We start from the raw sequence: 71,200 nt of genomic DNA, 5'->3' as shown, positions 1-71,200 counted from the left end.
GGACATCTTCACCTTTGATCCTCTTGTTGCTCAGTGGCCTTTCTGGGCAGCCATCCCTCACCTCCACCATGAACAGTGGTCCTGTGAAAACTGGACAGGACTTGGCAAACGGAAACCAAAGAATGGATCAGAAGGTGAAAATCACCCAGCTGTACACAAAAGACCCCTTTATATCTTGTTCTGAGGTGTCAAGGAGAGGTATTCTGATTTGAAGTTGGGCTCAATAGAGGTTTTCTTTATTGACTCATGGAGGATTGTTATGGAAGAGATGTAGTAAGCTCTATCCAGTAAGTTCTATCTATGTCGGCAAGAAAAGGCCTGGAAAAACTCTGTAGCCACTTTTGCTGCAGGAATTACAATATACGTGTGTACTGTTGAATTGTAGCTCTTGTAACTTGAAGGCTCTTGTCTTTGCCAGATGCCATCTTCCTTTTCCAGCATTTTTTCCACAGTTGTTTCTTGGACATCTGACCCACTGGGTCACAGAGGGGAAGGAATCCAGCGCATTGTGGTGTGATGACAAATTCTTGGAGCTGTCAGTCACAGGACACAGTAGGATGGCATTAACACTGCTGCTGATCTTGTCAGCAGTGCCAGCACATGGGGAAGAACTTTTGATGTGTTAGAAGGCTGCCTTCTGCCCCCGGATGTGCATGTGAAAAAGGCTGTTTTCTGTAAACATCGTGTGGATTTTAGCGTATTTAAAATTCCAATTTTTCCGTGTTTGAAAGCCGAGTGAAAATAATTTTCAAATTCTCAGTAACTCACTCTGGAGGTTGGACCAGATGACCCCACCAGCGATCTCTTCCAACATCAACCATTCTCTGTTCTGTGAATTAATTTCTAATCTGTTAGATGTTGACTGAGATGTCTGTCCCAGGGCAATTTTGCTGGCTAAAATTATTACATGAAAAATGGAAACTTCTTGTGTGAACTCCCAGTTTGACAGAAACTGGTGGATTTGATACAAATAAGTAGTTTCCCACCAAAAATTTTTTAACAGTTCTAAGAGGTTGTCAAATGTTTTCCCCATATTGGAAGACACATATGAAAAAACTGAAATGAAGGCTGAGAACTTAATTCAGTTAAATAACACATGCCAGGAATTTAGCCTTCTTTTCTGTTTTTAATTTATCCCCTAGGGGATGAAGGTTTTCTTGATTGTACACATTATGGGATATTATTCTTCATCTAGTGGTAGTAAATATTTCTCAGTTAGTGACAGTTTCATGTCTGGTTAGCTTTTTGCAGGGTACACAAATTAAACAGCAATGTTTTTGATCTTTGGTGTGATTAATGACATTTAGGATGAGGCTGCGCCATGAAAATTAACCCTCCTGAAGTATTTTTGAATGTTCATTTAATGTGTGCTTTATACACCAAGTTTCGCTGCCAGAAAACTCATCCGTTGGCATTCCCACTATAAACTCAGCAAAGGGGAGACACACGAGAGGCAGATTCATTTTTAACTTTGCACAAATATTTGCAAAATGAGGGTGTGGGGATTTTTTTTTTTTTTTAACATCTTTGCCCATCTCTTTAGCACTGGCACCCTCGATTTCACCAAGTCAGCCCACATTTCTTAGTCAGACAGCTGGGAAAAACATAGAAGTGAATGCAATCCACATATTGCTGGAAAAATCACATCGTTAAATGCCAAGAGGTTCTGACTGAAAGGATTGAGAAAGAGGCAAATGCCAGTAATTGGCCCCGACACAAACTTATTAATAGCAAAGCCTAAGTAGGGTGAAGTGTGGTCCTGTGGGTTCACCTCTCAGGATCAGGCCCTGGGTCTCCTGGGATTTAATTTCTCAGAGAACCACAGGGATGGCAGATGGGAAAGACTTGTTAGGTCATCCTGTCCACATGCCCCGGCAGGAGTAGGACGGGATTGTCTCTTTACTTCGTTCTCAAGTGCCTCATCCAGATTTAAACAACTCCAGCAAGAAGACTGTTATTGCAAGAAAATTCCACTGCCTACATGGACTTCTGCAAAACTGCTTTTTTTAAAGCTCTTGACGTCCGTGTGTTAATTTTGTCTGAATTGCATCACAAGAGAGAAAAATGAAAGTATCAAACATGACCTTGGGCATCTCGATCTATATGATGACTTAAAAATAGAATTAGAGCACATATCGGAGTGCAGTGGGGTTTTGCATGAGCTTGCTACAGTTAGTATTTTTTGCTATCTTAACTTTGCATTTCTTTACATTAAACTGGTTGGATTTCTTTAAATTTAAAGTGGTTTCCCAGCATTTCTAATGCTTTGTTTTGGCACCTGCATCCTCTAACTTGCTTACCTGGAAATTGCTGATAGGATTTCAACCTTGACTTCATCTGGGTTTAAGTTATTTTTTATCTGTGGTTTTATCTCCTGTTTCCAGGTTATCTGAAATAACCACTTTTACTGGCTATGTGGTTATGTTATGTATGCTTGGCCCTTCCTTGGGCAGGAGAGGTTGCACAGATGTCCGTGTAAAATCAAGGGCAGGCACATAAAAGACATACTGTAGCAACTGGAATTATTGATTTTATTTTTTTGTTGCCGAAGAGTCATGGGAAAATACCAGTTCAGCAAATACAAAATTCTTCGTTTGAAAAAAACCCCTGGGTTTAAAGTAATTTTACTGAGTCCAAGGTTAGGCTTCAGTGGAACCTGGCCAGGACTGCAGGCCAGGAACTCTTGAACCTGCCAGTTTTGGAGCCCTGGGTGAGTCCACAGAGTGGTGAACCCCGGGAGCAGGGGAATGTGGGTGCTGCCTACGGCACTTCAGTACAGTCGGTATCAATCTCTGCTTCTGCTGGCTGTGGAACTGATAAAATGCCAATTCTGGTGGGTGTGCACTATGCTTGGAAAGCTTCCAGTTTCTAGGAAACGAAAAATGAGGCATCTACTGATTTGAATCCAATTTGGACAGGAAATTTTTTTTTCCTGTCAGCTTGGGAACTGTGCTCTCCTGCCAATTGTAGTTACAATTGTGTCATTTTGTCTATGAAACTCTCAGTCTCATTAATGCAAATGAAAAACCTGTGCAACTTTAGTATCTTTATTTAGTTTGTAATATAAATGAAATTCATATCCCTGGAGACAAGCTGCTGCATTATCCAGGTGTTTATGAGCTGCTGCACCACATTGCCTTCTATGCTTGTGAAGAAACCCTGAGAAATTATTTTTTCAGCATCATTTTCAAAAGAAAATTATTAGACTCTAAATCAAGTTTTTCTTTCCCTGCAAGGAGCTGAATTCTACGCCAAATTCATCCCTCATTTACTGTAACCCTTGTTATATGGCAGATATGCAAACACTTAAAGGAGAATATTCCATCTTTATAGGAAGGTATTTTTATCAGAAATAATTAACATCTGAAAACACTCAGCTACAATACACATGGGACGGTCCATTCAGACACTAATAAGACAAAAAAATTAAATGATGAGCTCATATTTAATGTCTGACTGTTGGACACCTGCAGTAAAGTGAAATGAATTTTGCTTTCTCTCTCATTAGAGCAGCAGTACCTGCTTGTTTTTCAACACTGGCTTTCATTCTGCCAGACAATGGCAATCTACTGGAAGAGAAGGGTATGAAGCAACAGAACAAAGGGTAATCTGAAGGAGGGCAGGTTTAGATGAGATATTAGCAAGAAAATCTTTACTGTGAAGTTGGTGAGGCCCTGGCACAGGTTTCCCAGAGAAGTTGTGGATGCCCCATCCCTGGAAGTGTCCAAGGCCAGGTTGGATGGGGTTTTGAGCAACCTGGTCCAGTGGAAGGTGCCCCTGCCCATGGCGGGGGTTGGAACAAGATGATCTTTAAGTTCCTTTCCAACCCAAACCATCCTAGGATTCTATGGAACTTTGGGAAGCACTGCTCAAAGGAATCCCCACTAACCCTTGTGTGCTGCCATGTGAAACACAGTCAACCCTGCCTTGGAAAGGAAAGGGAAAGAGAAAAAGCTAAAACTGCAGCCCACAAGTTTCTGCTGTGGAGAAGAAAAATGCCTGATTGTGCCCTCTCTTTGCTATCTGAGAACCAGCCAAGGAAGGTCTGTTGTGCAAAGGTTAAATCTTTTGGAGAATAAAAAGAGCAAGAGAAACAGAAGTGGAGGCACAGAAAGGCTCAGGCTGGGAGGTGTTTTGGAGTTCCTAATACCAGGCCTGGGTGTTGGTGGGTGGGAAGCCAAGAGAACGACTTTGGAGGAGGGCAAATAGGGAGGTGGAGCTTTCCTGGAGACAGAGGCCAGCAGAGAGCAGGTCTGCTGGTCACAGCAGCTGGGAACTGCTGGGAAGGATGAGTTACAGTCGCTGTTTTTGTAAGCAAGCATGAACACAAGCAAAATCCCTGGCTGTCACACTGACTCCTGGTCCCGTAAGGAATAGTCCTACAAAGCTCTACAGCTTGAGTAATGCTCAGACCAGAAGGGCAGTAGATGTGATGCCAGCTCATCTTCATGGGCCACTGATGCCTGCAACAGTAAATTTGCCAGCATCAGGGAATTCTCTACTACCCTGAGCTCAGTGGGAATGACCTGGGTACATCTGCACTACTGAATGCTCTTTACATTCAAAGAGAGGTGGCTGTATGCAAGTTACCTAATGGGAAAACCTGGCACTAACTCCTGATTTTTGTGTTGGGGAATCATTTAGAACAGTCATAACTGTGCTTGTGGTTTACCAGTATAGAAAACGACATTCCAACATGATCCCAGGAGTGTTTCCCTGCAGAACTACAGTTGCTGACATAGAAATAATGATCGTTGGGCTTGGAACAAGAGCAGAAACAGGATCAGCTCTACTTGACTGAACTCTTGTTCAGTCAAGAAGATCCCTCTCTAGTTTTAGTTACTCTGAGGTGGCAGAAAACCAGCATTAGCTGGTCCAAGTGTGTAATTAGGGATTATTCTGATTTCTTAGCTGCAAAGCTGACAGGGTGCAGCAAGGATTGACTGAGACAAGGAGAACCAGCTGGCTTTCCTGGCCCTGGAGCTTTTCCCATTCCTAATGAAACACTGCTGGTATGGGGCTGTGAGGCAAGATGCTGGGTCTGTGAATGGGTGAGTTTTCCTCTGGAATTAACTTCATGACATCAGTCAGTATGGATTGCCTGGGAGAGGGGCTGGTGGGTCCCATAGTTGGGTGGGAGCAGGACAGAGCACAGCTCTGATGGGAACAGGGTCTCTATGGAAAATTACAGCAGCATCTGTGTGCTTCCAGCTCAGCCTGGAGTGGCTGTCTAATGAATACCTGGTCTCTCTTTGGTCAGAAAAAGAAGACCTCAGAGAAGGTCAGCATTTCAATTAAATAGTGAGTTATAATGCACCATGCGCTTCACTCAGCATATTATTATTAACAACTGCTTCTCCTGACAGGATATTCAGTGTAATTTTACTCTTGTTCTCTGCAGGTTTCCCCTGGAGCAGAGATCAGCACAAAAAACCTGGCTGTTCTTGTTATTTTTATCCAGGAGCAGCTGACAGTAAAAGTGACAAAAGAATTGATGGGGGAAGTGGTCCAGAGCGTGAAAAATCCGGTCATAAAAACCAGAGTGTTTGCAATAAAATATCTATATGTAAAGGGAGGGAAGGGAGGTGGAATTAGAAGCAGGGTTGGACAGAAAGCAGAGCAATGAGCTGTGAAAAGTGATGTCTGGACTAGAGGAACGAAGTGTAAATCCAGGTGTCAGTGCTGTAATATCCACTGGCACCTTGGTCTCCTTTTCCTTGGAGGAGCTCACATCCACATCAGTGTCTAACATGGGACAGTGGTTGGACCCAGTGAGAGGATAAGGTGCTATAGGATGAAAGGATGGACTTGGAGCCTCCCAGGGTCATGGGCAGAGCCAAAAACCTCTCTGCTGCTGCACATCTGCTACAAAGGCACTTTCCTCTTTGATGAAGAACAGGATTACTGCAGGGATCTGGGTTTGGGAAGATGGTTTGGGCTGCAAGGGCAGGGCAGCAAACTGCATCCCAGGGTCAGCAAAAGCAGTCCAGGAAGAAAAAGCTGAGTCAGTTAAATGGATAAAACAGCACACGATTAAACTACCCCAGGTTTTTGGGGTTACTCTGAGCCCTTTGCTGTGTGCAAGGTTCAGGAGAAACTACTTTTTCTTCTGGTTCTCTCTGGGGACAAGGAAGGGATCAAGAGCTGGGAGCAGGAGACAGAGGATGCATCACTCCAAAGGGAGGTGAAGTGCTTTTGTATATACATCAAAGAACAAACTGTATGGTAATAGAGAACAACCTCCTGGTGAGGTTTCTTTTAGTGCAAGGAAGGAAAGTGATGCTGAAAAGAAAACTGAGTGTCAGGACACTTGAGATTTCTCTCTAGTCTTGACTCAGTGCTCTCTTCTATTTTAGAGATGCGTGAGGTCTCCAAAGTATGCCTAGGAAAGGAGATGCTCTCAGAGGGTGCAGTGACATTGTCTGGATATCCATAATCACACAGCACTGGACATTAGAACTGGCACTGGGGAAAAAGGATAGTGATTCCTGGTATCAGGCATTGGGTTTTCAGGGTTCCAAAACCTTGTGTCCCTGGCCTGTGCTGGATCAGAGATGCATCCGTCCAGTGAGGACAGGGGAGAGAAGACTAATGAACACCAGCAAGACCTTGAGGTGTATCCAGCTGTAAAATGCTGGAAAAATGTAAAGCAAGGAAGGAAACTAATTTTTTTTTTCCTTTGGCAACCCCTTCTGAACTGCAGGATGTTTAACTCTGAAATATGTCTCTGTTGCACTCGATTTCACGGAACAGCCTTGTCTGGCTGCTGGGTGATGGGAGCATATGGGGGGCAGGAGTAGTCTGTGGCACTGCTGTCTGTATTTGGTGCAAGTAGTTGTGTGGGTCTCTCTAGTCTGGAGGCAGAAGGAAAGCTGAAATGCAGTACAGCATGGATCATGCCTCTGAGGCTGATGTTTGCTGCTTTTGCCTTGTGTGGCTGTGGTGCCTTAGGGCCTCTTCCTGTGGTGTGGATGGGCCATCTCTGGATTAGCCTCTCCCATGCACCAGAGGGATGCTCAGCTTCATCTCCAGGGAGACAAGACACACAGAAAACCTCCCTAATTGTCAGGCCCCTGATAGAAGTGAGTGTGACGAACGCTGGGCGTGCACCAGGCCTTGGTCTATATTTGAGCCTGGTCACCCCTGTGCAGCAGAGATACAGTCTGCCACCTACATCTGCTTTAGGGTGAGGTGTCCATGCCAGAACCCCACTGAACCCCACGCTGGCAGAGCCGCTGGTTCAGAGGTGGATGATGCCATTTTAGGACCCACATTTATTCAATCAAATAAATAAGTGGGAATGTAACATTTTAATTCTCTGTTTACTGTCTTCCAGTAAGCTATTCATCACAGGTCTCTTAATGGTCTCTCAGCCTTTAGCAGAAATACCATATTTTGGTCTCAGAGGACAATAAATCCCAAGCCTATCATCCCAAACAGCTTGGCAGATGATCTCAGTTCTGCAGGGGATCTGTGCTAATCAAACCATCAGGGAAAGGTCTGAAATCACCTGTTTTCCAGGCTGGGCTGCCACCATCCCAGGCTGAGTCTGTGTCAACCAGCAGGAACCCCAAAACTTGCCAGCCAAATTATCCTTGTTTGGAGACAACATTTCTCCCTAGTTGCCTGCAGAATCTGAGTCAGCTGGCATAAATCCTTCAGAGCAGGAGCAGATCCCCTCTCTACATATCGTTTCTAGTTGCTGAGCTGCTGTCTGGGAATTGCTCCTGTGAAATAGGGTATCACAAGGGATGGGAAGCAGGGAAGGCAAAGCTCTGGAGTGTTATGTCAGTATCTGATACTGATCTGTGATGGAGCCATCTGCCTGTGGAGCAGCTGGGATCAGTTCACATTATGGATATTATAAAAGTTTATTCAGGGAATTACAGGGAAAGAAACCTTAAAATATTATGGGATGGTGGCAAATGCTGTAGGAACAGATAAAGGTGTCTTGTACTTAGTATGCACAGTATCTTTCTGCTGGCAAGAGAGGGTTTCTGCCTTTATTTTTGAGGATTGGCTTATCATGGTTAGTTTACCAGGCTTGATTTATACCTTTCTTCAGCCACTCAAAGCCCAAGCGACTGGTGGAGCCCAAGAGGTGTGTGTTGCTGTTCTTGGGGCACTTCTCCTAAGAAATTCCCCACCTCCCTGCTGAACACAGTTCTGAAAGGAGAGAAAAAGGCTCAAGGTCAGGGGAGAAGAGAGGAGAATGCACAGCTTCTGACCTTTTTGACCTTCATTGACCCCGCAATTGGATGGTGGAGTGTGTGAACATCTGCCCCACAAAATCTGCATGGCCTGTGTGAGCACAGAGCTGCAGTCAGGGTCTCAGGAAGGTCCAGAGAATGAAGGGGTGTGTGGAAACCTCCAGCAAGTCTCAAGAGCTTTGCTGGGACCCTTTGCAATCCAAGGGGAGCTTCTGAGGGCATGCTGGAAATTGATGTCCTGGCAGTTTGGAAAAGACAAAGAGGGGCAGGTCTTGGGAGGGGAAAATCTCCAGAGTCTCCTGGAAAACTGGGAACACAAACTGATTTACAGCAGTTGAAAATCTGTTCTCCAAATCCTGTTAAATACAGAATTATGTCCTTAATCCCCAATCTTTCCTTGCCACCCTGGTCAGTAAGTAACTGCTAAACTCTGTCAGTGCATCTCAGTCTGCTGCCCCTTCAGTGGGTTTAAAGAAAGAAATACTGATGCTCAGAGCAAGACACTTGGCAGACTCTGCCTTTGCTTGTCAGTATTTTAGGGATTTCCTGATGCAGAAGTTGCCCCCAGATCACTGTGCTACGTTGTCCCAATGAAATCCTTCACAATTTTGAATAAATCTTTTGTGATCTCATGCATATTGTTGGCCTCCACGACATCCTGTGGCAAAGAGTCACACAAATTAATTACGTGTATTGTGTAGAAGGAAAGTCCTTTCCTTCTGTTGGTATCAAATCCTTTGCCTGACCATCTTTTTGCATATTTGTTGGGTTCTAGCAGGATCAGGAGCCAGAAAACATTTCTTTTTTGCCATGATTTGTCCTAACTGCTCCCTAATTTAAGGAACTCCAGCTCAGAAAACACAAAGGGCACAGTGCTTTATTTCCAAAAAATCTGCAGCCTTTATTAGTGATAAAGACTGCCTTTGTCTGCCATCTGAGTTCATTTAGTCTGAACTGGAGAAACTGAGAAATACTGTCCTAAGAATCAAGAAATTTATGTGGAGCGTTCACAGGAGAAATGATGTTTTAATCACTGAAGTTTTTAAGTCTTTACCAGTAATTTCTGTTTATTTTAGACTATCTTTATCCAACGAATAAATAACACTGGGAGGAAGGAAGTCTTTATTAAGGATTCAGCCTCCTTTCCCTGTTCAGTTGAAGAATGTAGAGATTGCAATAATTATGCCTTTGAATCCAGAAAAGGTTTTTCAGCAAAACTAAGAAGGGCCAACACTAACACTCCTATTCAAGTACAGACATATTAAAGTCATTGATCCAAAACCTTCCACGCCTTGTTTCTACATCAGAAAGAAGATTGCTGAGGCTAACCTGAAAGCCCAGAGCCTTTCCCAAACACCCTGATAGTGAAAAAAAAGTCTGCCATGAGAGTCTCTTTTGAGGTAGATATTAGTAAACTTATCTAAAATTGACTGGAATGCTTTCTGATGATTTTTGTTATTCCATTGAAAAATGCTGATTTAATTGAAACTGAAAGTTTCCATGGGAACATACCCATTTCAATGAAACCTCGGTTGAGAAAAGTTTCTCAGGTCCCAGATTGAATTTGGGGTCAAAACCAGAGAGGAAGGAAGCCTGTGTGCTGTTTTATCTGAGCCTGGAGGATGTGAAAATCCCACAGCACAGGGATCACAGTGGTTCAAATCCCTGCTCCTGTGAATACCAACTTTTAAAAAGCAGAGTAACGGAGATGTGACAGCAATATGTTTTTGCAGTGATGAAGGCTGACCATGTACTGGGCTCTATTACTTTGACTGTGAAGGCTCTGAGCTCAGCTTTGGGAAGGGCTGGTAGCCTTCTAGCCTGCAGGATTCTGGAATAAAAGGAGTAAATATGGATTCACTTGTGGCAGTGGTTGGAAGATGGGTAGTTGAGTTGGATGAGGATGGAACAGAGATGGGAACTATGGCAAGAGACCTGTCTGGGGACAGTCCAAGAAAAAGGAACTACATATGTCCCATTCTTTCTGATTTTCTGGGGAAAAAAATGATGATTTAATTTTTTTTTCTCCGTTAGAAGTTCTGAGAGAAAGGAAATCACTGTATTACCCACCCTGCTGAATAGAGGGGGAGAGACAACCCTGGGCAGGTACCCAATTCCAAGCTGCTGCATCCTGCTCTCCGCACCTTCCCTGAGCTCTTCCCGTGGTCAGATGGTGCTCATCCTGTTCATCCTGTCACACAGGGGGTCAACACCACCTGGAAACACATCTGCCTGACTGCCTGGAGTGATCAGCCTGGTCATTAGACACGCCATGGTTAAATTCCTTGAGGATTTCCAGAAGAGAAAGGTGGATGGATTCCCAGTGTATTCTGTAACCGATTTATGTAGCTTGGATCCATGACTGCTAAACAATGAATGATTAGGGTTTGTTTGACAGCCTGGTCTAAACCTTGGCACATGTTAATGTTAGGACATATTTTCATTCTGATGCAGAATTCCCCTGGGATCAGGCTGTGCTTGCAGGGGAGAAATGGAGAATGGAAATTTTTGCTGGCTGTGACCAGGACTTTCAAACCACCACACCACAGAGAAGGTGGTTATTACTGCAGCAGGTAATGGTAAATACCATGTCCCAGTAAGGCCAGACTGGTTTCCTCAACCCAGCCACCTTCTCCCTGCCTCCTTCCAGAGCCACCCTGCATGTCTGCATAGGAGGGAGGCCAGGCTCCTCTCTGAACTGGTAAATCACATTCACAGCCTTGTTCAGGTAGAAATAGTAACCAAAAATGCTGTACAGAGAAGAACCAGGCTGGGAAGTTTCATTTTTTAACCAACACTTTCAGTCTGTGCATCTGGCTGCATAGATAATGTGGCCAGCCCAGCCCACTGGCTGCTGCTTTTCAGACCAGCATGTCAGAGGCTCATGCAGAAAAAGATTAGTTTTCTCACCTGATGTCTTGACAGGCCTGTTTTCTGTCCAGCTCTGCTCCTCACACTGCTTGTATCCACGCAGGAAGTGTTTCCATACACAGTCCACAGCCCTGCTCCTGCTACATCCCAGTCCAAGCCAATGTATGGGCAGGAGATGAGTTATGAAGCTCATGACACGAGTTCTACCTCCCACCCACCACAGCAGGACAAGCCCTTTGGGTTGCAGAGCTGTGATCCCACCTGGCCAGAGGTAAAGCTGGAATGTGCAGGACCTGTCCTGTCCCCCTGCCAGCACTTTCTCTCAGGAATGAGCTTTATAAATCCAATTCCTCTTTACTGAGCAGCTCCCTGACAGGTTCTGGGAGCACTGGGAACATACACCAGGGTGATGGAAATGCTTGTGGCCAGGCAGACTGAGGTGGCTGCAGCTTGTCTCCCTGAGAGGGGCCCTACTCAGGGAAACTGGTGGAGGGGAGCCCCAAAAAACTTAGAGACAACAAAACCTGTTTAACATCACTGTAAAATTGGTGTCACAGCATGTGGGGGCTGAGATCAGTGAGCAGAGACACTTGCATTTACCAGGGCTCTGTGCAAGCTGCTTTTAACCCACTGAGGTGGGAATATCTACATATCTATATGGGGTGAGGGTGGTCATGGCCCTAAGCCTGCCAGAGCTCAAGGAGCATTTGGACAATGCTCTCAGGTACTTAATGGAATTCTTGGAGTGTCCTGAGCAGAAGTTGGACTCAATGATCCTTGTGGGTCTCTTACAGCTCAGGATATCCTGTGACTCTATTGGGCCAAAGGGCAGAACTGTTTCTTCGTGGCTCTTGCTGCTCAGCCCTGATCTCGCTCTCGGCACCTTCCATCCCCACTCTGTCCTGAGCCCTTATATCCAGATACGATTCCATCTCTGTAAATGCTAACTGAACACAGTGCTGGCTGTTTGCTCTCCTGTCTCTCTGTTCCTCACAGGATATTGGTAGGATACAGCAGTGAGTCCTTAAGGGAGCACACCTTGACATGGACCATCGCAGTGGGACTCCTGCAGGTATCGGCCCTTAGCACACAAAATACCCTTAAACCCGAACAATCCGGGGATGTCTAAGAACTTGCCTTTCCTGTTTAAGAGATGAACCTGGAGTGGGCTGGTAACGCCATCTGGTGCAAGTTTCCAGAATTAACCGGCTGTGAGCAGCTCCAGCGTGGAAATGCTTGCCCGGGATCGTGGAGCTGGTCAGAACAATCCTGGTTGGTCCCAGCCCGGCTCAAGGAGCAGTGACCCTCATTCTTAGCATTTTCAGCCTGATTCTCCCCTCAGAAATATTTGGGGCATCAAACAGCAAGTTGATGAGTACAGGAATGGAGGAAAGCAAGCAAAGCACTGGGCAGAGGAGGCTGGACCTCTGTTCTTCACAGGGAGCATCTGAGTCCATGGGGTTGCTAAAATTTGGCTAACTTCTGTCTTTAAGACAGACGACCTTTTAATTTTTTATTATGCAAGATGGAGAGATGAGTGTCACCCTGTAAAAACAGGTTTGTTTCCTATCCAGAGGGTAAAACAACTATAGCAGTTCCTATGTAAGATTCAATAGATGAATTTTTATTTTCCTCAGTCTCCGTGCTTTCATCTGCTTCTTGTCTGGCTAAGGAAAAAGGGAAAATTGGTCACAGACATCACCTGAAAGAAGGAGTTTTCTGGGGCTCTGTATGTGTCATGGCACAAAGTTAAAAGCAAATGTCTGGCACCAACCTTATTCAAATGATGACATTTGACTTGAGTTTTCCGGGAAGAAGAACAAACAGAAAAATGGAATTACTTGAGCAAAACCACAGCTTTTTCTCACAGTGAGGCTTGATTTTGCAAGACTTGCCTTTCCAGCTGAGCAATTGTTCCAGCAGACAATTCCTGCAGCCTTTTCAGAAAGGCAGGGGATCTGCACAGCTGGCATCTTCTGGGCTGTATGTAGTCAATTCATTAAAACCAATTAGGCAATTATTGGGTGTTACTAAACTGGAATTAATTTCAATAAGTTGGAAACAGCTGAGGCATTCGGTACCAAAAAGGAAATCCAAAGGATTTCCTAAACCAGGTACTTCTCTCTCTGCATTCCCTCTCAGAAAACTTACCTGTGATGTTGGCCTTGACCTTGAGACGATGGAAGAACACCATCACCTAGGACTAGGTCTGCACCCTGGCTCTGGGAAGATACAGAGCTGTTCTGGTGGGACTGGAGAAGAAAGCACCCAAAAAGAAGTTCTTCTGTGCTCGTGCCACTGCAAGGAGCGACCTGAAATGCAGAGAGGTTGAGCTGGCTGCCACCAACATGTTGAGTGTTTCCCATCACTGACTTTGTCCATGGTCTGAACATGAAGAACTGGCTGCCGGAAAATGACGTATTTCTGTGTCTGAGCTGGAGTAGACCCTTAAATTTCCTCCAGCTGCTCTATGAACTTTGGGCTCAGCTCTTGAAGGGTAGGAGCCAGGTTTTACCTTGAGCCTTGCTCTCACCTGCCTTGTTTCTGTGCCTTGCCTTGGTTCCCAGAGTTCCACATCCCAGAGTCAGCAGAGCCAGCCCCTTCTGTCCCTTCCACTAATCACCTATATTTTTTTTTATTCAAATTGTAGGGTCTTCAACTGGCCATGTGAACAAATCCCACAATATCCCAAACATCCTCATCTTCCTTCTGAACAGCTGAGCACTAATTGCTCAGATTTATTTGAACTGAAGTTCACAGTGGTAGAAGTTGGTGACCCTCTGCACTGAATAACCTGTTTCAAGAAAGAAACCAACCTGGTTGACTTGAGTAAACCTAGTCTTGAACAGTGTCCTTTGCCATTCCCTAACATTCTGGGTAGCACAATGTCTTGTGGAATGCAATGGCAAGGATTTGAACTCTTCTGAAGAGGGACTTTTGATGAGGGTTTGGAGTGCCAGGACAAGGGGGAACGAATGGCTTCAAACTGAAAGAAGGTAGATTTAGATCAGGTATTAGGAAGAAATTTTTTACAGGGAGGGTGGTGAGGCCCTGGCACAGGTTCCCCAGAGAAACTGTGGATGCCCCATCCCTGGAAGTGTTCAAGGCCAGGTTGGACAGGGCTTGGAGCAACCTGGACTAGTGAAAGGTGACCCTGACCATGGGGGGGGGGGTTTGGAATGAGATGATCTTTAACATCTTTTCCAACCCAAAATACTGTGTGATTCTACAGATTTGAGCTGGTCAACATGTGACTGAAGGCAGGAACTTATGTCTGGTCCCAATGTATTAATTTTCAAGGGGGAGTCACTAGGGAAAAAGCCAGGAGGCTTTGGAGGATAACAGGCCACTAAATATATTCCAGGAGAAAGCTGACAACAGCTAGAGCCACATATGATATGCCTCTGGAATCCTAGCAGGGTTGATTTATCTTGGTGTTAGGCCTAATATACTTAAAAGCCCTTTATAAATAACCCAGGACCTTTTGCACTTGCTGTTCTACAGACTTACTTTGTTTATTTGACTGGTTGAGTTGGGCCTGTCATTTTTAATGAAAATAAACTCCTTGTCAGGGACCTTTTTCTTTTGGGACTTTCAGAAGGACACATAGAGCAACTCTGTGCTTCTCCCCTGCTTCCCAGCAGCCCTCTTAGTTCTTATCTTTTTGGCTTAGGAAAGGCAAGGCTGTCTGGGGAAAGGTTAACTGAGCCCCCGTGGGTTGTGTTTCTTCAGGCCTCCAAAGCTGAATCATAAAAATCATAGAATCACAGAATGGTTTGAGTCGGAATGGACCTTAAAGACCATCTAGTCCAACTGCCCTGCCATGGGCAAGGACACCTTCCACTAGACTAGGTTGCCCAAGGCTACATCCAACCTGGCTTTGAACACTGTCAGGCGTGAGGCATCCACAGCTTCTCTGGACAATGAGTCTTGTTTGTTTTTTTTTGAGGGGTAGCATGCTGGTAGAGCTAAAAATCACCCCAAAGGACCAAGAGGCATCCATAGAGGAGGGCGAGTGAGAGGCAGACAAGTGTCCTTGGTCATGGTTTGGAGAGGGTGAAGGAAGGTGAATTCCATCTGTACCCCTCATCCTGGGTATTTTGGGTTGCACAGGGTCACCTCTCTGTCACTGAAAGGCTGGGGGAGGAAAAGGGAGCAGTGGACAGCTTTGTTCTGTGAAGAGAGAGGTGGAGGAGTGGAAAGCTGCCTCCTGCCCTGCCCTTACAAACATGGTCACCTCATCTCACACTGGGGCACGATGCCAAGAAAAGGGTCATGGAATCATAGAATCATGGAATATCCTGAATTGGAAGGGGCCCACAAGGATCATCAAGTCCAACTCCTGGTCCTGCACAGGACAGTCCAAGAAAACCAGGTCCTGTCACTGGTCACGAGACAAAAGAAATCAGGGACTGTATTTGCCACATCTACATTTATCACTGTGGCTGTTTCCCTTCAGCCCTCTGAATTTCAGGTCATCTTCATATGGGATGAATTGGTTCATTTTCTTGCTGTACAGCTGTTTTCTCCCTGCACTTTGCTTGGCTCTGGCACCATCATTTCTCGTCTAACAGATCATTGGGATCAGCAGAGGGAGTCCAAGAGCAAGGAAAAGAGAAATGCACACACTGAATATAAGGGAGTTTGATCTCCTGAGGTTCTCCATGAGCCTCGTTTAGAGATGAATGAGCAGCAACCATTCTGGCCACCTGCTGAGTGAGTCCTTCTGCATTTTCATGCACAAAAGGGACATCAGACATTCTCAGCAAACTTTCTTCTCCTGGTGGATGCGAGAAAAATCTCCTGATTGTATTACAGCAGCACCAGCACCATAAAAAAGCAAATCAAAAAAGCACAAATTTAGAACCCAGGTTAAAAGATTTTCATACAGGCAATTTAGAAACCAACAGCATTGCCACAAAACAAAAAAAAAAAAAAAAAAAAAGGAGAGTAAAACCAAGTTAAAATCACCTAGTCAGCTACTATTTCACCATTTAAGGGAGAACAAAAGGGATGAAGGGCTTTGTGCTAGCCAGCAATGTGACTTGGTGACCTTTAGTTTGGCAATGACAAATGCTGTCTTTGTTATCCAAAAAATCCAAGGTCCTCACATCTAGCACATTTCACAAGGTTGCATTTAAGCACCACTGAGGCCAAGGAGATTTAAGCACACAGCTGAGTGCTTAAATCACAGAGCCCCAGCCTGTAAATGTTTGTTAACTTAGTCTAAGAACACAGGGAACACAATTCTACTGGATACACCAGTCAAGGCATTCAACCCTTTTTGTTGTTTAACTAAGAAAAAAAAAAAAGGATTTAACTATTCAAATATCTGCCCTTTGTTAACCTTTCCCCAATAATTATTAGCCCAATAAGCAAGCACATCATATGGCCACCTATAAGCACAAGGCATCATTCCTTTTTCCATTTGCAATGGAAAAAAGCAGAGAAACCCCCTAACAGCATTCAAATTGTGTAATTAAGATAAAGGCCAAAAAAATCTAAGGCCTGTACTCATATCTATCCGCCTCACCACATGGTGGGACCATTTCTTCAGTGTCAGCTGCCCAGATGGTGGCACAATAAGTAATGAATACAAATGACTTAGAGGAGAAGAAGATCTGAGTCAGCATTTACAAGGTATCTCGTGGTTTTCAGTTCCCATTGATGCAGGCACCCATGAACATCCAGCCCCACCAGCCAGCTGAAAGGATACTTAGATATTTTGCTCAATTTGGGGTGCACCCAGCCCGTGTTGTGTCTGATCCCAGGCAGGGGAAGACACCTTCTGTACATTCCTACTAATAAATGCCCATCAGGAGACAGCTCCTAACTCCCCAGCCTTTGCACCCTGCAAGGAATACTTTGACTGAGGCACACTGAAAGTCCAAGGTGATGTGCGTGGCTTCAGTACAGTGTGATGTGGGGCTCCTCTTCGAAAATCTCTGGAAGAGCAGTCTCTCTGCTGCACCCTTCTAGGACCACTGCTCTGGAGATTGCTGGGCTTCTTAAAAGCCAGGATGCAGGAGTAAATGCTTGGGCTGGTCCTGGCAGACTTCATTCAAGAAGGGTTGGGTCCAGTTGCTCCAAAGGCAGCAGCAGTGAAGTTATTTCAAGAACAATCTCCTGTAACTATTGTGACAGCATATCCCTGGCTATGCACAGGGTCCATCCACCATCCCTGGTGAATCTGTTCTCTTCCAGGATACAAGAGATCCCTTCTGCAGGGCAGAGCCTGGGGAGCAGTAGACCTATACCTGCAGCAGCTTCCTACCCTCATGCACGGCACCATCTGGAACAATGACATCCTGGGGCTGTTTTTCTTACACCAGTAGGTTTTCTAGCACCAGTTTGCTGTAAGTGGCTGCAGTTCTTCCAGAGCCTGGACTAGCAGGTGAGAAACACTGCAAAATATTCATGGCAAACCCACTGTGGATGCCGGACTTCCTCTGAGCCTGCAACAGAAAACTGAGAGCCCTGGGGTGTCAAGGGCTGGGAAACACCTTGTCCATCCAGATGGGAGCATGTGGAGGCCTTTAGCTTCATGTTCCTGTGTGTCTTCCCATCGTTGTGTCCCAGAGCCATGGTGCTGCAAGGTTTGGGAACCCACACTGGTGGCATCCACAGAAGCCAGGAAGGCAGGAGATGTATCATAGGGCAGCCTCATGACATTCCAGCATCCAGGTGACCAGCCACAGCCCATCCCTGACATCTTCAAGCCATGAGAGTCTTGGGTGCACCTTGAACTTGACAAACAGAAGTCAGGGAATCTGAAGTCCTGTGGGAAACAGGTTGCAGTGTCTGGGCAGCCTGGGGTCAACTCCCCAGCTTTAACACGGGATGAGCTGCCCTACACTCACAGCCATCCCCAAACTGCCCCAGCCTGAAGTCCCAACCACATGCTAGAGCAAACACCTCTTGCCTACTCCCAGGAGGTGACATTCCAGCACCTGGCCAAAGAAAGATGCTCCACACGAGTCCTCCAGCCAGCCCTTCTCCTGCCCAAACCACCACAGGCTTGTTTCTGTCAGTGGGCTGTGGCAAGGGGTGCACATCCAACAGCACTGATCCCAGAAGACACCACACTGACTGCTGGTGGCACACCTGCACAACTGTGGGCTGCAGAAGCGCTTGTTAGGTCTAATGTACTTAAAAGCCCTTTATAAATAACCCAGAACCTTTTGCACTTGCTGTTCTACAGACTTGCTTTTTTTATTTGACTGGTCCCTTTGGTCCCTCTCATACCAACAGAAGAAACTTCTGCAGCGTGTGTTTTGCTCTTGCAGAAGGCCTGGGCTGGGGCTGTGGTGCTGGATCAGGGCAAATCTCACTTTGTTGTTACTCCCACTCTGAGGGACAGACCTGTTTTACCACTCTCACATTTCCTGACAGCACGGGGTGATGAAGGTTATCAACGATTGTTTGATGTGTTTAATTGGCCTGCAGTTAATTATATAATTTTCTTTTTAAAAGAAACTAATGAAAGAGAGCTGCCAGCATGGCTGATGTATTTGCCATGTATGAGGCCTGCCTGGGGGATGGTCAGGTTGGCCTTGCCCAGCTGTTACAGTGTTGGCCCAGGGACAAGTCCACTCCAACTGGAGTTTCAAAGCCCTGCTCCTAGGTACTCTCTTTTATTCTAGACTCTTTTATTCTCTTTAGCCTTTTATTTTTCCCCACTGTTTGCTGCAGGGAGGTGTAGTGGGAGGGGGGGGGAAGCAGAAGCGAGTTTGCCTTGCCATGAATTGCATCCCTTCTGTTTCCCTCTCTTGACTCAGTCCAGAGAGTTTTGCCTTAGGACCGTGCCCTGATTGTTTCATGTGGGGAAGTCCAGGGTGTGATGGTGCTGCTGGGTTCCTGAAGAGGTCATTGATGCTCCATGTACAGCTGGGGCAGCACTTGGCTTGGCTAAGGACAGCTGGACCTGCAGTTCTCCCATCCCAGCCATGTGCCCCAGACATTCCCATTGTACCAACCACTGTTCACAACAACCAAGTGAAAATCGTGCCCCTAAAAAGGATCTAGGCTGCTCTAAAAGATGAGAATCGATTTAGCAGTAGATCAGTGGCTGATTCAAGGCTACACCCCAAGCCTCCTTTGCTGTCTCTGCATCCATGCCCTCCCCTGCTGCCTCCTCCTCCAGCTCACAGTGATGTTTGCCTCCCCAGGCTGCTGGCAGGTTCTGAGATGCCTACAGCTCTGAACGAGGTGTTCCCAAATGTATCCGAGCATCAGTATGAAGCCACATCCCACAGTTCCTCCTTCCTTCCCCAGTCCAGCATGTCTCCAGCCCTGGCCTAAGCCCAAACCTGAGGCTTGTATCTTCCTACATCCCCTCTCACTTTTTATTATAGAAGAAGTCTGGTGTGATGGAAAATTGCACCATAAACCAGAGCACAACTGTACTAGACTGTGCAGAAATCCCCTCAATGACTTCCACACTTTCCTTTTAGGGGCCAGAGCTGAGAAACAGTCATGAGCCCTTTTTTTCCTCAGAATGGGATGAATCCACAGCTTGTCCACCCTGGACAGCAGCAGAGCTGGGCTCAGAGCAATTTGTGTAGGTCTGCAGAGAAGACATTGTTCTCCATCACCTCCAGGGCTGGTGGTCCCCAAAAATATGCCAGTCCAGTGGTGGTTTATGATCTCCCTGAAGTGCCAATGACAGGGAAGGGTTGCAAGACGCCAGGGAAGGCTTTGAAAACCCAGCAGGGGTGCTCTTGGCACAGCAAGCTGCTTTGACACCACACCCCAGCTTTTTTCCCTTGTTTTCCTAAAGAAGCAAGATTTATGTGAGTGATCTGGACAGTTTCCATCCAAATGATGCCGAGCAGAAGAGCCCTCAGGGAGATTTTGTTCCCTCCAGATTTGCAGGGGAAAAGCAACCCCTGCCCTTGGGACTGACTGTGACACTGAGGGGGCCCTCCCTGTGCTTGGCAGTTTGGAGAGCAGAGCCTCACTGGTGAAAAAATGGGCTGAAGGATGTGCCTGAGGGAGGTGGTGCCATCCAGAGGGACCTGGACAAGCTCAAGAAGTAGGCCCTTATAGTACCTTCCAGTACCCAAAAGGGGCTGATAAGAAAGGTGGAGACAAACTTTTTAGTAGGGCCTGTAGTGATGGAATAAGGGGCAATAGTTTTAAACTGAAAAAGAGCCAATTTAAGTTTTATATAAGAAAGGAGTTTTTACAATGAGGATGGTAAAGCACTGCCCAGAGAAGTGGTGGATGCCCCATCCCTGGAAACATTCAAGGCCAGGTTGGACAGGGCTCTGAGCAACGTGATGTAGTTGAAGATGTTCCTGCTTGTTGCCGGGTGTTTGGACTAGCTGACCTTTAAAGGTCCCTTCCAACCCCAATCGTTCTATGAGTCTATGATCCATGGGAACCCCTGTAACCTGCTGCTGCCTCTGCTCAGCCATCTCAGCAGCCCCAGACATCAAAGGCATTGCCTACAGCCTGTCCCAAATCATCAGCTCTCTCAGATGGAAATGTGCAGATGTGGTCAGCCAAGCCCTGCCCTGGCTGGGGAAAGTGGGGGTCAGTGGCAGGGGCATGGATGTACAGGAGGAAACACTGGCGTGGGTTGGGAGGAGTGGTAAGGTGGGACAACAGCTTTTAGGCTTGAGGTTGCATCATTCTTGACGATGCATCATTCTGCAGGCACGGACTATTCCCTCATGCCACGGAGGAAACGGTTGGCAGAAACTCCATACAACTCTTTATTTTGCCATTATCCTGCTCACAACCTGCTTGGCCTTGCCCTCCTCCTCGACATCTCTGGCCCCTTTCCAGGCTCCAGGGTGTCACAATAGTGCCAGGGCTCATACTGACCCCCCCCCCCCCAGCCCTCAGTGCTGGGGTCTCCATGCAGCCCCATCCCAGGCACACTGGCTTTTAAAGCACCTCCCATTCTCCTGTGATGGGCTGGATCAAGGCTTGTGGAAGGAATGCTGGATGGCTGGGCACCCCCACTCTTGGCTGTCCATAGCAAAACACTCATTTCTGTAAATCCCCTTTGCAACAGCCCTGTTTGCAGGAGGGGATGCTGACAGTGAAGTAAACCATAAGATCAGCTGGTTTTTCACCCATCCTGTCTACCAAACCATGGTGGTGTCTGGTGTGGAGTCCTAGTCCAGCAGTCACTGCAAGTCCATGCTGGACAATGTGGCTGAACCCCTCCATGGTCTAACAGCAGAGACCTCACGGCATCTCTTTCCACCTCCAGCAGGACGGGGAGGCCAGGACAACCTCTGCTTCCTAACAGAAGCAAAAAGCACAGAGCAGATGCTCCAGTCATTGGGGTTCATTCCCCATCCAGGAGGGATGGCTTCTTGATGGGATGGGATGGGACTGGACAAGCCCGGCTGTGTGTGATGGGAGGAAGGGAACTGAAAGAGAAGGACGCTTGGATCCATCCTGCTGGGTTGTCATCTCCCCCCTGGATTTATCACCCACTGCAAATGAGAGGCAGCCGGCTCTGTGTGATGTGGACAAGCTCTGGCTGTGTGCTCGCAGGCAGGGAGGGTACAGCTCCCCATGTCCCAGCAAAGGGCCCTCGGATGCTCCAGCTCCTCTCGTGTCCTTAGGAGTTCGAGCTGAGCCGGAGGCTGCTGGGGAAATGTGAGGGGCAGCAAAAGCCGGGCAGGCTCTGCTGAGGCAAGCAGAGCCCTGAGCCGAGCTTTCCTTCTGGCAGCCGGCACCAGGCACTGGCAGGGGGATTATCTTTTCTTTTTATTTTTTTTTTTTTTTTCCTCCTGAAGTGTCTTGTGTGGGCCCCGAAGGGGAGAAAATTATTTGAACCTGATGTGTCCCCTTCGGTCCTTCTAATGCTGCCAAGCCCACCAGGCTGCAGATGCTTTTCCACCTTCGCTCCCTCCTCCATCTGCCAGGAACTGCGGATCCCACCCTGCGCTGAGCCAATCCCCAGGACCTCCTTGGATGGAGGCAGAGGAAGCCGCCCACATCACCCCGAGGATCCCGCTATTGTCTTCCTCGCTCCTGGGAAGCACCGATGACACAGCCGGGGCTGGGACTGCGTGAGCCAGAGGGAGGGGAGGAACCTCAGACGGGATACAGGGAGCGGGAAGGACCCGCAGCGCCGTTTGGTTTGGCAGCCCCGCACAGACAATAAAAGGTCAGGCTGCAGAGAAGCTTGTTTTGTTTTTTTACTTCCCTGGCTTTTGTTCAAGGCTGTGTCCTTAAGGACGTGGATTCTCTACGCCGGTGGCAGGCTGAGAGCACGGGTGGGCGGCTGATTCTTTGACTGGCGGGGCTTTTTTAGTGTGGAAATTGTTTTGCTTGAGCACAGGCTGCGAGAAGAGAAGGCTGGGGTGGGTATGAGTTCAGGGAGAGGGAGCGGTGGAACTGGGCACCAGGATCTGGCATGGTCCAAAATCTGAAGCATCTTTCCTGAGGCATCTTCTTTTTCACACTGAAGTTTTAGGGGTTTCCAGGGGACCCAGAAGATCAGGAATTGAAGCACCCATTATAGAGGAAACTGCACTTGTGGAATAAAATGAGGACAAACAGCCCCAAGCAGAGCCTGTGATGAGGCAACAGGAGGGTCCACATGGAAATGGGTATACGGGGTTTGATGGTGTGGTTCAGTGGCCTCAACAGATCAGCTGCTTCACCATTGATTTTGGGTAGATTTTGATGTTTCAGAAATAGCGCTGTGGCTTCCTAATCTTTTCACGGGAGGAACAACTTCCTAAAGTTATGCACCCTAAAGCTGTGCTCCCTTCACTGAAAGGGTGGTCAAACATTGGAATAGATTGCCCAGGGAAGTGGTGGAGTCACCATCCCTGGAAGTGTTCAAAAGACATGTAAATGTGGTACCTGGGGACATGGTTTAGTGGTGGACACTGTGGTGCTGAGTTAATGGTTGGACTCGATGATCTTAGAGGTCTTTTCCAACCTTAATGATTCTGTGATTCTATAATCACACCCTGCCTGATCCCTACTGTCCCACAGCCCAAGGGTCAAGGACCACAGCACACTGCTGCCCCACAGGAAGGGTTTTTCAGGGTCACTGTGGCTGTGCCTCTCCAACAGCTCATTGAGGTGAGTTCAGGTCTCACCTGGTGTATCCTGCCAGGTTCCACACAACCATCTCCTCTGCTTGACCACTGTGCACAGAGACACAGTGAGCCCTCCTGAGTTTAGATGCTGCCATTATATCTGTCTTCTACTTGAGTTTCCTAAAAACAAAATAAGGCAGTCGGTTCTTGGATGTAGAGCAGCTGCTTCAGGCTCAACCCAAGCAAGATTAGAGCTCAGTTCCTTGGGAAGTGCAAAGGCCCTGATGCATGGGCCAACATATTCTCCTGCTCTCTGGTACCCCTGCTAACGTGGTGCTAAGCCTCAGGAGCCTGCTGAGCAGCTCAACTGCCTTTGTGGGCCAGACATGTCTAGGAGTGATGTCAGGCTAATAATAACAGGCTGATTGTTAATAAAAACAATCTGATCTAAAATCTGATTCGGGATCATAAGCATAAGAACAGAAACATAAAGAACAGAAATGTAAAAAATGCAAGTCCATGTGGTTTTATGGAAAAGGATCTTGTTGTACCAACTTGACTTCTTTCCTTTAGATCCCAAAGTTTGTCCATAAACGTAAGTGCAAATGCAACATCCTTGTAAATATTAGAGTTGTACAGCGTGGCATTCCAGTGAGGGGAAAAAAGCACCACACATCAGTAGAGCATGTGTTAAATGAGCTAAGAGTTGGCTGTCTGACAGATCTCAGAGAGTGGTGATCAGTGGGGAATCACTGGGGCCTGGATCTGTTTCTACAGTGGAAAATCCTTGGCCCAAAGCCGTGCAGCCTTCTTCACCAGTGAGCTGGAAATAAAGGTGGAATTGCTCCCAAGGAAGCTGGGAGGGGACAAAAATTATGTGGGAAAAGATAGACACCCACAAGGACCAGTCAGTCTCTCTTACTACAAAGACATTAAATAAAATCATAGAATCATTAAGGTTGGAAAAGATCTGTAAGATCACCAAGTCCAACCATCCAGCATCAGCATATTCACCACTAAACCATGTCTCCAAATGCCACATCTACCTGTCTTTTAAATACCTCCACTGATGGTGACTGCACCATTTTCCTGGGCAGCCTGTTTCGGTGCTTGACTGCTCTTCCCCGTGATTCTATGAAACTGGGTACAATATATAGTTGTGGTGTCCACACTTGGGAGAGGATGCTGAATTGTCTGTGTGGGGAGCAGGCAGTCTGGACATAATTCCCTCTTGGCAGCCATGGACACCATAACTGTGACAGAAGGAGCTGGAGGAAACATGTGCAGTGTCTGGAGAAGGTACATGCCCTAGGGAAGTATCTCTCTGGAGTCTCTTTCAGTGACCCAGTTTTGTACCCTATGAGCTATAAGGTGCCTTTTTCTTCTCTGGGATTGTCATAGGACTACAGGATAATTCAGGCTGGAAGGGACCTCAGGACATCTCCTGCTCAAAACAGGGCAGCTGTGGGGGTCAGCCTGGTTGCTTACAGCTTTATCCTGAAATATTCCCAGGATGGAGACTGGAGATAGAACAAACTGGGGAGCTGCAACGAGAAGGACTAGACTTTGCTTCCCAGATGTGTCATTTGGCTACAGCTGGGGGAGTTACAGATGTGTCTCTCTGCATTGGCCAGCTGTGCTGTCTCCCTCAACCTGGCAGATTTGCAACCCAGATAGAGCCCCAAAATGTTCAGCCCTGGGATTTGGCAGCATCAGGTGAGTTTTCACGACAGCCCTTTTTCACAGCTCTTGTTCTGAGTGCTGAGCATCCATCCACTAAAAACTTGAGCCTTGAACGGGGCCCTCCAAAACCAGCTTGGCCGTCCTTCCCTGTCACCCACGGCTGCCTGAGCGCTGCAAAACAAGCTGACGTTGTTTGCTTTAAAGATCAAAGCTCATTTAAATGCATTGCTTCTCCCTGTCTCCACCTGATATCCAGACGAGATGCCCCGGCTTAGGTGAGTCAGTGCCTGGCTGAAGTCAGCCGCAGTTATCGCTGCGAAGCGGGGGCAGCTCTTGCGTCGTGCTTCTCCCAGCGCCGAGCCGTCAGGTCTCTAATCATCTCCCGCCCCCGGTCCTTGGACCGATCCCCGGCTTGGCCGTGACACGTCCCTGGAGACTGCCCGGCTGCTGTGGGAGAGCGGCGCAGCCTCCTCTGCTCTGCGAGCCCCAAGGCAGATGTTGCGACAGAAACCGGCACCTGCAGCCAGGGAAGGGCATTTTCCACAGCCACTGCTTTTGCGGGGAACTCCCCGGCTGCGTGCGCGGCACATGCAGCTCTCCAGTGGGATGCGGGAGAAGCTGTCAGTTGAGTCTTTTCCTTTTTTTTTTAATTTATTTTTTATTTTTTATTTTTTTTAAGGATGAGCTGACGAAGCTCCAGGTGGCTGTTTTGCAGTCACGCTTTCTCCTCAGTTGCTGACGCCGACAGCGAGTGACTCAGCCCTTTCCAGGCTCCCTGCAAGCCTCTTCCCCTCCTGCCACTCAAATGTTTGCTCTCCCCGGCCTAAACAGATTCTGCCTGGAGGTGCTGCCCGGCCAGCGGCTCAGGCAGGGAAGCACTGCTCTTTGCTGTGGTCATGGCATAGAGCAGGGAATCTGCAGGATGCCCTTTCTGAACCGTGGAGATGGTCCCGTGAATCAGGGCAGAGTCCTTCCCCTCCTTGTTCTGTTCCCAGGGAAAGCTCCCAGGGCAAAACCCACCTCCTGGCGATCAGCGCTCCTGTGCCTTTGCCAAGCAGTGCCTAATGCCCTGCTTGACTTTTCAGCTATATTTGTTGCAAACATTTTAATTTTCCTCCCAGCCCAAGTGCATGGGAGTTTCCAGATACCTCATCAAGAAGCAGGGCAGAACCTCCCACCTCCCTGTGCCTCGTGCCCAGACCCACAGAGTCCCCCAGATCCTGGGGGGAGATGAGACCTTCACCCCTGCACAGGTGATGGTGCAAGACTCCCTGGGCACAGAGGGAAGCTGGAAGACCCTTCAGGCAGCAGGATGTCGTCAGGTGGAGGTGTTGCCAGAGGGCTGATCCCAAGCAGGTTGGCGGGAGCAGCGATGAGACTTGCGCTGTGCCCAAGGAGAGCCAGAGCTAGCTATGACAGCCAGCAGCAGTCCAAAACAAGCAGGAAAAGGTTTCACCATGGTTCAGCATGTAGCAAACAAGGAGCAAAGTGGCCCTCAGAAAGCATTTTTTTATCCAGTCTCATGAGCCTGGACTATGGCTGGTCGAGACTTTACTGAGACCCTGCAACCTCTGCTTCCATGGGTCTGTGGAGAGCTGGAATGCTGAGGTGGGTTAGTAACATGGACAGAGTGGGCTGTGAGCCATGGGTCATCTCCCAAGGCTTTGGATGTGTCCAGTGTGGATGTCTCTGTGTGAGCTAAGAGGTTGGGGTCCCTCTATGGTTGTGGAGCTCTGGAAGAAATCTCCATGCCAGGATGAGATCAGTCCCTCCTGAATCAATTCTCAGGAGTGTTGTCTCTTGATCTCTGATGACTGGAAAGGGAGTCAGGGATGAGACCACTCTGGGGACACCCACCTAGAGCTAGAGGGATCTCACTGATGTTAGTGTTTGCAGGACTGAAGGCATTGCAATATGGGACTGTGATGGGGTTGCAGGTACCAACATTGTCTACTGAGAATGGGTTAAGGCACCATGGCACCAGTTGGGAAGACATCATAGAATCATAGAATAGAATCATAGAATGGTTTGGGATGGAAGGACCTTAAAGATCATCTTGTTCCAATTCCCAGTCATTGGCAGGGACACCTTTCACTAGACCAGGTTGCTGAAAACTCCGTCCAACCGGGCCTTGAACACTTCCAGGGGTGGGGCATCCACAGCTTCTCTGGGCAGGTCCCTGAGTGGCCAACTTAGACCTTTCCATAAACCCCTTACTTTATGGACTTTCTTCGGGAGGGCAGGAATCTGTGCATGCAGTGGCAGCAGCCTAACATGGAGAGCTGGGATTTGGCCTGCACAGGGGTGCACGTTGTTTGGTGACGGAGAGCAAGGAGGAATGCAGGAGGTAGGAGACAGCGTGTACAGGCAGGAGCGTGGGTGGGTGTTTCTCCAGAGCACACGTAGTGTTCAGCAGTCCCCCGGCCCTCCTGGTGGAAAGGTGAGGCAGCAATTAGGCTGATTGAAGGCCCAGTTGCTTCTTGCACAACGGCAGAGGCAGTGCCCCTTACAGCTGTGTGGTTCAAAGCCTGTGAGGAGATAAAGATCTGCCTTGCTGAGCACTTGGGAATTGCTAGGGGAATCCAAGGACAGCTCTGGCCACACCATCCAGCTTCAAGTCTACCCTCTTCCAAGTAGGCATCTGGCTTAAAAGCCTTCCTGAGCCTTCAGCAGCACACAGGGAGTTTCCTCCCCCTTCTCCCACCCGACTCTGTGTAATGACTTGGGAAATCACACAATTTGTGTCAGCTTTCCTTGCTTACCAGCCTGTTCATGTAAGATCCGTCTCCTCAGCCACCATGGAGACTCTGGTCTTCACCTTCCTTAGTCATGGGGGGCAGAGTTAAAAACCCAATTGATTTTATGAGCAAAGCCTGTTTTCATGTCTGACAGGTGGTCTGTGCCAGTGGTGAAGCTCTTACCAGATGGTAGAGTGTGAGTAGTCTCCTCTGGGTGTACTCCCAGGTCCAAACAAGGTTGGGCCATGCTCTACAGAATATAGACTCACAGAAGGGTTTGGGTTGGAAGCAACCTTCAAGATCATCTTGTTCCAACCCCCCCTGCCATGGGCAGGGACATCTTCCACTAGATGGGGTTGCTCCAAGTCCTGTCTTGAACGCTTGGCATTACAACTGGCCTTGAACACTTCCAGGGATGGGGCATCCACAGCTGCTCTGGGGAACCACACCACCCTCACAGGATATTTCTTCCTAATATCTAATCATCTAAACCTACTCTCTGTCAGTTTGAAGCCATTCTCCCTTGTCCTGTCACTTCAGGCCCTTGCAAAAGTCTTTCTCCAGCTCTCTTGTAGCCTCTTTAGTTACTGGAAGGTGCTCTAAGGTCTTCCTGGAGCCTTCTCTTCTCCAGCCTGAACAATCCCCCCATGCACTTTCACCTTTGCCCAGTCTCGCTCTGCCTTTGCCTCCAACCTTCTGACAACTCCCATCAGCAGCACCAGGCACACAGGGATGTACAAAACAGTGAACGCTTTTTATTTCGCTGCTGGAGTGTAACCACTGTAATTTCATAAAACTCAAAAAACAACAACAACAAAAAAGTGATCACTGAAGGCATACATTGTTTTTTTTCCTTTTTACACAAGACATTAAGTAAACAGACAGGTTTCTTTTTAAAAAGGTTATAAAGTGTCAAGATCCTATACCTCATCTGCATATTCAAAGTGATGCCGTCTGATACAAAAAGCATTGGGTATAATAATTTAGCTATGGCTCAGACCAAAAAAAACCAACAAAACCAACAAAAAAAAAAGTCATCTGGGCTTAATCTACATACTACTATGATTGCCCAGGGGGTTAAAAAGGAAAATATGCAGCTCTTTGTTGCACAGAAAGGAACAGCAGGGAAGGGGAGAGTTCATTGGGAGATCATCGTCTGAAGGGAAGCCGAGCTCAGTGGAACTCCCCCTTCCCGGGAATGTCTGCTAGAGCCTGTAAGCAGGACCACAGCCAGCCCAGGATCCCCCCACTGCTAAGAAACCAGCCACATTTTTCTCCCACCAGACAGTATCCCATCCAAACCCACCCGTCCAACTGCACCTACCCAGCGCGCTGGAAGCAACTAAGATGTAAGACCTTGGAAACTGCATGGAAGTCACGAATCTCCCTGTATGCTTTCCCACTGGGACTAATAAAACCCAAACAAATCCAATGAAAAAAAAAAGTTAAAAAAGGACTCGTTCTATTGTGGATAGAGGAAGACTCTGCTTTCTCGGGAAATCTGTTCCTCATAAACCTCGTCCTCCGAAGCTCCCAGCACAAGCACCACAGTGTCAGCCTGACTGCAAGACTCATACCATGTATTTACAAATGCAAAGTCTTCAAATACGTGTCAACAGAACTTTCTTAAATACAGAGCTGGACATTTGTGATGGCCACATTGCCTGTCTTACCACCACCACCTCCTCCATGTGCTCCACTGCTACTGGAAAATGAAGAACAGAAGGGACATGTAAGAGCACATGTGTGAGAGGACACAACTAGGAATCCCTGCTCAGATTTATTTCCCCACACAAGGTACAGCCATGACTGATTGCTGGGTAAAGCCCTAAATCTCTTGTTTTGATGGTTGGGCCATCTCTGCTTTGCCATCCCTTGGGTCTCCATAGCTCTAGCTACCAGTCTGGAGCCCTGTTCCTGTGAATTATGGAAGGACAGGCGCTTTCCATGGAGGGGGTGGGGGGGTGGATAGGTGTAAGGGAGTATAAAACCCAGCATGAGCCTTTGCTTCTGCAGAGAAGGGCAGGATGAGGTGGCTGGTTTGTAGCCAAAGCCATGGGGTGTCTGTTCCCTGTGACATCTGCCAGGACACAATGGAAACAAGCAGCAACAAGAGAGTTGGCAAACGCATCAGATTTTTAAGGCTCTCCTTTCAACACCTTGGCATCTAAAGTGAAACAAGGATTAACATACAAGGAGAGACCCTAAGACCAAGCCATGAGCCCTTGGCTACTTAGCCACACTCTGTTGTGTCTACTGAGCTTCAACCTTCCCTCTTGCCCAACTGTCTCAAGACTTTTGTCTTAGGTTCTTCTTTGAGATTTCTAACCCAAATTCCCCTTGGAAGACCACCTAATTTTCCCTTTTGTAACTCACTCTAGGCCGAAACATTGAGGAGCTGGTACCTCAGAGGAAGGAGCCCAAGTCCATATAAAAAAAATCCCCAATATTTCGCAGTCCAACCCAGAGAAACCTTGGATTCAGCCCTCCAGGCAAGGACAGCAGCTCCTGGGCTGCCAAGGTGTCCTGTTCATGGAGCAGCACACGGGGAGGTGACAGCGCATTGCAGGGTGGGAGGGGGAAGATACCCATGAAAAAAAAAGAAAAAAAGAAAAAAGTGAGGACAACTAAAGCAGCATGATTTGGGTTTTTTTTTGCCGTGACTCACAGACTGAGGAGTATCAAGATGCCACTCTGCCAGCCAGAGGCGCTCAGGGTTTGGCCACATGGATTGTACTAGGTCAAGGACTACTTGAAGCTCCCTATTTTTAAGGTGATTGGGTTGATGCTACATAAAGCAAAGCCTGTCCTCCTTGTGTTTGCCCCAAACCAGCCCACCAAGCTGAGGTCTGAGTGAACTCTTGCTCAGGAGTGGCCAAAGGAGGCTGAATTCAAGCCCTTCTGTCCCCAGCCTGACTCCACTCAAAGGCATCGTGGCTGGACCACTTGGCAATGTTCCATGTGATGCTCCCACAGACATGGGTGAGGAAAACTGCATCTCCAAGCCTAGAAAGCAATGGTTCCCACAAGGAAGGACACGGGATTGCAAGGTTTCCTGGCTAGGAGAGATAGGGGCTGTCCCTGTTGTAATGCCAAGCTACCTCCTACGTATGTCCCTGGGGATGAAGCAGCACCTATTTTAGCAGCAGGACAGACTCAGGCAGGAAGGGAATGGTGGCCCGCCCAGAAGGGTGCTCTAATACAGGGTCTAATACAGGCCTTTTCATCAGCCCAACTTCTCACTTTTCCCAACAAACACACACTCTTCAACCATTGCTGCCTTCTCCACGAGTCGTGGGAACCAACAGCCTGGGACAAGGTAGGAGAAAACTCAAGGGACTGAGGGCTGTCCCACAATGTGGAGGCTTGGACAGGCTCAAGGTGTGTGACATGACAACTCCAGAGCCCCGTGTGGAAGGTCCCCACCTCACTTGGCACCACAGCCTATCCCATGGGATGGCCATCCCTGATGTGCAGGGGGGCTGGCTCCAATCAGGACAGAAGTGGTGCTGGAAACTGCTACAAACACCTTCTCTGCCCACCCACATCATGGTACAAAGCTATCCCCTGCCCTTCTGCAGGTACTGAAGGTGTCTCCCCAGCCTTCCTCACCACCTATCCCAAGGGATGAACCCTCTGAAGTAAATGTCTCTGGATATCTACATTTCGGAAGGCATACAAACCTTTGGAGACACCCAACACAGGGCACTGAAGGCATTACAAGCTGGGCAGCCTAAAACCACACAAGGTGGATGACCAGCCCTCCTTGCCTCAATGACTGGGATCCTTTGCAGCTGAGGGTGAGCAGCAGCAAGTCCAAAGGATACCTGGAGCTTCCACTGGGGCACACGTGTGCCCTGGTGACAGTGGGTGGCAGCCAGCTGGACCTAGTGCTGGGGATCAGTCTGGGCGACCATGGGTCACCTCTTGGGCTCCACTGGGCAGTGATGGGAGAAAGAAGGGCCAGAGGACATGCGGAAGACAAACAGGGTATTTTTTAGAGTTCTTTTTTTTCCTTTAATTAGCAAATTTCTTTTCATCCTTGTTAAAACAAAAAAAAACCCCCACACCCCCTGTGTGCTCACTGCTCCAGCTGCTGCAAGCGTTCAAAGGCAGAAAGTTGAGAGATGTTGAATGTCCCAGCTAAGGGGCAGCTCTGAGTCCACGCCACCAGGGCACACACCGGGGGGTTTTGGGGTGTCAGGCGCCTTGTTACAGATATGGAAAAGGCAGGTGCAAAATTTGGTGATGTGCTCTTGCCAGGCACACCCAAAATCCCCTAGGAAGGATGCAGCCCAGCCCCTTGGCCAGCAAACGCAGTGGTGGAGGACATGGATGTGCCCCGAGATGCACATTGTGTCCCCAGGGCATTGCTCCCAGAACTGGCATTTGTGCTGTGACTCAGGGATGGGGACATGACAGCAGAGTACCCACCACCCTGTGCATTGAATTTGGAAGCTATAAGTAAGAGCATCCAACACTTTGGGGGATTCAGTGCTGACTCTACGTTGATCCTGGCAAAGCTGGTGCTTCAAAGCCCTGACACGTCCCCAGGGTCCCCAGTGGCTCTGCCTTCACTGCAGCAAACCCCCAGCGAGCCCCATCTGCAGCAACCCAGCTAGCATTGAGGCAACAGGGGGATGGTGAAGTGGCAGAGGAGCCAGGAGAAAGGGAACAGTGCTGGGGGTCTTAGTTCAGCCCTTCCCATGACCACAAGGCCAGCACTGAGCTAAGAGCCCCTGTCACCCCTCCCTGCCATCCCCACCTTCCCCTGAGGCCACCACGCCATCCCCACCTCCCTCCCCGCTGCTGCAGCCCTTATTTATAGGAAAGAGGTGGGAAACAGTTTTTCCAGGAGAGCTCTGGCCCTCCTGCTCCCCCACCCCTTCTAAACTGGCACAGCTCTGCCTGCATCACCCCAAACCAAGCACCCTTCACCCGCCCCTCTCAGTCCAATGGGGAGGGGAGAGGGAGGAGGAGGAAGGTGATGAAGAACTGTCACACGAACTCATTGCCTACTAATGCCAAGAGTCAATGGGCAGTGCTGCCTTCCTTCCTTGGGGCTGCAGGTGGAGAGAACAGCCTTTTCTGGGGCTGTGCTGTGGGTGCTGGAACACACTGATGATGCTCTGTGTCCCCCACCCCAGCCCTGGCGGTGGCAGGGGGAGCGCAGGGCTGGGCGAGGGGGTGATGGGGTGGGATGTGTGCGAGTGCCCGGGTGTCTGTGTGCACGGGTTTTGGCAAGAGGTCATTGAGGTTACATGATGCAGCATTTGTTCTTGTGGTTGTGAGGGTCCTTAAATCGGAGTCTCTGCTTTGGTCGGTATTTTTCCAAGTACGTCAGCTGCTTGCTGTTGATGGCTCCTCTGCGCTTCCTGTGGGGACAGAGAAGGGGCAGCATGGTCAGTGGGGTGGCAGGAGACCTCCTCATCCCAAACTACCCCTGTCAGGGTGTTGAACTCCCCCTGCCTGGAGAAGGAAGGGATTTTGGAGGATGAGGACACGTGCATCCTTCAAGGATGGAGAACAGGCACTGCCCCCAGCAGCTTTTCTCTCTCATCCGCCCTGGAAGTCTCAGGACAATGGAGAGACTCTCATGGAGAGCTGGGGAGGAAACACGTGGGGTAGAAGTGGTGACTGCCAAAAGCCCACCAGGGAGGCTCCCAGCTGCTGCCACAGCCTCCTGCAGCCCTGATCCAAAGGTGCAGTGTGCTGAATGCAAACATCTCCCTTTTCTTCCCCCGAAAGGAGAGAAAAACAAAAACCCCAAAAAAACCCCTGGGACACATCAGATCTCTCTGTTCCCTCACAGAGGGGCTGTTTTCTCCCCCAGCAATGAAACACCACCCAACTTACTGTCGGATGAACTGGATGGCATCTTCATACTTCATCCCGCTCTCGATCAAGGCCAGTGCAACAAGGACAGGAGCACTGAAAGGCAAAGGCAGTGGTGTTCACTCCTCAGCCACGCTGACATCACATCATTTAAAGTCCAAGAAGCTCAGGCAGCTCAGATCCCACCCTGTATTCCAACACCGATTCCAATTCAGGTTTCACAAAACCCTGCTCAAGGGACTGGGGAAGGGAAGGAGCAGCGCAGGCATGGTTTTAATAAGGTTTCACAAAACTCTGCTCCAAGAGGGACTGGGGAAGGGAAGGAGGAGGGCAGGCATGGTTTTCCTTCTCCTCTCTGTACGGGTGGGGTGGCAGGAGGGATGTTCGGCTCGGACTCACCGCCCTAGCCCAGCCACACAGTGCACGGCCACGCAGCACCCAGGGTCCTCGCAGAACTTGGTCTTCAGCAAGTTGAGCCAGTCTTCCACTATCTTGCTGGGAGGAGGTGCTCCATCATCAAAGGGCCAATCCTGCAAGGTCGGGGAAGAGAGAAACACTGTCAAGACTCTCAGGTGTTGTTTTCTACTCAGGGTGATGGTGTTTGGGCCCTTGGATGAGCATGTCAGGAACTGGGCTCACAGCACAGCTCTGTGGGGCTCTGAGGTACCACTCGGCACACAGGAACTCCCTGGCTGCATTAGCTCAGCGTTTGAAGCCATGCAAGTCCAGGTCTGGGGTCTTCCCATCTCCTATGGACACGTTCAGTTTTTGGGAGCACCCACAGGATCTACAACACAGTCCCCATGACCCCTTGCCTCTGCAGACCAGGATGGCCACACTCTGCACCCTCCCTATTCAGGTGACCTCACTGAGCTTTGGGGCCATGTGCCTCACCCCCCCAGCCCCCAGTTCCCATCTAATTCCAGCACCTGGGAGTGCAAAGACACGTAGGGAATTTGAACAAAGGCGGCTTGGAGATGGCTGAAATCTCAGGGCCTGATGTAGTGCCAAAATTCAGCTTCCTGAAACACGTGGATGGGAAAGGGAACACCCAAGTCCCGAAAGAATGGTCTGGAAACCCCCTAACACAGCCCTAGAAACAGTGACAGGGAGACAGACCTCTCCAAATGAGGCCATTTAAACATCGACCTTCAGGAAAGGCTTTTAAGGGACAAAAAAAAAAAAAGAAAAAGCCCCTCTTCTTCCGAGCTTCATCCTCAACCTGCAGGGGCTCAAAAATCGATCTTGGTGAGGAAGTGGATAGAACTAAGTGTTCCAAAATGGGGATTTTCTCCCCCCAAAATAAGACCTGGCAGAAGGATCATGGTCACTGGCTATGCAGCAGTGGGAGAGAGACAGGCAAGGCAGCATCTCCTGGAGAGCTTGGTGAGCCCTGAAAGGTGAGATGCCAGGGGCCCTAATCCTAGTTTTTCAGGAGTAAGTCACTGAGTTGTTGTGCTGGAGTCATCCTTGGTGTGAGATGGCAAAATAAGCTGCTTCATTTCATTGTTTGAACAGCTAATGTGATTTCTGCTGGGATTTGCTGGGAGAGGAGCATGCTGGGCTTCAAGGTATTGTAATGCTTGAGTCAACCCACCCCACACAGCCTGTGCCTGTCCTGCAAGGCCACCTCCTCCCCACAGTGCCAGCAAAGCACCACTTCAGCCACGAGTGCAGGTCACCAAGCTTGCACTGGGGAAGACACACCACACCATGGAATGGCTTGGGTTGGAAGGGACCTCCAAATACCACCTAGTCCAATCTCCTGCCATGGGCAGGGACACCTTCCACTTAGACCAGGTTGCTCAAAGTCCCATTTAACCTGGTCTTGAATGCTTCCAGGAATGGAGCATCCATCACTTCTCTAGGCAGCCTGTGCCAGGGCCTCATCACTCTCATGACAAAAACTTTGTTCCTTATGTCTATCTAAACCTGCCCTCTGTCAGTTTAAAGCTGTTCTCCCTTGCCCTATCACTCATTCTCCATGTCAAAAGTCCCTCTCCAGCTCTCTTGCAGCCCCTTTAGGCACTGGAAGGTGCTCTAAGGTCTCCCTGGAGCCTTCTCACCTCCAGGCTGAACACTCCCAGCTCTCTCAACCTGTCTCCATAGCAGAGGTGCCCCTGCTCTCTGGTCATTTTTGTGGCCTCCTCTGGACCTGCTCCATCATTCCAGCATGACTTGGTGACTGCCACCAGCTTTAGAAGCTGCTTGGGATTCCCTGTGGCACATGGAGGAGCTACAGGCACAGGAAGCATCCAACCACTCAGTGAGTGTGCCTGGGACAGGATCCCTGTACATGCAGGGTGACTGTGGCTGTGGGTGCTGGCACACAGGCATGCTACAGCAGTCAGGCCTCAGCTGGCTTGTGCTCTATTCCCTGAAGAAAGGGATGGGATATATAGGCATAGTCTAAATATAGAATCACAGAATCATTAAGGTTGGAAAAGCCCTCTGAGATCATCAGTTCCAACCATTAATCCAGCACTGCCAAGTCCACCCCTAAACCATGTCCCTAAGAGCCACATCTACGTCTCTTAAATCCCTCCAGGGATGGTGATTCCACCAATTGCCTGGGCAGCCTGTTCCAATGGTTGACAAGCCCTTCAGTGAAGAAATTTTTCATAATATCCAATTTAAACCTCCCCTGGTGCAACTGAAGGCCATTTCCTCTTCTCCTATTGCTTGTTGCCTGGGAGAAGAGACAGGACCCCACCCAGCAACAACGTCCTTTAAGGGTGTTGTAGAGAGTGAGAAGGTCTCCCCTGAGCCTCCTTTTCTCCAGGCTAAACACCCTCTGCTCCCTCAACTGTCCTCATAATTCTTGTGTTCCAATATATATAGATATAGATATATATGTGTCAAATACATATACCAAGATACATATATATAAAAAAATTATATGTAGATACACCAAAAATGTATATGCCAAGATATACATATCTCAAATATGTATACAGATATATGTGATATAGTTAAATATAGAGATATATCTGTAGCTACATAGATACATCTGGCTATAGATAGCTGGGATATAGATATCTCTCTATGTGATTTGCCTTATATGGTTTCTATATGGTTACAGAAACTTTGATATACAAGCTATTTAGTTTCTATACAGTGTCTTATATAGTTTCTCTAACTCCCTGTATAAAAAATATCCTAGATACAGATATATCTCTGTGTAAGAGATGTAGAGAGGTACATATATCCTAGATATAGAAACTCAGATTGGAGGACTCCAGTTAGAAATGAGGTAAAAGGCAGAAAATTTGGTGTGTAAGTGAGCAGATATGATCTCCACCATATGAATTCTGTAAGTAGGATACAGCTATAAGATATCTTCTATAGAGATAGTGCATCTATACCTAGAGACATCTGTATCTGCAGAATCTGTATCTACAGAGATATAGGGTAATCCATCTATATCCCTGAGAATCTAGGATATAGCTTGCTCTCTCTCTAGGATATAGATTATGCAGAGAGAGCTATATAAAGAGGACCTACACAGAGCGGACCACCCCAGGAGACATGAGGCACTTCCAAACCCTTCCCTAAATAATGAGCAGAGCCTCACTTTCCAGCTGGAGCTGAACACCCTGGCAGGGCAATCACGCCTGACATCATCTCCAATTACTTATCAGCCAAAGATGCAGCCCAGGCAGCTGCCTGCTCTGCCTTTCCCAGCCTGCTGCCTGCTCCCTTTCATCCCCGCAGCTGCACCAGCCTGCTGCTGGGAGAGCACAGAACCCTCATACCACCCCCCCAGGATAAGATAATGCCAGGGGTAATGGGAACCACGCGCATCTTCCACGTGGGATCAGGCACTTTCATCCCTGGATGCTTTAGAGCCTGAGCAACAGGCAGGGAAGGCAGCTGCCGACTCAGCCGGATGAGTCACAGTTTCGGGTGCGTGGGCAGCACTTCTTTTTTTAAAGCACAAGCCTCATCTCAGCTCAGCTGGCCTTCAAACTCTGCTCCTGGGCGAGCGTGATGCTGCTTTGGTCTCTCAGGGTGTTCAGAAGCCTCGAGAGATGAGATATTTAAGCACCATCCTGCTGCCCACCCACCATGACGGTGATGCCATCCTTCTCCAGGGGAGTCTTGTCATAGGTCACTTCACACACTCGCACAACCGTGGTGGCACCGTATTTCTTCAGGTCCTGGGGAGGGAAGGAGAAGGAGAGGTCTGAATAAACCCTGCCAGTTGCACCCCAGTTAACCCCAACATATCCCAGCCCTGCTATGACCACACAGACAACTATGGACCTTAAAGTTATACCATGCCCCATCTCTGGACCCTAGAGTAAGCCCCCTATGGTTCATCCAGCCTGGGAGGTTCAAGGAAACATGAAATCTCAGGACACCAAACTCAAGTGGCCACAGTAGGATTTTCAATCAGCCCCTTCATGACTCCTTGGAGTCACGAGTGCCAGTGGGGAAATTTATTTTTAAGCCCTGACAGCCACACCAGCAGAGACATCACACCCCAGGCAAAGAAACATCCCCAACACGGGTGCAAGTTCCCTGAAGGAGGAATTATTTGTGCCTGTTGATGTCACACTCCTGCTGCAGAAATGGCAGAAATGCAGGTGGGAGGTGGCTGGGGGGGTCATAGGACACCCTGCCGATCACACTCAGCATCTCACAGATGGCTCAGGGCTTCCTTCCCAGCCTCGCTGCTGTATCCCGTCATCGCTCCAACACACCGCAGGCTCAGGCGTGGGATTTGGGCTGTTTCCAGCATGGCTTGTTGCCCGGCACAAGGATTGCCCCCAGATTACGTGCCGGTGTACCGACCTCGCACCATGAGATCATCCCTGTCCATGATCCACCCCCTTTGTTCCCCGTGTGAGCTCACCAGACCGTGCTGAACCCCCCGCATGCTCGGCAGCTCAGCTAAAAATCCAAGCCGCCGGAGGAAAGGGGAATTTTTCTCCCTTCCCACTGGTGTGGTCCCCACAGTGTGCAGGGTATGGGGTAGCTGTCCCCAGACCACAACCACCTTCCCATGGCTCTCTGAGCCAGTGGCACTCACACAGATGCTGAGCTCGCAGGTAGGACACCATTGCTGGCTCATGCAACACCAAACCCTCCAGCACCACCCAACACACTCTGGGCATTGGAAATATGCTGGGATATTTCAGATAAAAAATCATTACTGAGGTGCTGGGAGATGCTGGGGATTGTGTGTGTGCATCTACATGCATTGCTGCAAAGCCCCATGACATGAAGTCCCAGTGGACTTGGCTGGGGATGCAACAGGAATGGGGAAACTTTCTCCATCTCTGCAGTGCCCAAACATCATGCCTGGGGTCCTCCAAAACATCCCACCTCAAAAAGCTGGCAGTGATTATACCCACTGCCTCAGGATGCCACCAGGGGCCGTGGTACCAAAGGGGAAGTGCCGCTGCCTCATTTACACAGGATTGATCCTGGTTGCATCTCAGTATCAGCTTTTAGCCCCAAAAGGTGCAGCTGGACCCCGGTCCTCTGTTCCAGCCTCCCCTCCTTACCTCCAAGAAGGTGTTGAGTGTGGCGTTGGTGGGGTTGTGGGTGATGAGGAACCTCATGTTTTTGTAGCAAACCTCCACCGGCGCGGGGCGGTTCATCCGGGCCATGGTGGGACAGGGGAAGGGTGAGGTGCTGCTGACAGCGGAGGGGGAAAAGCCCCAGAAAAGTGTGGCTTGGAGGGGCAAAAAAAAAAACCAACCTCCTCCCCTCCAGCAACCCCTTAGCGCTTCAAAAATAAAAATAAAACAGGATCGAGAACTCAGTATACAGACGTTGTGCAAATAATCCCAGCTTGTGGGAGCACGCCGGCTTCCTGACACACTGCAAGACCCCTCCCCAGGGAGGGGGAAAAGCCAGGCAGGAAAAAAAAAATAATATTAATGATAATAATAATAATAATAATAATAATTAAAAAAAAAAAAAAGAAATCCCTTTGCTGTAGTGTCGGTGTCCTCGGCGTGTGTGTGCGACGGTGAGCGGCCACTGCCTTCGGCACCGCGCGCTCCCGGGCGCTCTAGAAAGGCCTCTGCATATGGGGGGTGGTGGTGGTGGCGGGAGGGTGGCCCCCGTCACGTTACCCCATCGGGGTATGTGGAGTACTTGGGGGCGGCACGGGGGGCCGGGAGCCTACGGGGCGGCGTCGGCGGCGTCCGGCAGCGGTGCCTCGCTGGGGCGATCCATGCACGGGAGCCGTGAATGGTTGAGTCGGAGGGTCGGGATGCCGGGCGGGACGAGGTGAGGGTGGCCGGGCGCTGCTTCACGGGGCACGCTGCCAGGGGCTGCGGGGATCACAGCTGCTCCTCAGCACCTCCATAAATCCCAGCGGGGAGCGAGGCTGCAGGGGAGGGAAAGGGAAACACCGTGGTGAGAGTGTGCTCCTCAAGGAAGTCCCTGCTTGGTGTGGGTACCTCTGGAGGCACCATCACCCACCACAGCCCATACCAGCATCCCTGATTGCAGAATCACAGAATCAACTAGGTTGGAAAAGATCTCCGAGATCATCAAGTCCAACCTTTGACCCAACACCACCTTGTCAACTAGACCACGGCACTAAGTGCCACATCCAGTCTCTTCTTAAACACCTTCAAGGGATAGTGAATCCACCACCTCCCTAGGCAGCCCATTCCAATGTCTGATCACTCTCTCTGTAAAGAATTTCTTCCCTATATCCAACCTAAACCTCCCCTGGCAGAGCTTAAGACTGTGCCCTCTTGTCCTACTGCTGGTCGCCTGGGAGAAGAGATGGACCCCCCACCTGGCTATAACCTGCTTTCAAGGAGTTGTAGAGAGTGATAAGGTCTCCCCTGAGCCTCCTCTTCCCCAGGCTAAACAACCCCAGCTCCCTCAGCTGCTCCTCACAGGGCTTGTGCTCCAGTCCCTTTACCAGCCTTGTTCATCCTCGTCTTCACAGAATATCACAGATTAGAAAGAGAGGTGGTATTTAAAAATAAAACTGAAATATCATCTGAAGAGCTGAAATAGCACTGGAAAGCCAGAGGAGGTAACTCACAGTTAGACAGAAGGGAAAAGCACATGGCAGGGAAGGGCTTGTTCTCTCTCCTGTGCCACCTAACATCTACACCCACTGGAGGACTTAAGCACCCAAGCCACACGAGCCGACCCTGACACCCACCCTGTCCCCCCAGACCTCACCTTTGCGTCCTTGGAAAGCACAGAGTATTTCCACCCCAAATGCCTGCTGTGCCCAAAACCAGCTGCCACTGCCCCTAATCGGCCACATGCTCCCGGCCACATGCTCCCGGCGCTGCTCGAGCGGCTCATGTCTATCAAATGCACCTCTAATGCTCTTAGGAGAACTAAGCTGCCTGCAAATGAGCTTTCCTGGGGAGGGGGGGCAGAGGAGGGAGTCACATGTGTATGATTTCACTAGCTTTAGTGGTGGATGTGTCTCCTTGCTTGCTCATCTGCATCCCCATACCGCCGGCACATCGCTCCCTATAAAGTACTCCAGCTCTGTACCTGTGGCATCTTTGCCTTCAAGGATGGCAAAAGGAAGAAATAACAAAAAAATAAATAAATCAATTCCCACTGTGGAAACGCCAAAATTCAAGAGATGATGGGCCCTGGGTGGAGGTGAGGGCTCTGCCAGCCCCACTCAGAGCTGAGGGAAACCTGGTGCCTCCCCAGGTTGTTACCCACCGGACTCTTGTTTTGAAGCTGGTCCTTCCCCTGGTCAGAGGCTGCTTAGAGTCGCGTGGCCAGAGCCTCAAAATAGAACATAAGCGCATAAGTAACGCGAGCCAGGCCAGCAGGCACCCCCTCACCTCTCCTCATGATGCCCCAGCAGACAGAAACTTTCCCCTCTGGATTGTTTTACTCTGATGTAACGAGACAGGTGGGATCAGGGAGGTGAGCTGAGCACCGACCAGCTCATCACAGCATCTGGGTGCTGACAATGGGATCCTCCATGCCTGAGCAGCATTTACAACCTCCTCACCAGCTCCTGCTTCTCCAGTGGCACCCAGGAATGAAAAAGTCAAATAGCAAAGGGGGAAAAAAAGCCAGGTGAGGATTCAGGGGAAGAACAGCTGCTCTGCTGAATGTGCCCAGTCTGCCTGCTAAAATCATGGACTTTTCCCATCAACCATGTTCCATCACTCCTGACTCATTTTTTTTGCCCAGAAAAAATGGGGTAATGCTACTCCAGAGCCCTGCAGGGATATTCTTGCAAAGTTCAAACCCTACTTAGGCTGCAGGGGATGAGTGGGACATTCTGGGGGCAAGTTTCCAGTTCCCATTGAGGAAATCAGATTTTAGCAGCTGATGGAGGCAGAAAGCTTGGCTGAAGGACGGGAGCAAGGCAGGACCTGCCTTCCAGCAGCACTTCAGGTGTGATTCAGAGCAGACAATGCCGAAACTCCCAAGGTGGCTGACCCTCCCCACCTGGACCACAGCAGCTGGAATCTTTGCTCAAACTTTGCAACAATCCTGCATGATGGGCTGGGAAACCTGCTCTTCCCCTGGTGTTCGTCACGCTTTTCCAGTGATGATCCCACCCATCACTTTTGTTTGTGGGGTCTGCTTCCCCCTGAGATGATCTCACCATGGCTGGATAAGACTCCATATGGTATTTCTGGAGGGTAATTTTGGGCTAGTTTTGGCTATGTGGCTCCTACAGGTCCAGCTGCTGAGCTGCGGGCCAGTACAACAACAAAAAGAATCAGCCGCCCAGCTAGTGGATGTTTCCCAAAGAAAACCTGATGGCAAACCCCTCATCAAGGTTCATCTTTTTCACTTAAAGGAAAACAGAGGTTAAAACCCTCCAGAGGGATGGGAGGCGGGAGGGATGGGCAGCCACAGGTGCCTGCTCAAACGGAAGAGCTGATGCAAAGCAGGTATAGCCCCAGATCATCCCCCTGCAAACCCAGTTTCTCCAAAACAAAGGACTCAAGGATCTTTTGCTTTTCCTTTTAAAGCCTTTGGCTCTTGGCTCTTCCAGCTTCCACTTTGCTTAATGATATCTTGCCTTCTGCCCCTTCAGATCTGACACACTACACCAGAGGTGCTTAAGGAACAACAGCAAATTCTCCTTCCAAACAACCTCATACCTTGTTTTAAGCGGCTACAGAGACACGTTAATATGAACTGTGCCCATGTTTAACTGTGTCCTGGATTAATCCCACCCACTGAGCAACCCTGTGGGACTGGGAGCCGCTGTGAGCACCAGTGTCCACCAGGAGCAGTGGCTCACTCCCTGCCACCCATCCAACACACAGTTCATGCTCCATCGGCGCTCCGGATCCCACACAGTTTTTTACTGGCTTGGGTGTGCTCACTGCCAGTAACGGAGGTTCAGTGGGAACCGCCTGTGTACGGGAACAGCCAGTGCTCCTTTCCCACAAGGTCTCTTCTCTCCAGTGGAAGTGTTTCAAGTATTTTGGCACTTGCACGTCCCAGCAATTCAGCCCCGAAGCCCATAAATCCCTAATGGATATTCAATCGCAAATCATCCCCGGCGCTACAGGCTGAGGCGCTGATCTCCATATTAAGCACGGTAGAACAATGTGGAAAAGGGAATTTCAGCTAATATTAATAACCTGCCAAGCGTACATAAATCCTTCTTATTTGAGTACTATGGGGGATCCAGAGGAAGCATGTGAGGACACAGTGAGCAAGCCCTGGATGAGGATGCTCGGCAGTACAGCGCAGGCCTGTCAGGCTCACCCCCATCGGGGGAAGCCTGAGGAAAGGAGGTTGTAATCAGGTGGAGGTCAGTCTCTTCTCCCAAGTAACAAAGCGACAGGGCAAGAAGAAGTAGCCACAAATTGTGCCAGGGAAGGTTTAGATTGGATATTAGGAAAAATTTCTTCCCTGAAAGGGTGGTAAGGCACTTGAACAGGCTGCCCAGGGAAGTGGTGGAATCACCATACCTGGAATGATCAAAAGGCACATGGATGTGGCAATTAGTGGTGGACCTGGCAGTGCTGGGTTAGTGGTTGGATTCAATCATCTCAGGTCTTCAACCTTAGTGATTCTATAATTCTTTTTGCATCAGGACTGTGGAAGCTTCTGCTTCTTCCACAAGAACCTGAGCAGCCAAGAGCCCTGTGAGGATTCAGTGAACGCACTTTGGTGTGACAAGGGAGCAATGAAGGATGCTGCTCTGGAGATGGGGACCACTGAGCCATCATCTCCTTGTCTTACACCCCAAATCACAGGAGATCACAGGGGTCTCCAAAATACTCCTTCGCAGTGTGGCAGCTCCATTACACACATGTCTTGGCCTTGTCCCAGCTGTCCAGGGACAGATCCTGCAACAGCAGGGATGAGGCTGCTCTTCCTCATGGCAACTGGATGCAAAATGAAGGTCAGGTCTTCTTCACACAGTTAATGGAAGAGCTTGGCTGGAGCAGTGAGCAGGTGCCAGATAGGCTGTGAAAAGGCTGTGCTGCGGGTACATGGGGTAGTGGGATGCAGCTGCTGGAGTCAGGTTTTTCTAAACACAGCAACTCCCCAAGCAAAGGAAAAGGAAACTTTGCAGAGCCAAACTGTTGCTCCATGTGGGCTTTAGCAGCGGGACTTGGAACAAAGGCTCTTGCTCACCCAAAGAATATGTATCTCACCCGTATATAAATATAGCTGTCTCTGAGTGAGCACATCCCCCATTCAAAGTTCACCTTCAGAGAAATACAACAAAACACCTATCTGTGTTGCATTTCCTTGACCTCTCTCCTGGTTCCAGCCCCTGTAGCAAGACATCAACCAGCCTTTTCCCCTTAAGACTGATCAGGTCCTGCTCTCCCTGCTCCCAATCCCACCTCTGCAATAAGCACTTCCACCACCCTGAAAACTGAACGCACGTTTCTGAGCAGTGGCTGCACACCAGGAGATGAGCACCACCACCAGCACCACCACTATTGCCCACCAGCACCACTACTGTCACCACTGCCACCAGCATGAGCAGCACTAGCACTGCCACAAGTGCCACCAGCACGAGCAGCACCACTGACACCACTGCCATCAGTATCAGCAGTACCACCACTGTCACCAGCACCACTGCCACTACTGCCACCAGTGTGACCACTGCCACCGGCATCACCGCTGCCACCACCATGAGCAGCACCAGCAGCACCACCAGTCACCATTGCCACCACCACCACCAGCACGACTGCTGCCACAGTGACCACTGCCACCAACTGCTACTACCGCCACCATTGACACCAGTGTCACCAAACTCCCACCAGTGTCACCACCACCACCAGCACCACCATTGCTGCCATTGCCACCAGTGTCACCACTGCCACCATTGCCATCACTGCCAGGGAGGACAGGTCCCAGGACGCAGAGAGTCACAGTGCTGTCCCCAGCCTGTGACTGCAGCTGGGACACAGCCAGAGGAAAGCCAAGTCGCTGAGATTTCCTCCGGTCGCATCTGCACGGAAGGAAACAGGAAAGGTCCGGGAGGAGAGCGACGGAAACAAAACCCCCGGCAGGAGCCGCATCTGGGAGCAGAGGCGTCAGCGGCCACCGGCACGTCCCGCTCCAGGTGCAGAGCTGGACAGAGCACAGAGGGATGCCCCAGAAAAGCTGTGCTGGCTACTGTGGTGGATGTGGGGTATTTGCTACCAGGAGTGGAGCAGTGCCCGGCACCATCTGCCAGGAAACCATGGTGAGGTTTTCCCTCCAAGGGGTCGTTGTTTTTTCTCATTGTTTCTTTTGCTGCAGGTGATGTTTTCTGAGCAAAGCAGCAAGGAGGATTAAAACTGCAGAGGGAGAGGCAGCCCACCAACCTGCAACACACCTGCAAGATAAACCAGATCATGCATCTTCCTCCTTTTTGTAAAGGAGGAAGGTAAATGCTGGCTGACATGTGATTTTGCAGAAGAAGCTGTACAGCTCCTGATTATATAGCTCCAGTTGGATTTGAATAGTTTGGTAGTATTCAGGTAGCAGGGAAAGGTGCCAGCATGATGCTGGTATGGAGATTTGCAAGTAGCAGGCACTCAGGAGATCAGGAAAGAGAGAGGAATAGGGAAGCTGAGGCAGCGAGCCAGCCAGACTGATAAAAAGAAGAGCACAGTCTTCCCAGCACTGTGCAAGCTGGGAATGCACCAGAGGCCCTGGTAACATGACTGACCCTTTCTTATCTTTTATTTGCACCTCTTTTCTTTGAAGAGAGGCTGAGGCACAGTGTGGAAAGTGCCTGTAAAGGTTGTTTGTGAGTTGTTTTTGCCTCTCACCCACTTTGGTGCTGGTACACAACCCCAATGGGACATGGACCCTGTGCTGACATGAGGATTCCTGTGATGCCACTGGTGGTGGGGCTGCATCTCCTGTCCAGAGCTCGTGAGGCAATTCCCCAGAGGAAACATAAGGTGCTCCAGGCATCCCTTCAACATCTCCCAGCTTCTTAGCTGGAATTTCAGCTTTTCCACTCACATGCAGACCCCAAGCATCTCCAATTTGCAGTCTCCATGGATGGCTTTTTCTAATCTAACTCCTTCTTGCACTGCGAGAGATCCAGCTACCAGAAGAAGATCATAAAAACCTCAGAGAGGCACCAAACCTTCAGCACTGAGGGGGAAAAGGAACCCCCCCAGCTGAACACACCCCTCCCACCCTGTCCCTGGTAGCAGATGACTCATGGGCAACAGGCAGTGGCATTGCTTGCAGAGAGATCCTGGTTTTATGACTCAAGATATCCCCTCCACCACCTTCCTCAGCAGCCATGAGGAGCTTGGTGCCGACTCAGAGGCTTTTCCTGGCTTGGATTTGAAGGGAAAAGAAAGAAAAAAAAAATAAAAAAAAAGGGAGGTGGAAGAGAGGCCAACTCCACAGGGAAAAGTAATAACAGGCTTGGGGCTGGCTGTTTCCCAATCTGCAGAGGGTGTGCCCTGGAGGGATTTTTGGTGGGGGGGTGAAAAGCTTGGTCATTTGGGGACAGACAGTCCCCATGCTCCGGCGCCTGATGCACAGGGAAGTCAGGTACCCCAAATACTGGGGCCAGCTCCCCCCCATCCTTCAGGGATTTCTTCCAGCTAGAGGAATCAGGGGGAAAAACAGCAATTCTGCATCTGACTGGGCATTTCCAGGATTCCTGCCTTGCCCAAGAGCATCCTTGGAAAGAAATGAATCCCAAAGCAGCATCCTTGTCCCGAAACATGCACAGGGGGGGCAAGCTGACCCCAGTGGTCCCTTACAACAACTGTCACTGCCACTTGTCTCTCCCACCCTGAATATCTGATGTGGCTGAACACCTGCTCATCTTTTCTTGTGGTTTCTCACAGCATTTTGAGTGAATTTAGTACTTTTGGCACATGTTTGAATGGCAAAATTTGGGGGTGGGGGCAGAACAATGCCTCTTTCAGGGTAAACAGGCAGCAGCACCCTGCTGGGGAGGGCATGGAGGAGCTGTCATGACCTCCCCTTGGAAGTACAACTTGAGCCTGTGCTGGGGTGGCTGTTTTTGGGAGAAGTGCAGCCTGCATTTAGTGTTTTCCACTGCTTATCCCAGGACCAGTACTTTTTCCCCTGGTCTTCAAACCCTCTGTGTTCCACCAGACTTGGACTTTGCTGTTTGGCGTGTTCCTGCTCAGTGGTGACGTTCTGATGGGAAGATGTCCCCACACCACCTGGTCCTACCTCCTCCTCAGGTCAGCAGCAGCCCTGACCAAAGGCCATCGTGGCTCTGTCTGCGTCATTGGTGTCCCTTGCATAACCCCCAATGCTGCTGGGCTGCGGTGGCTTTGATGGACATCTGCTGATGAAGAATGGGGGCTCCAGGGGACTCAGTCTACCCAACAGGTGGATTTTGACCTGCAGACAGTGTTGAAATAGTGTTCCATGACATGCTGGGGATGCAACGTGGGACAGAACATTCTCTGTCTGTGATAAACCCCATGGACGCATCGTCTCTGGTGGCATCCAGCTACGGCCAGCATTGTCCAGAAAAGCCATGCTCTGGAGAAAAGCCTGTCTTCCAAGCCAATGCCAACAGGTTTTAGATGGAGTTTGTGGGTCATTGAGCTTCCTCCACCATCCAGACCTTGTGCTCTAAAGGGCTATTCTCCCAAACCATCTCACTCTTCCTCTGCACTATTTGGTCTACACATTTCACCTGATGGAGACGGGGTCACACATATCATGACAGGATGCTGGAGGATGGCAATGCAACTGGCCCTCTCCCTTATTGTGGTGGACACCGAAGCACTTCTGAAGGTAGCCACCATCCTGCATGGAAAACCCTGGGTTGGCTCCTCCTCATCCTCACCAGCCCTGACCTTAACAGCAGAAACCACCACTTGAAACAGCCCTTCCAGGGATGTCCCTTTTCCAGCAGGATGGGACAGAGATGCTGTATGCAAATGTCCCCTCAGGGATACTAATAATATGGAGAGACACCGTGTGGGGGGAAACATGATGGGTGTCAGCCAGGACAATTAAAAGCCATGGAGCAAGCAGAGGGAGATGGGAAAACAGCCTGCTCTGGGTGGGATGCAGCGAGATCTGGCAGGGGCCAAGCTTGCTGCAGACCCTGAGCACACTGCACTCCTGGCTCATCCCACTGAGCCCAGGTTCTGCAGAGATGATTTGCCCAGAAACCTTCTTCCAGGAAACTCCTTAGCTCCAGCAAAAAGCCATAGCACAGCTCCCTAGTTGCCACAGGACAAACGCTCTGCAAAAGCAACACATCAGCAAAGCTCTAGGGACAAAGGTGGGTACCTCTGAGCTGCCAGTTTTGGATGCATGACTGTGGCATGGCCTGATCCTGTGCCCTCTCCCACCCTCCTGCACCCGGCCACCCCCAGCAACAGGGACAAAATCCTTTGGTCCTGCCGCCCTTGCGCAAAAACCCAGAGCCCAGGGATGCTGTGCCAAGAGCTGACCCCCACCCGTGGGAGCTTGCAGAGCAAATAAAGGTGGTTTTTCTTTCAAATGAAAGATCAAAGGGGATGAAATGCTGAAAATTGCAGCTGTTCTTGCTGGTGGGACATCAATGTCTCCACTCGATCTGCAGAGCCTGCCTGGTGTGTAAAGTGCTGCCCCATGTCCTCAGCCCAAGTCACACCTTGTCCACAGGGCAGATGGGGGACCAAACCAGAAGGAGAAGAAGGGAGAATCGAGCATTACTTCAGAGGAAGGAGATTAAGGCAGTGCAGAGCTCAGATTGCTCAGCATCTGCAAATTGTGGAATCATTCAGGTTGGAAAAGACTTCTAAGGTCATCAAGTCCAACCTTTGACCAAATACCACCATGTCCACCAAACCGCATCACAGAGTGACATGTCTACTTTTTTTTTGAACACTTCCAGAGATGGTGCTGTTCCAATGCTTAACCATTCTTTCAGTGAAGAAATTTTTCCCAATATCCAACCTGAACTTCCCCTGGCGCAACTTGAGGCCATTTTTCAGCTATGGAGTTCCTGAAATTCAAAGGCCCTGGAAATGCACCTTGTAGCTGGGCTCACAGGGGCTTAAAAAGTTGAGGATGCAGCTGTGGCTCTTCCTCCAGCTCAGGAATTGGTGGCCAGGGAGATCTTATTGTGCCCTTTCAATACAGTAAAGGGAGCTTATAAGGAAGATGGAGAAGAACTATGGCCTGTCATAGTACAAGAACCAACAGTTTTGAATTGAAAAAGGGCAGGTTCATATTGAACATAAGGAGAAATTTGCTATGGGAGTGGTGAGACACTGGAACAGGTTGCCCAGAGAAACTGTGGATGCTGCATCCCTGAAAGTGTTCAAAGTCAGGCTGGATGGGGCTTGGAGGCAGCAACCTGATCTAATGGAAGGTGTCCCTGCCCATGGCATAGGGTCTGGAACAACACCATCTTTAAAGGTTCTCTCCATCTCAAACCACTCCCTGATTCTATGAGTGACTGACAGTCAGGGTGGCCAGGTGGCACCGTGACCCCTCCCCAGGGTTCTCCACATCAGCTTCCACCCAGCTCCCAGCTTGCCTCTTCATCGAGTGGAATCCAAACTGGATTCAAGTTTAATCAAAGTATTAAAAAACCTCACTGGAACAGGACTCTCTGAAAATCAGAAAAAAGGGCCGAAAAATCTTTAGGACCAGAGTCCTACAATGCTGTAGCTTGGGACGTGGTCTCAGACTGCCAAAATGGGCTCCCCAATTACTACCAAACCAGTTCCCTTCTGGTCTGAACACCAGAAGCAGAAAGCAGCTGCTGGTGCTCCAGACAATCATGTTTTAAATCACATCCTCACTTGTCAGGCAGTGATGCTCTGGCATGCCAAGGCTGCTCCCAGCCGCTGTTCGAGGCGAAAGCAGCTAAAAAAAGGACGGCAAACTATACAGATCCTGATGCTTCTTGCACTTGAATGAACTGTCTTTCAATACAGAAGATGAAAAGTCATCCAATCCTATTTCTGTCATTCGCAGGAAGGATTTCCAGCAGCGGCTTTGTAAGAGCCAGCAAACGCCCTGGCTTCTCAGGAAGGGAAATTGCAATGATCTGCATGAGCAAAAATCTCATGTCAAAGCTGCCGTGGGATGATGATCCTTTCTCCTCTTTCTATTCTGGTAGGGAAAGCAAGTAGAAGGTTGTGCAGCACAGCCCAGCTGGCTGCATGGACTGTGCCTGGGTGATTTTGGAGAAGGACCACATTCTCAAGGGAATGGTAGGACAAGGAGGAAATCCATCCTGTCCAAAGTGCTACTGTGGAACATCACCTGAACAACACAACAAGTGGGGATGTCACACCCCATGGAAAGCAAAGCAATTACAACAACAGGGACATTTCAACCCAAAAACATCGTTTCAGACTCTTGGGACAATATGGAAGTGATCATCACACAGCAGTATTTTGGGGCCAGAGGAGCAGCTGGCATTGCCATGCTGCTTCTCCTCAAAATGCCCAAAGGTCAGAAAGAGAGCGTCTGACTGCTCCAGAAGTGCCCAGGAACGCTTACTCATGAGCACGCTTTGGCTTTGACTCTCTTTCATCTGGATATTTGCATAAATCCGGTTGCTGCCCTTAGGGAGATGCAAATTCCCTGTAGAAAGGGAAGCGTTTGAACGTGCTGGCTGCTCAGACAGCGCCAGGCAGGGAAGCGAAGCTTTTATCACCTGAACATTAAATAAAGGCTGAGATGTGAAGCCTCCCCACCCTGCTAAGCAGGAAAACTGCCTCGGCTCTTATGGCCGGATCCAGCAGGGATGGGACAGGCAGGATGCAGTGTTTCATCCGTGCTCTGCACATCCTCCCCAGCCCCAGGGGTGAGCTTTAATGGCCTGGAGACATGCAAGCTGCTCCAGCTCCACTTGGCTCCCCTGCTCCGGCTCCTGGATGGTTTCAAGAGGCATTTTGACACCCCAGCGTGGGTGGCATTTCCCAGCCACCACTGCTGCATTGGAGCAGGCTCTAATCAAGCTGAAAGCAAATGAGCTTCCCTGGGTAAATTAAGCTGTAAGCCCAAATTCATCATTTATGATGAAGCCAACTGGTGATAGTGTTTTTGGAGATGCACACGCACACGCTCTGCCTCTCGGCGGGGAAAAAGGCAAAGGAGGTGAATGAAAAAGCAACGCCAGTAACAAGCATAAAGCTGCTCATCCATCTGGGTTAAATATTGGCTTTGAGATCTGGCCAGAATGGTCCCTACCCTCTGTTCCTGGGGGCACACAAGAGGGTTTCAGCCTGGGCAAGGAGGCAAACAGCCATCCTCAATCCTGCCTGTCATGGGTGCATCCCAGAAATATCTTTCTCATGTTGTTTCCTAAAGAGCCAGAACGCAGCGAGCAGAAAATGCAACACCAAGAAACACCTACGGAGGCCTTGCAGAACACCAAGTGCTGACTTAAGGCTCAATTACAAGCTCCTGTGGTACAGAGAGGAAGCTAAATGAGAGCGTGTACCTGGCTCCCTGCCGAAATCCGTACTATTGCAACTATCTTGGCAGAAAAACCCTATAGGTACAGATGTGCACACAGTACTCCCAGCAGCCAGCACAAAGGCTATTTTGCTATTTCACAAATAATTTAAATTTGGCATCACACATGACAACTAACAGCAAAACCAGCCCAGGGACGGGCTGGATTGCAGTGGGACATCCCAAGGGATACTCAAGATGTCCCCTCCAGCCACAGGACATGGGGCTCATGTGCCTCCAGTGCAAAGCCAGCAGGTATCCGGTTAGACTCGGCCCTGCCAGCAGGAGGTCATAGTGACATCAATGGCCATCTTGGCATCAATGGCCATCTTGGCAGAGGCACCACGGAGTCAATCTTACCTTGGGAGAATTAAAAAATAAATAAAAAAAAGTTTATTTTCAGCTTAATCCGTTCCCAGCTCATCTCCCTGCAAACAGGCAGTGGTGGCACGGCACTGTGGGCACCACTGGGACAGGCAGCCAAGGGTTGCTAAATGAACCCTGTAATTCAGTGCCGAGGCATGGGGCGAAACTCCGCTGCGTGTTCCCACGTGGGAATTTCCCTGGCATTCTCTTTTATCAGCTGGTCGATAAAATATCCCCACCCATCCAGATCTACTGTAAGTGTCGATCATCAAACAGATGGAGTACATACTCTGCTGTCATTAGAAGTCCTGGGCTGGCATTTACTGGAAACACAGCAGAAGGACTTCCTTCAAGCTCTACTGGATGGTGACACCTGAAGGTCTCCGAGGACCTCAGCAAGGGGCTTCCCTGCACGGTCTGGAGATGCCAACTGACCTCTCACATGAAGCTGTACCTGCAGCCTCCCTGGAGGCTGGCACAGTGTAGGAACAGGAGATTTTAAACACTAAGGATCAACTCTGAGCTCACCCACTTCACTGGCACAACCACGGGGAGGGGCTGGGCAGGACCATCATCACAGTGTCCCTGCCTCCAAACTGGTGATGCATCACCAGCTCCTCACTGGGAGCACATCCCAGCCACCCTTCCAGCTTGCAGCCACAGCACCAAGGACGAGGATAATTCCCAGCATCCAGGACTGCTGCTGCATCCCTTTGATGCCAGGGTGCTGATAAAGCCCTGGTCCTTGACCTGTCCACTTCAATAAAACAAACAACAGCTCCATGAATTCCCAGCTAACTTTAGCAGATGCCAATTTTAGCGCCTCGTGGGAGGGAACTGCTGCCCAGCTGCCTGCATGACGCCTATGTTGCGTTTTTATCCCCAGCTTCAGGCAGATATTCTGGGTTCTGTAAAGCCTGAAGGCAGTTTTGGGGAAAATACAGCCATTTTTAAAGCAACAGCAAAAACAAATCAGTATTTTAAAGGGAAACAGAGTGGGAAAAAAAGCCTTGCTCTGGAACAGCATCGGAAAAACCCCTGCAGTAGGTAAGATCTGCTGACAAAAACTGCACCCACATATGGTCCATTCCTATTCCAACCCCCACTCCAAAGCTGTGCCCTGAAATCACAAAGCTGGACCATGGGCTGCCCCACTTGCCCACAGGTCACTGACAGCCTGGGCTTGTTATCTTGGGAGGAATAGAATAAGATTACATGGCTGTCCTGTGCAAAAGCTTTTTGCACATTTGTCATCATTCAAATGGGCTTAAAATCTGATTATTTTTTTCAACTTCCATTTTTGGAAGTGATTTATCATGCCCCTACATTTCAGTAAAGAGCAGTAAATGGATGGAGGATGCTCAAGAGCAGCTCTGAGACACACAGAAGATATCTTCATGTCACATTAACCCAGCTTTGTAAAATCCGAGAATTTGTGACAAACTTTTTCTGCAAATCACGCCTTTTTCAATGAGTTCATTTTCAGGAATCTGTCCCATCCACTCGCCTCAAAAAATGTTTATCTCTGGCTCACATCCACGAAACCAGATAATTGGGAGTTTATAAGTTCATAACTTGAACTGAAGTCAGAAAGTTTCGTCTTTCGTTTTCCAGAGCTGATTCACGGCCAGTCTGGACTGAAATGTGGGCTTGCTTCTAATTTGCTGTCATTTCAGGGGTCACTTGCAGTTTAAGTGATTCTCTGCTGCTGCCTGATGTCTCCTGTGCTGTCATCCCAGCTCAGTGCCGGCACAGCTCATATCTGCACTCCCCAAAGCCTGTCTGGGCCCACTTTTTGACCTTGATCAAGTGAAATGCCCCTGGATTTGCTTCTTTGATAGAACTTCAGAGGGATGTCAAGCAAGGATTTTGTTCCTGGGGCTGCCCAAGTGATCATCCCCAATGCTGAGCACAGTCAGAGAGCACCACCTTGGACTTGTATTTTTATCTCCAAAGAGACATTTGAGCTTTACAAAATTGAGGTTTTTTTTTCCCTCTCTGCTACACCAACACAAGAATTGGAGCTTCATTATTTCACTGAACCCAGCTGTATTTCTGGTCCTGCAAAGTCAACAAAGAGGAGCAGCCAGTTTTTTTGGCTCCCTTGGAAACTCTGCAGTCCAAGAAAATCAGACGAAACATTTGAATACACTCAAGCTTGTTCGTCAACAGTCTGATTTCTGAGGGACCTGACCCTGCGTTCAGGCCGACCAACGCTGCACTCACAGCAATATTTTTGGGTCCTGTGTGAAATACTCCTGCAATGGTCCTGCTGCCAAGTCTTGCAGAAGTTCCCAGGCTGAGGGGCTGCTGCTGCTGGATGTGAGGAAGGAACCTCCCTTGCAGGGTTCGTGTGAGTTGCTGAAACATCTCAGGTCACCAGGGAAGGGTCAGGAGTGGGGAAGGACGTGCACAATGTTAAGTACAACTTTGAGAAAAGCACCAAAGTAAAAACAGGCAAGTGTCTGACGTCTCACATCAACTGTCACAGAAGGGTTGAAGTTGGAAGGGACCACCTTCAACCTCCCCAATGGATGAAGCATGACTATGCTTTCATTGGCATCCTGCAGATAAGATGGTCTGCAGTCACACATCACCACTATGCCTTGATGGATGGATGAGATTGCTTGTGCTGGCTACTTGGATTGTGCTCCTCTGAGAAATTTAGCGTTTAATGAGGTCTAGGGTTAAAGGACATAATTTCCTCCCTTTGCCTCGCCTAAGGTCACTGAAGGACATGGACCTGCATGGAGAGCATCCTAACCCATTTCTGAGACACAGATCTCCCCTCACAGATGCCCCCTCTCAGCTCCAAGCAGCACCAAACTCTTCCCTTAGGGTCCTTCAGAGATGGGAAAAGCACTCCTGAGCCCCAAAATGCAGCCACCACCCTGAACCCTCCAAGGAGGCTTGTCCACAAAGCCCATCTGAGGCCTGGTGCCTGGCCATGGCCCGGGGATGAGGCATCTGGTGGAGCCCACAAGGTGGAAAGTTCAAGTGGTTGCTGTTTATTTGGCTTTGCAGAGAGCAGTCGCCCAGCCTGAACATGGGCCAAGCACCTTCCCATCGCAGGAAGCGCTGCCGGAGTCTTTAAATAACCACCAGTGGTCAGGGCTTTGGTTTACAGCTTTGCTGGATGGAAAACCACCCCTCAGAGCACGCCTGCTTCAGCCCTCTCCTGGGTGTAATGGCATCTGCTCACCTCTCCACCTCCTAGGTCTTCATGTCCCAGTCCCACGAGCTTCATGGAAGCTTGACAGAGTCAGAAAAAGATCTCCCACATAGGCATAAAAACATGTATAGGTTTCTTGTCCCTTGTGAGAGATGAACTTCATGTCCTACGGTCAAAGTTTTGCTTTGCTTTCTTGTAAATTAGTCGTTCCTTGGGGCTCTCCTCTCCCTCCCCATCCTGCTGTTAAGGTCTATACACATCTCACCATACTCCAACATTGACCTGCACCACCACAAAGTGCTCCTCACCTTCCTGCTGTTGGACTGGTGTGTTAACAGTTCATATGGTTCAAACTGAGAATAAAATCCTTCCTCCAGGGCAAGCAGAAAACGCCAAGATCCACCCCCCAAAGGCTTTCTCAAGAATTTCCCTGGGGGACCTGAAATCAGAAACCTTGCCAAGAACCTGGACCGAGCGGGTCACCCAGCAAATCCTGCTTTACTGATGGAAAGTTCCCAAAAGCTGTTTCACTGGGAAGCCTGGTTAGTTTGGGGTTTTGGCAATGCAGGCTTGCCAGGACTCTGGGGAATATAAATGATTTTTTTTTTACCTATAGCTGTCATTAACATATTAACCTAAAATGATGACTAGAGAGAGGAAGCTCCATAAACAAGCAAAATAGCATTTTACAGTTGGAAAATAAGACCTTGCCCTGACCTCCTCTTGGGCAGATCCACTGGTGCACAGCAAATCAGTATTTTATTTTAAACCATGCTTGTAAAAAGTAAAAAAAAGCTGCTTCCTTGACACTTAAGTCAGGTAAGGACACAGCAGGCCAATCTGCCTTATAAATAAGTCTGCTCTTGTATACGCATTTTAAAATAGGCTTATGAAATGTAAACACATGGGCTTTAACAAAAAATAATTCAGCCTCACTGAAACCATTTAAGCAGGGCTGAGCCAGGCTTTCTGAGCCAGGCCTCAAAGATCTGCCTGAAGACCCAACAGACCCTTAGAGACATTCTCATAAACACAGAAAAAGGAGCAAAATTCAGTATGTTTTTTAAGGATCATCCCTGGAGCTGCATCTCTGCCTTGGTTTTGAAGCATGAGGTTATAGGAAGAGATTAGGGTGGGAAGGGTTTCTTCCAAACTGTCTCTAACGTGGGCATGTTCCATGCTGCCCACCTTCTCTGTACCATTTAGACAGATAATTTTTCTATTTGTCCCCAACCTCTCTGCCCCAGGAGAGGAGCTAACCACCAGGAAACCTAGGCTTCAAAAATAAAATGCAGTCTTAGCTTCAGAGTGGCAGGTGCAAGGAGAAAAGCTATTTTTAACCCTCATTCTGCAAGAGGGGAATGCTGGGACCCCTCTGAGCAGGGCTTGTCTGAGTTAAGGAGATTTATTTGGAGGCAGTACAGGGGTCTGACTGGTGGTTAATCCTGGGGCTGGGCGCTGGGAAGAGGACATCAAAGCATTCCTGCATCTGCTGGGGAAATGGGAGAGGCAACAGATAGAGGCTCTGCCTCCTCCCTGGGCGGATGCTGGGGCGACAGGCGGCACAGACCTGGTGCTTGTGGCTCTCCATGACCCAGAAAAGCTGTGGAGATGTCTGAGCAAAGTCCTGAGGATGGATCTTCCCACTTGATTTGTTGGGTTTCCACCCTGCTGCAAGCACAAGCCAAGTAAACTGCAAGGAGAGGTGTTCCAGCCCTCTGATCATTTCTGTGGCTTCCTCTGGACCTGCTTTAACAGATTCATGGGTTTCTTGTGCTTAAAGACCCCAGACCTGGACACAGTACTCCAGGTGGGCTCTCATGAGGGCAGATTCTATGATTCCATGAAGATGAGCTCCCAGTAAGCTCAAGAGACCACTGGCTGGTGTCCCTGTGTCTATCCATCCTGGGATCCACGGTGGAAGCTTTTCCTACCACAGATAAGAGGATGGTTCAAATCTCTCGTGAGCTGGTGTGGCAGCAATCCAAGAGTTAACATCCGCAGATGAAGAGCACGTTAAGGATTTAGCAGGACCTGACATCTCACAAAGGGTGGCTAAGGTAACTTTGTCAAAGGCTGGCATTCAGGACTTCTCCACCCAAGGAGCCAAACAGCCTCAGGCAGACTGTCTCGGGGGACTTCTGGGTACACTGCATAAATCTCCAACCTTATTAAAGCTCCAAAGACCAGAATCCAGCCCCTGACCTTCTCTGGAGCAGAAAACGACAAAACGTTTCCTGTTATTTATAGCAGCTGGAGAGCCTGATGGGAAAACCCCACTTGTGAAACGTGGGCTGCCTGCCACGGCTGCTCTGCAGAGAACGGTCAGGCTGCTCTGAACTCCAGCCTCGATGGACCCTCCACCCCTGCAGCCACTTCACCCCGGGCAAGAACATGTCCAGAGGCAGCCCAGCAGAAACAGGCATATGGATCTCGCTCCCACTGGCTCTTCCAACTTGAAACAGGCAAGGCTGAGCATCCCAGGAGAGGAGGCTTCACCTGTGGGCTACAGGGACCTGGTAGCCCTTGAGGTGCAGAGTTCACCCATACAACGCTCCACCTAAACATGGCTGACCTTACTTGGGAGGTTACTGTCAGCTTTCAGGGAAACTGAGGAGAGGGCACAGCCCTTTTGCCCACCTCCACCAGATGCTACCCCCCTCCTCAAAGCACATCAGGACACGCACCGGCACATTTTGTGCACTGACAGCTAAATTTCCACCACCCTGGCACGCACCGAGGGTGCTTTCTGGCACACTCAGTCACACAGGTGCAGGAAACCTCACAGCCCAAGGCGAGCTCTTCCTGCACCAGTATGGGTTTTACCTCTGAGAGAGCCTCCCAGCTCCGGCCCGGCTCGAGAAGATTGTTCGCTGTCACGCTGTCAAGGAGGATTCCCACAGCTTCTGCGCTGGGCCCGCGCCAACGCGGGTGTTCTGCTCGCTCCCAGGCCGAGGGAAGCAAGCTGCTCGTCACGCACTGCCGTGAGAGGCTGTGAAGGAACTTGCCAGCCGTGACAGGAGCAGCCGGCTCTGGAGCTGCCACGGCGGCGGCTCCTCTCTGGTTTGAAATGCTGCGATGGCACCCAGGGACATGTACAGACCACAGTCCTGCCACCGTCTAAAATAAGCCACCAGGGTGACAGGGAGTGTCATGGATGTCAATGCAGCAGTGAACAGCTGCTGGGGTTTAGGACCATGCTGGGAGCAGCACAGGTCACACTCCTGAACTTCACGTTCACCATGAAGCTGTTGCTCCTGCCCAGGCAATGATGCTGTGGGTAGGACTCAGCTTGAGAGCAGAAACCTCAATTTAGGGACCCAGAAGCCTTGTTAGAGTCATAAAAATCACAGAATGGTTTAGGTTGGAAAGGACCTTTAAATGTCATCTAGTCTGCCCTCCCTGCAATGAGCAGGGATACCTCCCATTAGATCAACAGAGGCCTTTTAGGCTTGCTCTAAATGAGTCACCTGATGTCACCTGGTGGCCTCCTCCTTCTCTGTTGCAGCTCTGCTGCCAGTGAATCCCTACAGTCCCATGGCCACTGTGGGAGACTGACACACCTTATCCTCAGCAACAAAACCCCAGATCAGAGCCATGGCCAAGCCTGAGGCGCATCTCCGAAGAGCCCAGTTAGATATTCTCCCAGGGAGATTTTGGCCCTCGTGATGGAAAAGTTCCTTCTAAATATCCCCAGGCAGTTTGCCTGCAACTCCAATTAATAACACTGTATTTTGTCAACAAAGTCGGGTCAGCGGCAATTCATAGACTTCACGCTGGTTAACCTTTTTCCACCAAACAAGCCCAGGGATATTTTGACTCTCTGCCCTTGAGAAGTTTATTTGTGTGGGATCTGTCCACTTACCAGCTTCCGGCAATGAAAAGACACACAAGAAGTGCAACCGCTTTCTAAAAGTCAGGGAAAGACTTGATGGTTGTGGCCAGGGCTCCCCAGCACCGGAGCCAGAGAGGTAGAGAGTTCCCAAAGCCACCTAAGAGAGGCCAAGAGGCTTGTAATTAGCCTGTGAGAGAAACCAGAGTGAGTGCAACAGCCTGACCATCATCCCCATATGCAACAAGATCTTCTGCAGAGAACTTGTAGGCGTTCTACTTGCTGGAGGCAAAACGCATGGACTAGGATTGTGGAGCCCCAAAAGAAGACTCAACAGGGAAGGCACATCGGAGAAAGCCATCCCCACTTTCAGCCTTGTCCATGTCCCATCACCCAGGAAATGACTGAACATCAAACCAGTTCAAGCTTCCCCAGCACTTTCCACTGCCCTCCAGTACTTTCCACTGCCTAGGACCACACCTCATCATCTGATGCTCACAGCATTTTGTAGCAACAGCAGACGCAAAGAGTAGGATCAGGGAAATGGAATACCTTAGCCTTGGCCTGGTGAGGATTTCATGCCTTTCAGAAGCAGAAGAACCAAGGAGAAAGATTTCTCCACCTTCCTCCTGAGACGTGTGGGATGTATCTCTCACCCTGGGACCACAGGCTGTTGCAGCCTACAGATGTTTGTGCTCTGGGTAGCACAGAAACCTTCACCGTGATTAGAAAAGATTGGCCAAAAGAGATTCAGCTTGAGACTCCTACACTGCCTGGGTTCTCCTGGCAAATGATTTACAGATGCTGCAACTGGCTGGCGTGCTCTTCACCCAGACAGAACAGCATCTGGCAGGCCCATTACTGCCTTGTGTGGAGGGTGTGCCCTGGAGAGCCTGGAGATTTATTGTCCAGATATAAAGTGACTGAGCTCTGTCCCAGGAGCAGCTCCAGGGAAAAGCAAAGAGCTTCTTCATAAAAGAGCCTGCTTATCACAGTTGCAATTATTTGCACATAAAGGGGAGGCCAGGAGGGCAAACGAACCCCAGGGTGATATGGGGAGGTGACACTATGCTGGCTCCAGTGGGTGCTGCCAGCTGGAGGAGGGTGTCTGGTGTGGTGGAGGAATGGCTGACCCAGAGAGGGGCAGGGAAAGCTGTGCCTTTTAACAGCAGTTGGGATATTTTCTCCAGCACATTCCTCTCCCTCCAGTAATCTTGTGGGAGCCTGGAATTGTGAAACGCAATTCCTCCCTGCTGGCAGCTCTGCGGGGATGCCAGAAGCCAGAGCAGCCTTGCATGGGGGCAGGACCAGTGTCCATCACATTGCAGACACGAGACACCAATAATTACACTGCGAGGTGAGGAGAAAGCCTTTCCCACCACATACCTCCTCCCTGGCCTGGTTTGTCCTTGCAGCAGGGCAGAGCATCTCAGACTGGGGCAAAGGATACAGCATGCTCAGTGTGACGCAATATTTACCTCTTCTTGAGATCTGAGTGAGGTCATGCATTTGGATCACTTTGGGCTGTATTTGCTCAGGGATAGAAAGTTAAACTCTTCAGATTTCAGTGTAAATCCCAGTAGGGAACAGTAGCTGGGAGAAAAGCCTGATGGGATGCACTGGCTCCTGGGTGGCTCCTCCAGGCCACATGGGACCTTGGGTGGTGCCTGATATCTCCATCTATCCCATGGATGGCAGGACACTGGGTTGCATCTGGCTGTCGTTTGTGAGGCCCCTGGTCACAGCCACGTGCTGGGCTGAGCCGTGCAAGCCGTGGTGCACGTCTGTGGGACGTGCCTTCACCCACCTCTGCTTTCAATTAAAGCCACTAATGATTTTAGCAAGGAAAACCCTGAACCAAGCACACCCCGTGGTGGGCTCGCTAACACTGTCCAGATGTGCTGCTCCTGGCAGGTGCCCCGGTGGCCACAAGCATGCAGGTGGCAGAAGGAAAATAAGAAAAAACAAATTATGGGTCACTGCCATCAAACCAACTCTTCTGGGCTCAGGAAAACTGAACGGAGCCGGTCTCGGATGCTTTGCGGTCTGGGCTTGGGTGAGGCCCCAAGGCTGCAATGGTTTTATTTAGGGCATGCAATAACCTTTGGCTCCTATTGTACTTGTGTTTGCCAGAAAGGCAGTTGGTCTGGCTGGATTAAAGCTGGCAGTAATTACATGCCAATGCCTCCTCTGCAGTGAGGAGGGGCAAAACCTAAAAAGAAAACCACGTGGGCATCCCCCTACTCGCCACTTTGCATGGAGATGGCTCCTCACCCTCCTGCAAGCAGAAATCCAGCTCATGCCCAGAGTTAACACTTTGAAAAGTTATTGACAATGCAGTCCAAAAGGGAGAAGAGATGTGGAAATTGCGCCTGGTGTCAAATGTGTTTCGTAAGCCACCAGCTGTATCCCCTGAAGGACACTCTGCCTCGCCCAGCCACCAACCCAGTGAGCAGCCTTCCAGCCTTCCCTGCTTCCCCAAGCACCAAACACAAACCAGATGCTCCAAAATGCCTGGTTGAAGACATTCCCTTTCATCTGGTAATTGCTGCTTCCGAGGGAGAAGATCTTAAACAGTCCTCAAACCCTCTTGAATGACCCAGTTGCCTATTTTTGTCCTTTTTGGGCTTCAGAGTGTCTTTGGCTTTGGCATCTGAGCCACCCTGCTGCTCCTCATCCTCTCTTCCTGGCAGTTGATGGCCAGTCTCAGACTCCTTGACACGATTTGGACCCTTGGGACTGGTTTATGGCCACTCACTTGCCACCAGCCACGTGCAATCCCACTGCAAGAGGTGCCATGATGGTGCTAAAATGGGCACCTCTGCTCCCCCAGTGTCAGACAGGCACGGTGCAGGAAAGCCAGCCTGGGGGGCCCAAAACTGAGGTGCAAAAGGCAAAAAACTAAGATGCTTTTTGCAGTAATGGCAGTGATAACAGCTCCATCTAAAAGTGGAGCAGGAGGAAATCCACAGCCCCCAAAATTTGACCTACACGAGCCTAAACTTAAATGAGGTACATCTGCAGCGAGGATTTCCTCTTGCCCTCTTCAGTCACTGCATTTCTAGTTTTGACTAATAAAACAGCCAGTCCTCAAACCTCGAGCTCGTTATTGCTTGTGGTTCCTTCCCCTTAGTTTCTAAGAAATGAATAACAGGAGCAGAAGGTTGCAAAACACACACTGGACTCTCCTAGCTTTAAATACAGTGAGAAACCAAATAAACGGGGAGAGAGGAACAAGGAAAATCGATTCCAGAGAGAAAACGCCCAGCTGCACCCACTGTAAGTGTTGGAGGCTGTGGATGCTGGTTTAGACAGTGAGAAAACACGATGCAAAAAGCAACAGCAGCGATACCACCGGCAAGCGCAGGATGCTGCAGCTGCAAAGGAGCCCACGAGCTGCTCAGAAAAGATTCAGGATGGAAAGTTAATGCCCAGCGCGATGTACTAAATAACCATGGCCTGGAGAAGAGGAGCTTGGGGTCAAAAAATCACTTAACATGGAAAGATATGATGGGGTCTGCTGGTTTCCTGCTTGTATCTGCTGCTGATGCTCGGTGCTGCATCAGCATCGCTCTCCCCGAAAGCCCAGATGAGCATTAGGGGGAATTTTGTTACAACAGCCCAGCAGTTTTGCTGGAAACTGGGAAAGATAAGAATAATCGTGCTAATAACTGCAGAGCCCAGCTCCTCCTCGATGATGCCAATTTATGTGTGGTTTAATGAGGGCATGGAATGATGGAAGGACACTGCAGGGGGATATAAAATCCTGCCTCAAATGGACACACGCTGATACAGTTTAGATTAGGTGGGATGAAAAAAAAAGTAAACAAAAATGAATTTGTAACTAGAGGAAAACTTAGAGGAAATAAGGAGCTGGTGAATGATGGCACCCGGAGCATCACTCCTTCCATCAAAGGAACTAGCTGAGTTCTGCCTGTCAAAGACAAGGAAGGGGTCTAAATCAAGATGGATAAAACCAGCACCTCAGCATCACTGGGAATAAGCACAGAGCTTCAAAAGAAAGCACATAAAAGGCATCAACCTGCAAAGAAAACCCATGGTAAAGATGCAGCTGCAAAAAGTATGGGGGAAATGAGTCCCCAAAGTGGGAAATTACCATCCTGGGGGGAGAGCAAACACCTCACAGCTCTTCCCATACCATCCTGGATGGTCCAGGAACCCCAAAAGGGGAGCAGTAGTAAGGAGCCATGTGTGTATTTTGCACTGATGAACTTTAATGTTATAAATCCACTTCAGCCTCTGAGCAAAGTGCCTGGAAACCTCTGCTCCACAAGACCAGGGCTGAGATTAGCACAAGATTAGCACAGGTAGGACTGTGAGCCCCAGTGCTACCCAAAACAAGAGGGAAGGGTGTTGCTGAAGGCTGCATCAGGACCTGATGCAGCTGATCTTCTGCCCAGACAGCTTTTGCTCCACAAAAGAGAAGTGTGCTACTGAAATTAGATGACAGGTTCAAATCTGAGCGCCTTTGTTAGTAGTGCAGGTCCTTCTGCAGGATGGGACCGTCCCTGGTGAGGATGTCCAGAGGCAGCACAGTGGATTTTCCCTAGTCAGTGGGAGGGTGGGCTCCAGATGGAGTTACTGGTGCTGTCTCCACTGCTGGAATGAGGAAGCCTAGATGCCCTTACATCCCCTCCATCCACCCTCAACCAGGAGCTCTGGGGTTATTTAGGTTGGCAGACCCAGGGCTCTTGGCACAGCCTGCCAGAGGATAAACACCAGAGCAGGGAAAAGAGCCATCTGAGCTAAAAGCCAGTGCGGGTACAAGAAGAACAAGGCCAAATGGGTACGAGTCATCCACAAATAAATTTCAGCTGGAAACGAGAGCAGTTTGTATCCGTGTGAGCAGCAAGGCTCTGGCAACAGCTTTCCCGGAGGACTTGCCAGGGTCAAACGGCTCATTAGTTTTAAGAAGGAAACTGGCAGGGGGTTTGTGTCGAGGCTGCTTGTAACGGTGGGGGGGGGGACCAGCCAAAAATCGATGGTGGCCTTGGGGCTGGATTCAGCAGGACATGGGTCTTCTGCCACAGCCATCCCATGTGGCAGCTGTACCTGTGCTGGTGAGGTACAGAGGGGTGCAAACCACATCTACTTGCTCTTGGAGAGAGTTGCATGGGGAGGAAAATAAAAAGGTACCGTTCTTCCAGTTGACAGGAGCTTAAACACCGGCTGGGAATTGGGCTCGGGGCCCTATGTGAAATTAAACTTGGCTTGTCTTAAGACAGCGGCTCTACTCCCCAAGCACCCTACAAGCATTTGGGTAATAGCAGGGGGAATCAGACCTACTTGTCAAGCGTGTTGCTATTTGTGCAAACGCTGCGTACCGGAGGGAAGCTTGAAGAACAAGTCCCCTTTTTATAGCGCGTTGGATGCTGGCAGTGAGCCTGTAAATTAGAAGGAATTCAGAGAGGAGCAACAACAACAACAACAAAAAAGCCTAAGGGGCTGGAGGGATTAGTTTTGGAGGAAAGGAAGAAAAAAGGGAGCTAAGTGTGTGGTCCAGTGGACGCGACTTTGGGCTGGGTCTGCACCTGGTGTTGTTCCATCCACAGCAAACCTCCTTGTGCCATGTGCAGGTTTCCCAACCTGACCTTAAGAAGCAAGATGTATTTTCTACCACCTCAGGAGACAGCTCTGTCATGTCCACAACAGAAAAGAGAAATATTTTAAAATCACATACATGATAGAAAGTTCATTAAGGAGCTGCCAGAGCAAAGGACAGCCCACAAACAAAATGGGTTTGAGCTGGGAACAGCTTAGCCATGGCAATGAAGGGTGTGTGGGGACAAACTCCCCACTGCAATGGGTTTTCTAGGGCAGTTTTACACTAAACTACTCAGTTCATTCCTAAGCTCCTTGAATGAGCTCATAGAGGTGTAATATCCCTGCCTGGATGCAGTCCTGCTATCAGCATTCCTATCCTTTGGGGCACTGAGAGGGGCAGGAGTGACCTGGATCATGGGTTTAATTACCAGCCTTCAGCTTGGCTGCTCTTGCACTGGTGCCAGGGCCCAGTGGAGAGGGGACTTGGGCAGGAGCCCAGCACTGTCCCTGCAGGGAAAAGCTTGGCTGTCCTCTGCTCGGGGTACCCAGCCTCATGGGGACATTCCCGTGACCATTCCCGTACACCAGACATGCAGCACCCTGGGGAGCACCAGCACAGGCACATCCAGGGCCTTTCAGGGATGGGATTAATTTTCCTGTTTGTTGACCAAACCTCCCCACTTTTAGTGCCTGTCACACAAGCACAGATGAAGCTGTAATTTGCCATGATGGGATGTAGGAGAGAAGGGGACACAGAGGCTGAGACAAGCCTTCCCTTAAATGCCCCCTAACGCCACCTTAAAAAATAATGAACCGGGGGCAGAGGAGGTTACTGGTTTGGTATGAGAATTTTCATAAGCATGAGAAAAAAAAAAAGACCACATTGCTCCAAAGTTGGTTTTTGTTTTTTTGGTTTTTTTTTTTAAGCAAGCTTCAGGGGCTCTGGGAGAGCAAAGCTTGCTGCAAAGTTTGTTTTCTGTTGTGCCCACGTTACCAAGCAAAGCCGGATGAGGAATGTGCGGTGAGGGGCACTCGGCTGGGCTGCACCCCTGGGTAAGCACTGGTGGTCAGGTATGATGGCACAGTGAGGGTCTCTGGGCATTGCCTCCAGCCCAGGACACTGCTTAGCCACCCACCTTCCCAATTTAAAGCAATCTTTGCTTCCAGCAGTGCCCCATTTCCAACCATTGTGTTGCACACGCAGCTAATAAACAAACATCATATAGACATTAAAAAAAGTGTTTTCTAGATGTTGGGATAATGAGGGCAATTTCCCTGGCGCCTTTCCCCGGCATGCCAGGGTGCAGCGCAGTAGCCGGCAGCTCCCAAACCCTTCTCCGGAAAAGTTCAAACCCTCAAATACTTGGAATTGCTCTTTGAGGGAATTTATTTTAAAGCCGCTTTAACGGCAGCTGGGAATTACCAGGGAGGCACTTTGCTCTGCAATTTCCCAGCTGCTGACCCCGTTCACGTGAAGGGGGCCCTGGGCAGCCACCCAGCTCGGGGACATGTGCCGAGCCAGCACAGCCTGGAGTTGCACCCGAAATTCCCCTTGTCCCAGGTTGCAACAAAAGCACAGAGAGGGGCTGTTCTGCATGGCAGGAGCAAGAAAAATTAACTCCCACATCCAGCAGTGTGAGGGCGTGAGCTGGGATGTGGTAGGGTTATTTTTCAAGACCCTGTTCCCACGAGGGATGAAAATTGCATCCAACCATGTTGCTTCTTCCCTGGAGCAAAAGTTGAGCTGGGAGGCTGTGAATCTCCCAAAAACCAAGTCAACATCCCAATGTGCCGGTGGTACGTTGTTTTTTAAGAAGCATTTTGGTCTTAAAAAGAAAAGAGTTATTGAGCAAAATCACTGACGGCAAGTCAGCACTTAAGTGTTGGCAGGACTGCGAGTCACAGGTGCTGCTGGAAGGTTGGAAAATGCCACCACCAGAGCTGTAGCTGCTCTACCTGCAAACCCTCTATGTCCCCATTGCCCTGAGAGCGTTATGGAGCCCTTCCCCTTTCCACACCTCCATGGGGACATCTTGGTCACTGTGCCTGGGCTACCTGACTCAAGCCCTGGAGATGAAGTGGTAGCCCTGGAAGAGATGCAGGCAGGTGGGATGGGTCTAGTGGCAGACAGAGGCAGTTCCAAGCCCAAATGCTGCCAGATGTGAACCCACGTGCAGCTGCCAAGTCACCCAAAACAAAGGGGCCCCCAAAGCCACAGGCAAGGGTTGGGCTGACAGGCATCAGCCCCCCATGGTGTGGCACCCGTGGCCCTGTGCCGGTTTTCTTCTCCCTGCTGTCATGCTCAAAAGACATTTGTGGAAAAACACAGCAGAAATGAGAGGGTTTGAGTGGCAGTTTGGAGAAGGAGATGGGGGAAGAAAACAACTTGGCAAGGAAGGAGGGGTTGAAGGACATAAGTGTTCCCATTTTGGTTTACAGCTCCCAAGGGTGCCGCTCGGAGCGTTTATTGACCAACTCGCCCGCTCTCGATGAGCTGGCCTGGCAAACTGTGGCAGCAGGGAGGCTATTCCTGGTCAAGGCGTGTCCAACAGCAATGCTTTCTTAACTTAAAATCAACTAGTGACATGAATGGGACTCAAAACACACAGTCAAGGACTTTCCTGGAGAGGTTCTGGCTCTGCAGCCACTGCACCTGTAGCATCATCTCAATGTCACCACAAAAAAGTCATCAAGTACCCTCATGAAATGCTTCAGGGGTCCCCAAAAAGGGGGAAAAAAAGAGCCAAAGCCCAGCCAGGCAGACACAATCTGCTCAATGAAATCAAGGTGGACCCTTGACTCCAACAATGCAGCAGACAGACAGGACTGATTTGCCTCTCTTAGTATTAGAAGGGAAATAATAATCATTGTCATAATAAAAAAGAGTGAGATGCAGCCAGGTCAGGTTCATTAAGGGTGAAAGGCAGTGGTTTGACTCCAAACCCAGCTGTTCTTCACAGCATTGATACGATCTTCCCCAGCACAAGTCTGTGCGGGAACTCGTCATCCCCAGTGTTCCTTGCAACACGATAACACGCCACATCGCCCCCAGCTCCCAAGTTAAACATCTTATTAACTGCAGTGACGTAAAAGAGGAAATCTCTGAGAACTATCGCAGAGATGAGAGGGAACACATTTACCATCAATAGGCAATGGTACCTCTGCAGAGAGAACTGCATGTAAACCAGCATCCAGCCCCTCCTTCCCCTCCCTCCTCTAATCACTCCATGTCATGGGAAACTAAACCTGACATCCAAACAGCCCCGATGCGAGACACTTGCTGTAAAAATATTTTTAAGACTGAAAAACAACAACAACAACAACAAAAAAACTTGCCTTCCAGGAACCCATTGGGATACAAACCCTGTGCAGCTGCAGCCACCCTCCGCGTTCATCCCTCCTGCTTCGGCTTGGAAATCAGGCAGGGTGGGGAAGTGGAAAGGAAATACAAAGACCAAAAAAAAAAAAAAAAAGGGAGGATGGTGGTGGTGGGAAAAGCAGCGATATCGCAGGAGATGAGCCGCGAGAGGCTGTTGGCAGAGCGGTCCAGCAATCCCCTGAAATTCAGACGTCACGTGCGCTGCCTGTCTGCAGCTCCCGCGCAGCCCGGGCTCAGCACTTCGCCCAACTGCACACGCAGCACTTCGCCGCGGAGAGCTCTCCCGCCCCACCCCCGCACGCCTCCCAGCCCATGCCCCATCCCAACCGTACCCAGCAGGTTTTGGCACTGCAAGGTGACCTAGGGCTCCACGCCGAAGCTGCTCTGGCTACAAAGGTTGAAAAGCATCGCTACGCTGCAAAACCACCCTCCCTGGCAGCTTCTCCACCTAAATCCCAGCCCTGCAGGTAGTGTTGTCCTCTCCACCAGGATGTGCACAGTGGCCACCTCCCCACGGCATCCATCTGGGGCTGGTGGGGGTTCCCAGTGGCGTGGAGGAGTGCCAAGAACATTCTGTACCCAGCCTGTCCCTGGGCAACCCTGGGCATGTCCAAAAACAGCCCCCGAGCTCCCTGGGCAGTTGAGGTTGCATCAGAGAACAGTGGGTGAGCCCAGACACCTCTGGGGCAAGGTGGCAGCCAGCTTCTTTCTTTATTTATTTTTTTCCCTTTAATTTTCACCTGGGACATGCTTTGCATCAAAGGGATGCTTTAGACTCCATCCTACACTGCCCCGCAGCAGCTTCTGGGGACTCACCGCGACCAAGCAATCACCAAAGGTCCCTCTGCAAAGGCCATGAGGCTGCACAGACCCAACCTCACCATCCCAACTCCAAAAACCTCCAGGACAACTAAAACGAATTTTTTTTCTCTGCTTGCACTCATTCCTCATGTAAATTAGCAAGAGGAATTAGGAGACTGAATGTTCCATGCTGCCTCGACTTCACCACCCAGCTAGAGATGCACCGCATGGCACTAAAGTCAGGCAGATACAGTGGGACTAAAAAAAGAGTGTGGTTGCCTTTTTTTTCTTGTAAAGCTGGACTGCCTTTCACGGCGACTGTATTTATAGGTAGAGCTGTTGAAATTTTAAGGGCTCCTTGCCACAGGAATCCGGCCGCGTCTCATGTTCGCAAAGTGGCGTAACTTGGCAAAAATGAACATACAACAGGCCGATGGGTGCTGCTTCCCTTCCTCAATTTTGAGTTAAATCAGAAGGGAAAAAGAGAAGATGCAAAAATGAGCCATGCATGCCACTGCCATGTGCCACAATATGTATTTTCCAGATTCAGAGCGTAACGAACACGGGACTTCATGCCCACCCCTGCACCGGCACTTTCCCTTTCTGTCAACGACAAAAAAAAAAAAAAAAAACCAGCTTTTGCGGGTGTTTATTTTTGCTTTCGGTTTGGCTACCCATGGCACACACAAAGCCTCCTCTGCACTTCGTTTTAGGGCTGAAAAACTCTGGCAGGGTTCAGCCCCAGAGCGGTAAAACTCGCTCTCCCCATCCAAAGCCGCCCGGGAACACCATCCACCAACACACCACGGCACATGATGCCCAGAAACCACGCGGTCTCAGCCCAAAAGTTGGCAACTTTCTTACACAACAGCACTGCTACACAGCTAAAACCCTTTTTAATTTTAATTTATGCTATAAAAGTACACTACGCCCTGTCCAAAGACGCTACCACCCCGCTGAGCACGTCTGGATGCTAAACTTTGATCCCCTATGGCAACGTGTGTCTATTTAAGACAAACCCCAAACCATAATTAAAGTTATTGATAGGAGCCCATGTTTACTGTTTGCTATTTTAATATCAAGTGCTGTTGGCTTTCAAGCCACTCATTTCCATGGTTTGCAGGGGAGGATGAAGCTGGAAACATGCCTAAACGTCGGGGTTTTTGACGTTTCCATGGGCACTTCTGCTGTCAAATCAAAGAAATGCACTTAACAGGCCGATCCCAGCGGATGCTTCTCAGCCAGGATTGCCTTGACTGGAAGCCGGCAAGTGATTTTTGAGCTATCAAGGCACATACAAAAATAAAACAGCTGTAACAAAAGCTTTTTGCTTCTGCAAGCAGCCCTCTCCACAAGCAGAGCCAACAGGGCGACAGCTCGTGGCACGCTGGTGACACAACTATTTCCAGCCTTGTGGAAATTAATGTTCCCAAAAGGAACACATTTCAGATTGCAGCACTTACCAAAGGTTAAAGTCTCTTGCTTCCCTTGCACAAGTGTCAAATTTGGTCTTTGCTACTAGCACCTGACATCCCCAAAAAGCAGCCGTGGGGGACTATACCCCTACTAGCCAGCATCTGGAAGGTTAATTCTGAAGCCTAGTGACAACACAGTGTATATACATCCTGGATGTATATAAATATTGGTGCAGAATATTGGTGGGTCCACAAAGCCCTGAGCTTCAAATCCACCTGCAACATTTTAAACATACACTATGACAAAAAAATTAGTCATTTTTGTAACAGTGGGATTTAAATCCAGCTCATAACAGGGGAGATTCATGATATTTCATATTCAAACAAGTCACCAGCCCCGTTTATCCCCACTACTCTTTTTCCATTGCTGTGGAATAAATACACGACTTCATGAAGGCTCAGTTTTCTTGCTGATCCTCCTTGAGCCAGAAGGATGCACATAAACCCAACCCAGCAGCTCCAGATGCGAGATCACCTCGTTTATGTTTCAGCTCCTTTCCACAGAAAGATGAAGCTGTAACTGAATTAACTGGAAATTGGCAGCGGCACAAACTTGCCAGATTCCAGCTAATTGTTTGGATTAGTAATCCCCGTTGTATGCAAAAATGCACCTTACCTACGGCAGAGAAAGGCACGGCATGGGGTGTCCTCCTGATAGGTGACCTGCCTGCTCTGGGAATGGGAACTACTGGCATTCCCAAGCCCCCACCAGCGAAAGGCTCGTCAGCCTAACGAGACATGCTCAAATATCGAATCACTGAATCATTAAGGGCGGAAAAGACCTCCCAGATCACCAAGTCCAACCCTCAGCGCAGCAGCACCACCACGTCCACCACTGAACCATGTCCCCAAGTGCCACATCCACACGCTTTCCGAACACTCCCAGGGATAGTGATTCCACCACTTCCCTTGGAAGCCTGTCCCGAACATGCCCCGGGAGAGGCCGTCCCTGCCGCAGCTGATGCAGCCAGCGCAGCCCCATCCGTCTGACGCGGAGAGGTGCGAAACATCCATGGGGATAGCGAGTCCAGACAGCCTGGATGGAGCATGGAACTTCCCCCCTGGGGCCCCTGGTGACACCGAGTGCTGCGTCCGGCGCCGGGAGGGGTGGAGAGGCCCCGCGGAGCCCCCTCAGTGTCCGCGCCGCATCCCACCCACGGGGCTGGGATGGGGGTCTGTGGGATGCTCCGAATGTAACCACAAGGCGGGGGACTGCGGCATCGCGCGTGGCCTCCCCACGGGGGTATGCCGGGTGGGCAGCAGTGTGCGTGACCCGCCTCCCCCCCGAGCTGTAGCTTCCCTCCTTTAATTTTGAGTTAAATCAGACGGGAAATAGGAACGGTGGGGGTCACGGTGCGGGGAGGGGGGTCACGGTGCAGGGAGAGGGG

At 49.6% G+C, this 71,200-nt stretch overlaps 1 protein-coding gene across 1 annotated transcript; it reads right to left on the bottom strand.

Annotated features, from left to right (window-relative positions):
* Positions 1-28,255: 28,255 nt before the first annotated feature.
* Positions 28,256-70,587, bottom strand: PTP4A3 (protein tyrosine phosphatase type IVA, member 3). Its single transcript, XM_027645655.1, has 6 exons — positions 70,429-70,587; positions 38,871-39,703; positions 37,425-37,517; positions 33,757-33,887; positions 33,379-33,453; positions 28,256-32,897 (listed from the first exon to the last, which is right to left on the bottom strand). The coding sequence occupies exons 2-6, from the start codon at positions 38,973-38,975 to the stop codon at positions 32,780-32,782; spliced, it is 522 nt and encodes a 173-aa protein (XP_027501456.1). The 5' UTR covers positions 38,976-39,703; positions 70,429-70,587; the 3' UTR covers positions 28,256-32,779.
* Positions 70,588-71,200: the final 613 nt, after the last annotated feature.

The sequence above is a fragment of the Corapipo altera genome, unplaced genomic scaffold (genome assembly GCF_003945725.1).
Source record: "Corapipo altera isolate COAL_440 unplaced genomic scaffold, ASM394572v1 51, whole genome shotgun sequence".
Taxonomy (NCBI): Eukaryota; Metazoa; Chordata; class Aves; order Passeriformes; family Pipridae; genus Corapipo; species Corapipo altera.
Note: the sequence above shows the minus strand (reverse complement) of the source record. Positions and strands in the feature narration are given on the sequence as shown.

Coding starts and splice junctions, on each gene's coding strand:
- PTP4A3 (XM_027645655.1), bottom strand. CDS start 38,975: ATGGCCCGGATGAACCGCCCCGCGCCGGTGGAGGTTTGCTACAAAAAC. Junction 33,888..37,424: donor AGGATGGCATCACCGTCATG/GTGGGTGGGCAG, acceptor CCGACCTTGCAG/GATTGGCCCTTTGATGATGG. Junction 33,454..33,756: donor TGTGTGGCTGGGCTAGGGCG/GTGAGTCCGAGC, acceptor TTTGCCTTTCAG/TGCTCCTGTCCTTGTTGCAC.